This window comes from Ylistrum balloti, unplaced genomic scaffold (genome assembly GCF_031769215.1).
Source record: "Ylistrum balloti isolate Yb309-2 unplaced genomic scaffold, AGI_CSIRO_Ybal_v1 Utg371200, whole genome shotgun sequence".
Classification (NCBI taxonomy): domain Eukaryota; kingdom Metazoa; phylum Mollusca; class Bivalvia; order Pectinida; family Pectinidae; genus Ylistrum; species Ylistrum balloti.
The window spans coordinates 117805-189893 of NW_026782653.1; the positions used below are offsets into that span (position 1 = coordinate 117805).

Below are 72089 nucleotides of genomic sequence, written 5' to 3' on the forward strand. Positions count from 1 at the left end.
AATTATTGTATTTCATTCCCAGTTAAAAGTAGAATATTTATCATTCTTCACAAACTTGTTAACACAAACTTTTCACCACTTCGTCTTCATACTCGTGTGTGCAGTAATGGTCTTTCTAGTTTATTGATAATACATTGAATAAAAATATATCAACTCTGGAATTATGAGTTCAATACCATTGTAACTTAAACCTCATGGGGCACAGTGAACAGCATTTATAGAATTTGGTTTGTGTTAATAACACATCATTCAGCCATTAATTTTTACAGAAAAAAAATTGCAAAAAAGTTACACCCCCAAAAGTAAATTTTTGTGCTCTCAATGTAAAGTCAGGTAGACAAGTTCATTAGTTACATGGAGGACCAATCAGATTACTTTCTCATTTCTAATGATGAAGCAGATTTCAGAATATTTATCTTTAAAGAACGATCATCAGCAGGCAAATATCTTTATAAAATATAGCTAAAGAGTTAATATCTAACATCTTGACTCATGAAATCCTTTGTCACCAAAACTTACGTGTTAAGTCAAGCACTAATTACAGATCTCTTGATACTAATCAAACAAGTGGACCCTTATACCACGTAACACTCTTTAAATAAGTAAATGCTCATAGGTATTGTGAGTAGAAACATCATGGCAACCATAAATCAAAATAAAATCCCTATTAATGGGAGAATCCATGTTTCAATATAAAATATCTTATTGATCATTATGGCTACTCCCCAATCATTGTCGAGTCTATTCTACACAATGGGGGTGAAAAGTCTTAAAGTGAATCACAGTCTACAGCTAGGAGGAAGATGAAGACCTCAGTTTCTATATGGTGAACCACAATGATTTCATTTTTTTGTTGCCATGGTTACAAAATTGCCACACATGTTGGTTATTGTTGGTTACATCATGGTTTGTTCCAGGCCAATCTCACCTGGTATCACCATCTGGCTATGTCACACAATTCATACACAATAAACAACAAGTGTCAGTGGTTAGCAATGGTAGATTTTTACCATAGTTACAGATCACACAGGAAGCGTTACCGTTGTTGCTACTGTTACCATGGTTACAAATTTCACAGGAAATGTAATGTTGTCAGTATTGTTGCCATAGTTATAGATCTCACAGGAAACATCACTATTGTAAACATGATAACAGATCACCCAGGGAACGTAATTGTTGTCTATATCGTTACCACGGTTACAGGTCACCAAGGGAAAATAACTGTTGTTTGTATGGTCTGTTACAGGTGTGTCTGAAAATTGAAAAGGAAAATAAATAATAAAAATGGTTTTACTTGATTTCTGATATAAGAAATGTAATTTGATGCAATATTCAAAACAAAAATGTTGATTTTATTATAAAACATTATAAATTTTCATTCAAAAAGTTTGAAATATTGAAACATTTCCAAATAATTATACCTAACATGCAAAACAGTTACTAACCTACTGTATATCATGTACGAGTCTACAGATCTCATTTTAACTCAAAAACATTACCAGAATTAGTTAACAGGCAAATAGCACAAACTAAACTTAAATATATCATGCAAAATTTTGATAAAGCTGTGGAATGAGCAATAACATATAGGAATGTGTGCTGGATAAACAATGTTAGGTAGCAAATGTCTACAACAATATTTCAACACATCAACAGTAGAATAACATGCCAACTGAAAATCATGTGTCAATTAACCCTAGTACAAACTGTATGTTGTCTTATCAGAATGACTCGTCAGCTTTGTTTGTTTAGTTATCATATTTTTTCATATAATGGCCACAGGTTAACAACTTAAGGAATGTGATTATCAAGTTTTTGGACCAAAACAAATAACAATGAGACATGTTTTGGATAAATGAAATTGTATAACTAGAATATTCCAGAATTTCAACATGACAATTCAATCTGATTTGAAAATACAATGGTGACAATTCAAGTGGGACTGTTGTCCCTACTTCTAATCACTGAAAAGAACCAATTATTCTAAACTTGGTCATCAAACATTTTGTGGAATACTGCTCGTTTTTTATGCGAATGTGAATTACATCTTCAAATGTCATAGAAAAACTGATATGCTTGTATGACTAATGTAAAACAAGTATATTTAAAATTACATAATACACAGATATACCACACAATAAGTTATAACACATATTTGTATTGTTGCTTAAAGAAATTCAGCTGTTGTACTTAAATAAATTTGACTTTCTTTTAAGTATTCAACAAACATTTCACGGTCAGTTTGTTCAAGAGAAGTTTCCTGCAATAATATCAGTTAACATTGAACATTTGTGCAAGGAGTGTATCATTATATACACTGTGCAAGGAGTGTATCATTATATACACTGTGCAAGGAGTGTATCATTATATACACTGTGCAAGGAGTGTATCATTATATACACTGTGCAAGGAGTGTATCATTATATACACTGTGCAAGGAGTGTATCATTATATACACTGTGCAAGGAGTGTATCATTATATACACTGTGCAAGGAGTGTATCATTATATACACTGTGCAAGGGTGTATCATTATATACACTGTGCAAGGAGTGTATATATATATACACTGTGCAAGGAGTGTATCATATATATACACTGTGCAAGGAGTGTATATTATATACACTGTGCAAGGAGTGTATCATTATATACACTGTGCAAGGAGTGTATCATTATATACACTGTGCAAGGGTGTATCATTATATACACTGTGCAAGGAGTGTATCATTATATACACTGTGCAAGGAGTGTATCATTATATACACTGTGCAAGGAGTGTATCATTATATACACTGTGCAAATGGAGTGCAATTTTTGCATATTAAGGCTGCTTACCCTATCTGTGGAGGGTTTGGGTATATTACACTGTCTGTGTAGGGTTTGGGTATATATAACACTGTCTGTGGAGGGTTTGGGTATATTACACTGTCTGTGTAGGGTTTCGGGGTATATAACACTGTCTGTTAGGGTTTGGGGGTATATAACACTGTCTGTAGAGGGTTTGGGGTATATAACACTGTCTGTAGAGGGTTTGGTTATATATAACACTGTCTGTGGAGGGTTTGGTTATATATAACACTGTCTGTGGAGGGTTTGGGGGTATATAACACTGTCTGTAGAGGGTTTGGGGGTATATAACACTGTATGTAGAGGGTTTGGGGTATATAACACTGTCTGTAGAGGGTTTGGGTATATATTACACTGTCTGTAGAGGGTTTGGGGGTATATAACACTGTCTGTAGAGGGTTTGGGTATATATAACACTGTCTGTAGAGGGTTTGGGGTATATAACACTGTCTGTAGAGGGTTTGGGGGTATATAACACTGTCTGTAGAGGGTTTGGGGGTATATAACACTGTCTGTAGAGGGTTTGGGGTATATAACACTGTCTGTAGAGGGTTTGGGTATATTACACTGTCTGTAGAGGGTTTGGGGTATATATAACACTGTCTGTAGAGGGTTTAGGTATATATTACACTGTCTGTGTAGGGTTTGGGGATATATAACACTGTCTGTAGAGGGTTTGGGGGTATATTACACTGTCTGTAGAGGGTTTGGGGTATATAACACTGTCTGTAGAGGGTTTGGGGTATATATAACACTGTCTGTAGAGGGTTTGGGGTATATATAACATTGTCTGTAGAGGGTTTGGGGTATATAACATTGTCTGTAGAGGGTTTGGGGTATATATAACACTGTTTGTAGAGGGTTTGGGTATATATAACACTGTCTGTAGAGGGTTTGGGGTATATATAACACTGTCTGTAGAGGGTTTGGGGTATATAACATTGTCTGTAGAGGGTTTGGGGTATATATAACACTGTTTGTAGAGGGTTTGGGTATATATAACACTGTCTGTAGAGGGTTTGGGGTATATATAACACTGTCTGTAGAGGGTTTGGGGTATATAACATGGTCTGGAGAGGGTTTGGGGTATATATAACACTGTTTGTAGAGGGTTTGGGTATATATAACACTGTCTGTAGAGGGTTTGGGTATATATTACACTGTCTGTGAGGGTTTAGGGGGGGTATATAACACTGTATATAACACTGTCTGTAGAGGGTTTGGGTATATATAACACTGTCTGTAGAGGGTTTGGGGATATATAACACTGTCTGTAGAGGTATATATAACACTGTCTGTAGAGGGTTTGGGGATATATAACACTGTCTGTAGAGGGTTTGGGTATATATAACACTGTCTGTAGAGGGTTTGGGTATATTACACTGTCTGTAGAGGGTTTGGTCATATATAACACTGTCTGTAGAGGGTTTGGTCATATATAATACTGTCTGTAGAGGGTTTGGGGTATATATAAATACTATCTTACAGGGTTTTGACCACAATTTTTCATTACACAATATTTTAGTCTAAAATGGTGGAAGAATGTGTGTAGTCAGTGATATATCCCATGAACCCTATACCTATAAATGTGAAACAAGGTCACATGACGTGTGACATCAAAGTGATACTTTGGCAATGTTACACTCTATCTATGCTATAAATACTGTTACAGTGAAGCTTTGTGTATATAGTGTTTTAAGATGTGTGACAGCAAGAAATAAAGTGGGTTATTTATTTCATTTTTTTTTTACATGATCTATTTTTAAAGGGATGCAACAACTGGACATAATCCTTATGATGTAATAGAATTTAATGAAAACAGAAATCATGGTCAAAACCCTCTAACATGATGCATTTGTTTCTGTAACCTGAAAGATCTGTATTGTGCCTGACAATTAAAACCTTTTTAACATCAATCTATATCTGGCATTTTGTTGCTTCAGAAATTGTTGTGGAATGTTGATTGAAATACTTAATATCGTAAGATTATTCAGAATAAAAATGTTAAGATGAAATAGTACAAATCCTTTTGAGACAATTGTACGTTCAAAGTAATCCTGTGTATATATAGATATATCATAATGATAACAAAATAGTGAGGAATTTCCAAAGTTAAAATAAAAAATAATTAAAAAAGCAAGAAAAAAGGAAAATATTAAAAATTTGTAAACAGGTAAAATACTGCCTTTACAAAATCTCATTATTTACAGTGTTAGACTAATATGGAGTCATAACATAATATAAAGGTTCTTTTCAAATTTGAAATAAATTTTATAATTTTTTTTTTCATTTCGGAATATCTCACTCTTTGTGAACATTCAATATCTATAGGAAGAGCTTGATATTAACTTCTTCATCTAATTTTTAAGAAAAATGTCCTGAATTCTATTTCCACACTCATTAAGTTTCATTGTTAAGAGCAAATCTGTAACCAGGCTAATTTGATTATGTAGCTTCGCCTCTACTCTGCTATTTAGCACCTGTTTTCTCCCTTTCAGAACATCAGGAACATTAATCTCTTCTGATCTAGCAATGCTAACTATAAATATATGTGTTTTAAGTTTTGAAAAAAAAAAGTGATATCGGTCTCATTTTCATTTATATTTTTACTTTCATAGTGGACCTTTCTTTCTTATCAACACAATATTATATCTAGCCCTACCCTTATACTGTAAAAATAATCATATATATTCCAAAATTTCTACGTTAATTTGTAACGTCAGTTAATATAAGAAAACTTTGTCACCTAAAATTTTAAAATCACTTCAAGTTAAATATCTAAAATTACCTTAGAAGTAACTTTATTTTATATTGACCTTATATCCCCAACTGAAGTGACTGTATTTGGTATAACCTAACACCCCTCAGAATAACCTATATTTGGTATAATCCTTTGTTGCAATAGAAAAGACTGTATACCTCTACAGAAATGACTAAATTTGGAATAATCCAACACCTTTGTAGAACTAATACGGATAACCTGCTACCCCTTTCTAAACAAATTATATCTTAATGACATTTACAACATTTATTGGGTTATATATAGAAATTACCAAAGTGAAGATACATATTGGAGGTGACAGAAGGGAGATAACTCTATCATGTATTTTCCAAAACATATGCACAATGGAAACTTGTAAAATATATTATTTCCAGTTATCCAATATCTGCCTGTTGATAGTTTACCTCCCAATATGTTTTTTTTTATGGACCTTTGTTTTTTCTTTAAATCTTTTCTCCCATGTTTATGATTATAAATGAAAGCATGTAGTTTACTAGCTGCGTTAAGACATACAAGGTTCCAATGTACAAACAGTGGAATCCCATTGTGATATACAGATTCTGAAAATATTTGATAATCCAAAACCAAAAATTTGAAATAGATTTTCATAAGCAATTGCTTGCTTCATGATTTAGAAAAATCTTTTTCTTTAATTTCAGAACCCCAAATTGCGACTCCACTGTAGTTTTCCAGCTCTTCACCCTTACCATCTAGCATCAATACAAACACATGGGGAAACATGTCCTTATAGATGCCAGTAGCTTTCCACATTATCAAATCTTGTGACTTTTTTCCAACACTTATCACAACATTTCATTGTGAATTTTTGTCACATCAAAATATTAAGAATATTTCATGTAATTAAAATCTACAATTTATTGTAAAAAATGAATATATCTATATTACAAAATCAATATAGAGATATATATACAATTTCTGGAGTGAGAAAATCTTTGTAACTTATATACATGTTATTCTTACTTACAGAATGGCAATTATCCTGCTCTATTGAAGCAAAATTTTCTATATAGCCTAAAGCTGCTTCTACAGTTAAAGCATGTGCTATCGTGTGTGAAGTGCTGAAAGATTTTAATGTAAACAGCATATATTGCATTCCTTCTTTTGTTTTTATGAATGAAATGGACCCTTTAAAAAACTACATTTTAACATGCTAGAATATATGCACAAATATAGAGTAAATTTTTTTGATGATTGAAATGATATTTTATACCATATTAAACTGTTCAATAATAAGATAGACAATTCTGAACTTTTAGTGATAAACAGTAAATTCTTATTTTTTTTTTTTTTTTTGAAAATAATGCATTTATTTATCTTAATTACTACTCTTTTTTAAACTGTATTTGTTTCCATGGTGATGGGATTAGCCACAGAAACAAATGAAAAATTAACCCCTGTTAACAAATCAGATATCTTCAGTTTTCAATTTAGTCTCCTGAAACTGCATTAATCAGCTCATTAGACAACGGATGTACATAATACAAATACAGATACTGTTCTAAAGAACCCTTTTCTTCAACCCCTAATACCTCCCCTGCCATTTTAAGTTATTGGATAATAATTAAGTCAGCTGACATAAATAAAAAAAAAAAAAAATAACAAACAAACAAATGTGAAGTAGTAAACAAGAGATCCCAGAGGGATCTTGATGCCTACCATTGTTTGATCTTTCTATGCTCTTTGATCTATTGCCTTCTTTTTTCTTTGTTTTTGCTCTTAATGATAAAACATTTGAACATTCCTTTGCAGAAAGTGCAATGATAATCTTTATTTTTGATTTTGTTTTTCTGATCAGACCCGAAATCGAATGGGCACAGCTAGGTACAAATTGGAACGTACATATGATATTTAAGAAAGATCCATGCAGCAAGAAATAGCGATAACAAACTTTCAAAGTCAAAATCCAAGATGGCCAACTTTTGGCCATTTTGTATTTCTGATCAGTCCCAAAATTACGTGGGCACAACTAGAGACCAAGGGGCACCTACATATGAGATTTGAGAGAGATCCATCTCTTACTTTTCAAGAAATAAATAACAATAACAAAGTAAATTAAAAAAACCAAAGATGGCTGCCTGTCGTCCATTAAGTCTTCTGATCAGCCCCCTCTTCACAAAACGGCACAACTAGGGACCAAGGGGAACCTATATCTGCAATTTTAAAAAGGTCCATCCAGTACTTCTCAAGAAATACCGATAACAAAAATTGTTTACGGACGGACAAAGGACCAAGGAAGCAAAACATTTTGAATAGTTCACCATTTGATGATGATGGGCTAATAAAGAAATGGAAGATAAAAGCTGACTTTAGATTAATCACTCTACACTTGGCTGGCTATGATAAATATATATGTAGCATTTCAAAGCTGTTAGATAAAAAGTCTTATGAAGAAACCTTAACTGTGTTATCAATGATTCCAGGCATCACATTAGATCATGTTTCCCCATAATTTACAATAAATAAAAACTATTTATAAATTGAAACCAATACCGGAACAGCAAGATCTTTGGAAGTAAAAACTTCTTCTAGGACTGAAAACAAATAATTAAAAATAAACACTACTAAATAGATACTGACAAGTCTATTTCATGTCACACTTTAATTCTGAAACCTGTTGAGAATATAATTATTTTTCTAACAATGGTTATGGAAATTACAAAGAACAGTATTTCATTTAAGTTTGTTAATATCTTGACCCATCAACAGCCAGTTTCATTTTGAGATGGATCTCCTAATTGTAGCTTGTGGATACCTCACCGAAATACATGCTACCACAAGAATATAGGATATCTGATTTCAGCTTCCTGAAGAATACAAAACTGTCCTGTGTAGGGACTGAAGCACACATTGGAAACACACACACTGTCCTGGGTAGGGACTGAACCACACATTGGAAACACACAAACTGTCCTGGGTAGGGACTGAACCACACACTGGAAACACACAAACTGTCCTGGGTAGGGACTGAACCACACACTGGAAACACACAAACTGAAACTGGAAACACACACTGTGGAAACACACTGTCCTGGGTAGGGACTGAACCACACACTGGAAACACACAAACTGTCCTGGGTAGGGACTGAACCACACACTGGAAACACACAAACTGTCCTGGGTAGGGACTGAACCACACACTGGAAACACAAACTGTCCTGTGTAGGGACTGAACCACACACTGGAAACACAAACTGTCATGGTTAGGGACTGAACCACACACTGGAAACACAAAAACTGTCATGGTTAGGGACTGAACCACACACTGGAAACACACAAACTGTCCTGGGTAGGGACTGAACCACACACTGGAAACACACAAACTGTCCTGTGTAGGGACTGAACCACACACTGGAAACACACAAACTGTCCTGGGTAGGGACTGAACCACACACTGGAAACACACACACTGTCCTGGGTAGGGACTGAACCACACATTTCAGATTTTCACCTGAGGCACACAAAGTCTCTAGGCAGGGACTGAACCACACAGCTCAGTTCTCCACCTGAGGTTGAAATGGCTGACTGAGCTATTATGGCACCCTGGATTTCATGAAATAGGATACTATTGTAATGATCTAATAGTCACAAAGCCCAAATGATTCAAGTCTAAATAATTGGAATAATGAGAATAAAATTTCAGGTTTATTTTCAATTATAAGATTGTATAATGTTTTCTGGCTGGTTTTGTTTTAAGGATTATTTCACCCTTTAAAACAACCCAATATACTCCATCATGGTGAATGTAACTGAACAGATATAAAATGGTCAAGTCAAATCATTTTCCGACACACCCTCATTTCACTCTGGTTGGTATCCACGTATGGGGCATATGGAACCAAAAAAACCTTCATTAAAGTAACGACATTGGGTTCACCCCTGTATCATTAAATATCATATTTTTGAGTTTCTGTGTTTTAAACTTTCTTCCTTATTCAATATCTTTCATACATATACAACAAAACCTCACATACGCTCAGTCCTTAAAATAAACTTTTAAAAACTAATCTGAAATAAAAAATAAATCTGTATAAACTTCTCAAATTTATTTTAAATTTGTTGACAAGATTTCACTTAAATATGACACTGATTTCAAAATCAATTCTACTCAATAAGATATTAAAGTTACACTACAAATATTGTACAAAAGATACGCAATGACCTTCATGAACAGCACCTTTTAATACAAATTTAGAGTTAGATGCAGTAGAGCCGAACAATGAATTGAACTGTACCATACAGCTGTTTCCTCCTTCTAGGACTCGTCAGTGATGCTAAAGGCCTGAATATGAAGCCTTTGAGGTAAATCCAAAGTGATTGAAAAAAAATTGGAATTTGAACAGCAAGGTGCACTACCAATGATTCAATAAATTTAATAATTTTCATTTATCTGGTAAATTACGAACGATGTGAAGCACATGTGTATAGTCTTAATTATGCCAATATTGAAATGAATTAAAACTACTTTTCAATACGCCAGCTGAGACTTGCTGAATTACAAAGTGTTCATTATATACTCTATAAACCTTGTATGATATATATATACAATTTATACCGGGACAGAAATATAATTAAGTAATTTAACAAGGTGATTTAAACCTACAGGATGATATACCCTGATATTCAATGAAACAATGTGTTTCTATTTTCCTTAGAATTTATCTCCGTTCAAAGACACTGATGTTTTGTCACTGAAATCTCACACCTCAAATCTATTAGTACCTTTTCCTGAACATGCTGACAAATCAATGATTGATTTTTGTCTCGCTTTTTATCTTATTCATAAAACTGGGGATCAACATCATTGGTAAAAGGCGGAAATTCAGAAACAAAAGGAGACAAAACTACAGAAATGTTGAACACTGACGACCGGTTTCTTGTGCACTGCTGACTTAAAACTAGTAAACTATAATTATAGTCTGCCATGTTTTGTATAAATGATTGATATGATTCTTAATTATTCAGAATTTGCATGGCTGCCTGAAATTCTAAAAATCTATGATTTTTGCTCATTAACATGCTTGATTGATTTAGTAAACAATATATTTCCTATAAACATGCATGATTGATTAAGTAGACAATTTATCAATGATTTCTTATAAACATGCATGGCCCATTTAGTAGACAATATATCTATGATTTCTTATAAACATGCTTGGTTGATTTAGTAGACAATATATCTATGATTTCTTATGAACATGCATGGTCGATTTCGTAAACAAAGAAACAATATTACAATTAATCTAGGTTACAACAACTTCATCAATATGAGAAGCTTGAGGAAAACATACCTCACATTAAATATCTAGATACAGGGAAATATGTCACAAAAAAATCAGTAACTGAAACAAGGTTTTAATGTCAATACAGGGAATCTTATATGGTAGGAAAAGAGGTCTATGTGTTTAAATGCTACAACCACCATCAACTGCTAAATATAGTGATGGGAATCAGTCACACTTTTATAATCGATGAACGAAAACAAAAAATGAATTATCAAGTTATAATGTTATCTAAAATAAGTACAAAATTTCAGTTTAGTAGAAATAAATGATATGGAGAGAAGGATTGTCAGCTACACCTTCTGCCATTTTGAGTTATCTGTATTTCAGCAACCATATTTCTGTCAGTTTTAATACTGAATGAAGCAACTATTTAACTGTTGTTAAAAACATTTCATCTCCTAAGTCAACTGTAAACTATCAATGAATATATAAGTGAATTAAAGAAACAATGAGACTACTTTTGGTTAAATTACGAAATATGAAAATTTAACAGCCCCAACCCACTCCAAAGCCGAAAACTTATCTTTGGACATTTCCAATTTATTATCAAATTCATCATCATTGATAAGTTTTTAATCTTATTCTAATAATTTTCCAATATTTTTTATCATTAATAAAACCATAAATTAAATAAAATTACAAAAATATAAAAATACCAGTTTGACTTGCATTTTCCGTCACTTAGTAACTGAAACTAACATCAATACAATGACATTGGTTTATAGAAAAGATTTCAGCAATGACAATGAACACCTGAAAATAGAGACTTTGGGTTATGAAGAATCCCAGGCAACATGGCTATATTAATTAAAGTGATTCAAAGCAAAACGGTTGGTGACTTAAACAGTTAGGTAAATTCTACAGCTGTTGAGATCCACTCTCTCAAAATATTAAGCTTTTCAGTATTCTTAACCTTTGTTGTTAGAAACAGTTTGATCCATACCTCAAGTAAAAATTCTATGCTGTCCAAGAACTGGAACTTTGTCATAAAGGGACAGAAAGGATAAGTGTTTATATGTTTTGAGGAGGATCACAGATTTAGATTAACTTCCTGACTACAGAATGTGCACTACTACTGTTACAGTTCTAATTTACAAATATTACTTATATATTTCAGAATATAGACCACAAAGACTGCACATTAAAAACAATATAATTCAAGTGAAACATAGAAGATGTAATATTAGTCTGTACACCATCACCACTACGGAAGTGCTCCTATGCTTGGCTAAAAGTTAGAGATGAGTTGACTCCCTGTTTTGATCCTCAACAGGTTTTCTGGACATTGACAGCGGTGAAGTGGACACAGTCTGTTGCCTTCTAGACTGTTCTTCCGACACTGGTGAATTGGACAATGTCCTAAAATCCTTTAGGCTAACAGGTCTATGTAAAGATGTCTCGTGTTGAATGGGTTTAAAAGTCCCCACACTCATACCTCTATCTGACCTGCCTCTTTTGGGAGTTTCAGATAGCCCAAGCTTACCATCGCTGTTGGTCTTTCTAAATCGAGAAAAAGCTGAGGCTTTATGTCCTGTTGGCTTCTGTGGGTACAAATGACTCTTGTCAGGAATAATACTTTTCCTTTGTGGCGGGCTCCCAACAGCGTAATTTTCAACTTTGAAACTGACACCTTTGCTTTGCTGGCTGTCTGTTGACAGCTTTGAAGGGGAATTCCCTGAACTGAGGAAGTTTATCAGACCTCCGGGCTTAGAAGGAACAGCCACAGGGGCAGTGTTAGTGGTTGGAACTGGTCTACGATACTTAGAATTAGTAGAGGTCACATCCGGAGGGATGCTTTTTACACCATCATCATGGAAACCAGAAGAAGAGGGATCTTCATGCATAGAAAAGGTGGAGGAGATCTCGCTGTTTGTGAGAAATGACGAGTCATCCGAGTCATAGGTCAAGGAGTGGTCAAGATCATTAAGATGCTGATAAGTAAAATAGAAAACAGCAAGAATGTTAGTACTAGACATTACAACCATTTCAATGTTGATAGGCACTACAATCTAATACCGTCATGGATTCTGGAAATTTGAGAATGGCTGATTTTTAAAATTTTTTTTTAGATTTGAATTTACAAAAGTTCTAAATGAAAAGTTCTGCTTTACGAACATTTTATTTTGAAGCATTAAGACAGAAACTTGTTGTTGTTGCTTTGTGTTACAATGATGACAATTATATGACTTTAACCATATCACACATCTTAATATGGTTAATACTACCTGTATACAAAGAGCTTTTTCCACCTTATAGGTAACATAATGTAATATTTTGAAACAATCATAAGACCATTAAGAATATATAGGCAACAACCATGCTAAAATAAGAATCCAATCAACATTAAGGTGCAATTTAAAGTCACAAGAGTGCCATGAAGGAAGCTAAATCAAAGATGATAGTTGTTACAAGATATGCATTATAGGTGGAAATCAGAGGACACTTTTTATCAAAACATATCTTCTGGATACAAAGGTCATAAATGTAGGTTTGGTAATATCAGCGATGGTAGCAGCAAAGGTCATACTGAGGTCAACATGTGAGAGTCTCAGGGAGTTAGAAACTCAAACAGGAAAGTGGACTTTTAGCAAGAAAATTGTTGGTGTTTCTAGTAAAATTGCACGAGGTGAAGGTAAGCTCATTACGAGGCACTTGGAAATCATTGGATACAACGAGGTTAAGTTATCATGTAGACAGAGGTGACAGAATAGTGTGATGACAACAGATCACATTCCATGGTGAAAGTTTTATCACTTTAAAGGGACACCTAGACCTAAAAGTAGAGAGATGTATTAGATAAACACCAAGTAAGTCTGCCTCAAGGAAGATAGCAGTAAAGTGAGCAGGTGAAGGTAATTGTGCAGCATACAGGTGAAGGTCAGATTGTAGCATATAGGTGACGGTCACTGTTCAGCCAACAGGTGAAGGTCAATTTGTAGCCAACATACCAAGGTAAAATTCAGCAGCCAGGTGGTGAAGGTCATTGTGCCACCAACAGGTGAAGGTCATTGTGCCGCAAACAGGTAATTATCATAGTATAGGCAACAGGTGAAGGTCAATGGTATGGAGGTCACTGTGAAGCCAGCAAAGGTAAAAACAGGTAAAGGTCAGCCAATAGGTGAAGGCCTGCATTGTTCAGCCAATAGGTGAAGGCCTGCATTGTTCAACCAATAGGCAAAGGCCTGCATTGTTCAGCCAATAGTGAAGGCCTGCATTGTTTAGCCAATAGGCAAAGACCTGCACTGTTCAGCCAATAGGTGAACGCCTGCATTGTTCAGTAAACAGGTGAAGGTCATTGTTCAGCCAGCAGAGGAGTGTCATTCACTGTAGAGTGAAACTAAATGAAGGACAATATGTAGTCATAACATAGGTTGTCATTCTTCCTTGTCCATCACAGCTTTTACCTTTTCATTTTTCTTAACAATAACAACCTAACAATTTGGATTCCGAATCTATCTTGGTCTTATTGATTACTAAATGTTGAAATTGCGAAAGAATACAAAAGAATTGCTACCTGATATCTGAACCCTAATTTACCATTTAAGCCCTGCCTATAGATCCTCATCTGTCACCAAATAGAAGATAAAAGCTACTTAAGAAATTAGTGACTACTTCATCATCATGATTAAGAGGAAGATTCAGTGTAATTAAAATCTGTAAAATTGATGGAAGCAAGTAAACTACCTTGATGGGGAAAATCATGAGCCTAAAACGTTAAGGGAAATAGATACACAGTGTAACTAAAGTATAGCACACTGATGAGGGACTTCTAATGGATATCTCCTGTTAATTTAAGACAACATAAATCCAGGGTAAACCTGGACTCAGAATCTTTCTATCACTTCAACCTGTTCTATATCACAGCAAATAATTACCTGTAAAAACAAATTGTTCAACTTTATAAATAAGTGATAACCTTGACAACGAGACATGCCATGACCATAATTAGGCCACAATGACTTAAGTATCCATAAAAACAACATGCCCAGACCAAAACTAGGTCACCATGTAGAGTATCCATGACAACAAGACCGATAGTAGGTTACAATAAAGATTATAACAAGACATGCCCAGACTGAAAATAGGTCACCATGATGATCATCCATGACAAGATATGCCTGGACAGAAAGGAGGTCACACTATGACAAGACATACTCGGACCAAATATAGGTTGCTATGAAGTCTATCCATGGCCACACAACATGACCAATGGAAAATCGAATTAAAGCCTTAATAATGAGCTGATATAAGAAATATCATAATCAATTGTATATCAAGCAATGAAGTTATCAGGAGCCATGATACAGCAGGTGAGATGAATATTTCAAGATTACATACAAAGATAGATTTTCTTCATAAAATCGGTGTTGTATTTACTAACTCATATGTATGATGAGATATATCACATATAGTTACACACGTATCCATGACAACATACAATGCACAGCACCACTGTAGGACAACAAACAACCATATGTTGATTGTTTACAATCCAAATATAGATGTACACAACAATACCACATTCCACACACAGGATGTATATATAACATCTTGTACACATTACCTAGTATCCATGACAACAGAACAGACATGCGCGAAAGTCAGGCCTTAAGAGAGGCTTCAAATTTGATAGAAAGAGATCCACACTCGAGTCAAAGAGTGGGAATTACAAAGTATCCAAAACATCTGATGCAGAGCATAAAACAACATCATGTGGGAAGACGAGTTAGTCACATGATTTTTGAAGCCATGGTAACCACTCTGTCTCCACAGTAACATAGCTTGGGCATGCTCAGTAGGATGTGTACGCACCTCTTGCCAACCAGGAGCCTCTGGTTCAGAGACTATATCATCTGATGCTTCAATGGCCTCAGACTGAAAGTGAACTCTTCTTTGTTTGGGGCTCACAGGTGTAACTGTTTTCTGTTGGGCAAGTTGATGGTACAGTTCAGACATAGGAAGCAGATGATATCAACTTATTCTGGTTACTTATCATACATCTGTGTTAAAACATTTTTATTTCTGAAGAAAGAAAATCCATGCAATACTGGCAGCTAGTATTTGATATCCTTCAAACATCTGATAGCTTCTATTAGCTCCCAAGTTCCTCAGATGAAAACTATTTCCCTATTGTTTCAGCTGACGATACTAGCAACCTTATTCCAGCAATACTGACAAAAGAGAAAAGCCACCTCATCCCTGCGATGTCTGACTATAACATTTACAAGAACAGTTTGCAGTTGTAATTGCCGTGTGGAATTGACACAAGTGCAGGTCGTGTTTGTGAGGTGCATACTACATATCAGTCTCTTGAATCAATCTTCGCACAGAATATAACAAAAATTTTCCGAGAAAAAGAAATTAAAAATTATAATATATCATAATATAAAATCTAAATCAATGCATGAATACTATTTTAATGAAAAAAAAAAAAAAAAAAAGTCCAAGATCTTTTTCTAAAACACTTGTTGAAAATGTTTTTCCAATATACTGATTTTTCCTGGTAAAGTTAGCAGTTGTGATGGTTTCTCCGATCTACAAAGTCTGTGTTTCATTTTTCTAGTCTGATTTGACGGTCTGTTGTTCTACGACATATTCTTTATTTTGTTTCAATGATAATATTGAACAATTCAATGGATTAGTTTGTAAGGCAGTTGTATACAGATTATAATTTTTTAAATCTCTAAACTTTCACCGTAAGCTGATCTTTTCATGCCATATACAAACACATAAACTCATATCGAATGGGAACCAAAATGCTCCTAAAATCAAACTACATGCCAAGTAAAATCTAAACAAAATCTGTTGTTTTAGTCACAAAACAATTTGATAAATTTTCAGCTCCAATTAAATCCAGCTGTTAAATAGCCCACCATCTGACTAATGAAAAGCCACACATCTCAAAGTTTCACATGCAGTCTAAAAACAAGTGAAGAAACAATCAAATTTAAAAAATACAAAGATTTTCTGCATTTTTTAAAACTATGATATTCATCTTGGCTTGGAATTACTTAAAGTAATTCAAAACAAACCAGGAATTTTATTCAGAAATGATAAGATAGTTGCTGCTTGTTTGATTGTTAAAATCTGACTTCAGTCACCATTCAAGTTGAGATAAAATGATACAGTGATGAAATAAATAACTTGAAAGATCATTTTAAGAAAGACTAAAAATGTAAATCCCAAAAAGTCACAATTAAAACCAATCAATCTCCAAATGAAAGAAAACAAGGCGGCGACTATATGCAGTTTTGGGGAGCATAAGAAAACCACTCAAATTAATAAAACACATGAATTTTTGAAAAAAATCAAATATACATACCGTCTCGGATTCCTTGACCTCCAAATCCTCTGATCTCGGTGACCCTTGACCTTTAGCCTTTGACTTTTCTCCTTCCTCACTATTCCATGTGGAATTGCTTTGAATATCATTATAATTAGACACTGCTGTTGTTGATATGTGACCTTGTTGTGGTTTACTGTAACGACCTGCCTTGTCAGGTGAAACTCTCGCACTATCAACATAGTTACTGTCCGAGTTTGTTGGTCCCCGTTCACTGTCGCTACTGTATGGGTTTTCGAGTGCACTTGTATAAGACGTCTCTGTACTGCTGGTTGTGATCACAGTGACCTTTGACCTTGCTGGAGACAGAGACGCAGGTGACGCCTGTACATCTTTGTCTAGTTCTGCCTGGAAAGCTTGATCTGTGACAAAAGTACGATTTAGATGTCTTTTTTACAGCTATTTGAAGTATGAGGCAACGATGAACAATACAAGGTAAATAAACAACATACAGTACATTAACTAAATGTATCCGAGAAACACAAATGTCCCCACCAAGAACTATGGACACTTTTACGTCTGTTGATTGACCATGACAACCAATCAGAACCTTCATACTGATATAACACATCTGCACACCAAATCACACTTCTATATTTGTATCCACTAAAGAGTAAATGAACAGAAATGTTACATGATGGAACCACGACCAAGGGTAATACTATATGCCCAAAATCCTAATATGGCAGGAACATAAAAAGGATATATCAACTTATCATTCTGTCACTAATATGGCCTGTCACATGTTAATAATGTAAATAAATGATTGTATCGGTCATAAAATATATGTCTCAAGACTGAAAATTTCATTGTCCCTGTCTCTATGTGTATCTCTTGCTCTCATTTTCTCAATCCCTGCTCTCTCATTAATTCTTTTGATCCCTTTCTCTCTCCTCATTCTCTCCTCGTTCTCTCCATCTCTCTTTCTCTTTGTCCTCTCTCTGTATCATGAAACAAAGCTCTTACCTATGTCACTATAACAGCTTGGACTAGATGGCGTGTAGCTTGGTGTTCCCTCTGTGTAATCTGTATGTGTGGGCGTCGACTCTGAGATACTGAGGGGTGGGGATGTCCGCATCACGGGGGAGGTGTGAGATAATGAAGTGCTAGACTCCTGGTAGGTCACTTGGAATGTTCCACTCACCTGGACTTCAGGTCTGTAATTACATATAGAGGACCACCACTAATATACTGACCACTAAAACACTGACCACTAATATACTGACCACCACTAATATACTGACCACTAATATACTGACCACCACTAATATACTGACCACTAATATACTGACCACCACTAATATACTGACCACCACTAATATACTGACCACTAATATACTGACCACTAATATAGTGACCACTAATATACTGACCACCACTAATATACTGACCACCACTAATATACTGACCACTAATATACTGACCACCACTAATATACTGACCACCACTAATATACTGACCACTAATATACTGACCACCACTAATATACTGACCACCACTAATATACTGACCACCACTAATATACTGACCACTAATATACTGACCACCACTAATATACTGACCACTAATATACTGACCACCACTAATATACTGACCACTAATATACTGACCACCACTAATATACTGACCACTAATATACTGACCACCACTAATATACTGACCACTAAAACACTGACCACTTCACAATTTCCGGCATCTTTATTTTTGCTCTGTATTTGTTTTTGTCACGTCAATAATTGAACAAATGACAGTCCTTACAACATTTATTTAACAGTATCTGACCACAACATTATGTTATGTCATATATTTCTACCATAATGAAAAACCAGAGTCAAGCATGTGATATGTAACAAGGAAACTGTTGGTACAGTGTTTACGTATCCCTAACTTCTAATGGCTAATTCATAAGACAGTTAAAATCTGGCTACATGATGGTAAAATGGATCTATAATTTACTGAAGAACCTAATTAATGAAGATTATATACAATGAATCATTAATGTCAATTAACGAAGCTGAAGATAACAAGATAGGAAACTAAGTTTGACTGAAATCCATTCATGCTTAGCAAAGTTGTCACATAGCAACCAACTAGCCAATCAAAAATGAAGTAACACCATTGAAAAGTGAGGAATGATAGTGAAAGGCACACAGGACGGGTCATTTTGATTGGACTTAACAGATACGACACCAATTATGACATAATTCAGTTTCTCGATCGTCTACCAGTTCCATTGACCAGTATACTGCTATGATTACCTACCTCCTACCCTCGCTAATACTCTCCCCTGAGGGAGATACAGATTTAGGAGAATGCGATATGTCTGTTCCACTGCGGCCTCTTTTTGGTGTCAGAGAACCCACCGCCTCGTCAAATGTTGGAGGTGGTGTGGAATTCTCTGGCAGCAGATCTGGTCGGCCCCCAGTTGTGCCTGAAATGAAAGAACATTTTTTTGTTTGGAGAAAATGAAGTGAAGCCAAATTTACTGAAACAACTTTTATGTTGAAACACAATCTAGTGTCATTAAAATCCATTTGTTGGAGTGTATGAAAGATGAGGAAACCCACATGGTCCTGAAGATGACTCCATACCATTTCATCTCTGATTGGGGAAGAGAACCCAGATCACCAAGGTGAAACGTAAATATGTTAACATACCAACAACGTCTATCAATAAAATGGATTGCTATAACTCATCAAATTGTTTTCACTTTAAATCAAATTCTTGGAAATGCTAGAATATAGATTAAAAAAAAGCTGACTTTGCACTTTGGCTCAGATACATTTTAGTTCAGAACAAACCTGGAATGGGTGTTTTGTCCTCTGTAAAACTAATAGTCCTATGGGACCGTTCTGTCGTTCCAGTTCTCCTTGGAACTTCTGTAACCCCCTCTGACTCGGAGTGACCAGATGACTTTTTAGGCCCTCCTGGTTTTCTTTTTGATGGAGAATGTTTCAAGGCTGTGGAAATAAAACAAGACAATTAAATGGAATTTCAACTCTTTATATTCGTTAGCAATAATCAAACTTACTTATATATCGTTGCATGGGTTTTATGTTCATATACAGTATGATCATTTCAACCTGACAAAGCAGTAAAATCCCATCAAGAAGGAAAAGCATATCCACGGAAACGTCTGCATTTCGGGAAGGGATATTCAGATGAAGGGAAAACAGACTTTGGGCTTTGTGATCTATTAAGAGTTACTTCCCTTGATTCACTGTAGTAATAAGCTAGACAGCCCAGCTCAAGAATGAGTTTGATATGAGGAAGTCAGTGTAGTGATAAGCTGGTCATCCACACAGCAGAGTAAGGTCCTGGAGGACTTTGACATGATTATGGGATGATTTTAGGGGAGGAAAAATTCACTGTGTCAGTGTAGTGATAAGCTGGACAGCTGAGCACCAAGAGTCAAGACTGAGTTTCATATGAAAAAGGGGATGACTTTAGGGTAGAGAAAAATCAACCTATTTTAAAAAAAAAATGGGGTTTGGGGAAGTAGTTGGAGGGGAAGGGGCAGGGGGAAATGGGTGACATTTCCACAGGAAAGAAGATTTTAGAATGTCAGTAAAAAACCTTGAAAAAAAGCTAAGGGAAAATGATTTTATGAATAAAAATCAGAAATGAATAAAAAACCAGTTCAGCACACAAAAAACCCTAAGTTTGATATAATAATCCAATAATCCAGATAGACTTTCATTTACTTCCTGTCTAGATTTCTACACTAGTATCCATGTTGTAAGATCCTGGCTCATTAAGTATAATCTCTGTCTCCTCACTAAAACGAGATTTAATATATAATATCACATTATCTTTTCTGCAAACTTTGGATAATTTGTGAAAAAAATGTTTTGATGATAAAGTTCTATTAAAAAGAATTAGTCCTTGATCAGCCAAAGGCAACATTACTATGTAATCAGAAAGACCAAACTACAAAAGATGTCAGCTAAACGACTGTGAATCAAACACATCAATGATTATATTTGTAACTATATATAAAAACACAGTAACATTGATAAAGAGAATCTAGTGTACAACAGAAATAACATCCATGGTAGATCAAATGTAGAACATCATGTTGACTAGTATGTCTCCATTAAACAAGGATGTCACATTTAATTAGTTTCCCACTACATTAAACTAGGACGTCATATTTAACTAGTCTGGCTCTCTGTTAAAACAGGATGTCATATTTAACTAGTCTGGCTTTCCATTAAACTAGGATGTCATATTTAACTAGCCTGGCTCTCCATTAAACTAGGACGTCATATTAAACTAGTCTGGCTCTCCATTAAACTAGGATGTCATATTTAACTAGTCTGATTCTCCATTAAACTAGGATGTCATATTTAACTAGTCTGGCTCTCTCCATTAAACTAAACAAGGATGTCATATTTAACTAGTCTGGCTCTCCATTAAACAAGGATGTCATATTTAACTAGTCTGGCTCTCCATTAAACAAGGATGTCATATTTAAATAGTCTGACTCTGTGCTAACCAGGATGTCATATTTAACTAGTCTGGCTCTCCATTAAACTAGGATGTCATATTTAACTAGTCTGACTCTCCATTAAACAAGGATGTCATATTTAACTAGTCTGGCTCTCCATTAAACAAGGATGTCATATTTAACTAGTCTGACTCTCCATTAAACAAGGATGTCATATTTAACTAGTCTGACTCTCCATTAAACTAGGATGTCATATTTAACTAGTCTGACTCTCCATTAAACAAGGATGTCATATTTAACTAGTCTGGCTCTCCATTAAACTAGGATGTCATATTTAACTAGTCTGGCTCTCCGTTAAACAAGGATGTCATATCTAACAAGTCTGACTCTGTGTCTAACCAGGATGTCATGTTTACTAGCCTGGCTCTCCATTAAACAAGGATGTCATATTTAACTAGTCTGGCTCTCCATTAAACAAGGATGTCATATTTAACTAGTCTGACTCTCCATTAAACTAGGATGTCATATTAAACTAATCTGACTCTCCATTAAACTAGGATGTCATATTTAACTAGTCTGACTCTCCATTAAACTAGGATGTCATATTTAACTAGTCTGACTCTCCATTAAACTAGGATGTCATATTTAACTAGTCTGGCTCTCCATTAAACAAGGATGTCATATTTAACTAGTCTGACTCTCCATTAAACTAGGATGTCATATTTAACTAGTCTGGCTCTCCATTAAACTAGGATGTCATATTTAACTAGTCTGGCTCTCCATTAAACAAGGATGTCATATTTAACTAGTCTGACTCTCCATTATACTAGGATGTCATATTTAAATAGTCTGGCTCTCCATTAAACAAGGATGTCATATTTAACTAGTCTGACTAGCCTGGCTCTCCATTAAACAAGGATGTCATATTTAACTAGTCTGGCTCTCCATTAAACTAGGATGTCATATTTAACTAGTCTGGCTCTCCATTAAACAAGGATGTCATATTTAACTAGTCTGGCTCTCCATTAAACAAGGATGTCATATTTAAATAGTCTGACTCTGTGCTAACAAGGATGTCATATTTAACTAGTCTGTCTCTCTATTCACCTATCATTTACAGTTCCTGGGTCTTTTAAATCACTAGGTCTATCTTTGTTTTAATAACACTTCCAAGCTAATTTGCCTTATAAACTTAAGTGACATTTTTTTTTATATCAGAAGGACAAAGATATAATTTGGTAATACTGAACAAATCAAAACCTATGAAAAACCATGACTCAATACTGGGGATGTCAGTGGACAGATAATAACCTTACCAATACTATATCGGTATATTTTCAAGTTGTATTTAGATAGGATCTGTATAAAAACTGACACTTATTCCAATGTAATAATATCAGCACTTTTTATTTAAACTTTCTGTAAATTTTTCAGATGAAGTGTTTAGAAGGGAGACAACTTGTACAAATATACAGAAGTTAGCCAACATAACATATATCAGCATTTACACCACTCAGAACTACATAGCAACATAGTAAAAGCACAACACATATAGCTTTAGCAGTGCAGCCAGTGACATATACCCCATCCCTAATTCTGACCAGAATATTAACTTGTCATATCAAAACATGAGAAAAGGAAAAATATTCAACAAACTAGTAGTAATGATCTCAAGATGTTGAAATTTACTTTCAACCTGACAGAAAAAAAGTGTTTATTGATAGAGACAAAATTAGAAAAACTTCACAAGATCAGTTTCCTGTGAAGCTAAATTGAATATGGTGTTTGTGAATTAAATAGGTCATTGATTTAAGGTTTCTTTTTTTTTTTTGACCATTTGACCCTTGTGTCATCAAAAAGGGGTCCAGGGGTGTGATTTTTAGTTTCAATCCATTAACCAAGCCTAAAAGACTGCTAAAATCCACTAGCCTAAAGCACTATTCTCTTAGCCCTAGATATTTTTGCGACAACTGGGTATGTAAAAATATAAAATAAGTAAAAATTAATTTGAAAACCTCATAAGAAAACAACACTTAAATGTATCCATATGATTAACAAGAGATCCCAGAGGGATCTTGATGCCTACCATTGTTTGAGCTTTATATGTTCTTTGAAATATCTGTTTCCTTCTTTTCTCTTCACTGTTTTTGTTTTTAATGATATGACATTTGAACATTCCTTTGCAGAAATAGCGATGAGAATCTTTACCTGCCAAATCCAAAATGGCCACCTGGAAGCCATTTGGTTTCTTCTCATCAGTCCCAAAATCAAACAAGCACAAGGGGAGACCAAAGGTAACATACATATGAAATTTGAGACATTCATTCAGTGGTCCTTCAGAAATAGCAATAACAACTTTTACTAGGCAAAATCCAAGATGGTTTCCTGTCGGCCGATTTGTTTTCTGGTCAGTCCCAAACTCAAACAAGCACAAGGAGAGACCAAAGGTAACATACATATTAAATTTCAGACATTCATTCAGTGCTTCTTCAGAAATAGCAATAACAACTTTTACTAGGCAAAATCCAAGATGGCTTCCTGTCGGCCGATTTGTTTTCTGGTCAGTTCCAAACTCAAACAGGCACAGCTAGGAATCAAGGAAAGCATACACATGAAATTTGTGATAGATCTATGTTGTAGTTCACAAGAAAAAGCTATAACAAACTTTCAAAGTCAAAATCCAAGATGGCCATCTGTCAGCCATTTTGTATATCTGATCAGTCCCAAAATTAGATGGGCACAACTAGGGAACAAAAGGAACTTATATGTGAAATTAGAGAAAGATTTATACAGTAGTTCTCAAGAAAAAGCAATAACTTGCAGAGTTGAAATCCATGATATCCATCTGTCAGCCATTATATTTTTCTGATCAGTTCCAAAATGAAATGGGCACAACTAGGGACTGAAGGGAACCTACATATGAAATTTGAGAAAGATCTATCCAGTACTTCTCAAGAAATTGTTTATGGACAGACAAATGGATGGACAGATGGATGGATGTAGGGCGATATGAATAGCCAACCATCTGATGATGGTGGGCTAACAAACATGGCGGTCTCTGCTAATTTCTTACCTACTTTTGATTGATGACCTTTAGCTCAAATTTATTTTATCAAATAAAGAGTATCAATTTGATAACTAATGATGACTGTATGATGAAAAGTATAACATTCTGAATGGTTTTTGTTTTGAACATAGAAAACTTTTACCAAGCAGGGAAGATATTGCTAGTCAGAGTATCCAAAACAAAATATCTGATAACATTGTTTTAGATAATGAAAAAAGAGAATAAAGCTAGAAAATCTATGTTATAGCCTTTGGATGTTATCATTGGAACCTATTATAAATTCTTAAGCGTAAGCTGAGAAAAATAGTCTACAGAAAGCCTAAGGCTAGTGGACCTGTAATTTCCACTAGCCCAAACTGATAACTCGGGAGTCAGGCTAGTGGATTTTTACACCTCTGAAGTCATTGATGTAAACTTGATAGCCCCTTATCAAGGACTCTTGATTATTCAGAAGTTGTTTACTTGTTTATTTTTACACCTACAGGATGACATACCTTGTATTTTGTAACTTTTTAAAACAGATTTTCATTTGAAGAAGAAAAAATGATCCACAAACATGTACAACAATATTAATCTGCACTTGATCAGTGTAACTCTAACATCTAGGGGCACATCACTCTTATGTTCTCACACATCTAAGATCTAACTACGGGTGCATAATTAAGACTATCTACATTATAAGTGCATAGCTCTGTACTAAATCAGGGTAGGTAACTATGCTGGACTAATGGTATGAAGCATCTATCTAACCCTGTCATTACTAATAGTACTACCAGTTCATAAGTCTGTCCAAATTAACAGTACTAATGATTCATTCCTCTGACCTCACTCAGGATACTAAGGTTAATTTACCATTTCTTGACATATCATACAAGGGTACATAACTCTCTCCAAACTAATTACACTAAGGGTACATAACTCTCTTTGGAAAAATGGTAATTAGGGAAAATAAATCTACATCAGATAAGAGTTCATACATTCTTCAGTACTAATCATGGCTGGGTGATTTTATGATAAAATTTCACTTATAAGTATGACAATTTTACCAGATAAAACTACACAGCTTTGTTATATCTATTTTCTTTATTTCAATTTCAATCCTATAATTTGAAACAATTTCCAAAATATGTCAAATCTTTATGAAACTTTATTCTTCAGCTCATATCATGTTCATACAGACTAAAATAAGACAGAAATACACATCACTGAAAAGCCAGGTGTGATTGTGGTGCCAGACTTTGTATAAAACTTAGGACTGCAGCAATAGCAAACTGAAAAACAATAGCAAAAAAATTCCAAACAAACCCAGAGCAAATAAAAGGAAACAGTAGCTAGTAACAAACTGATTACTATGATGACAAAAGCGTTACCAAAGTTACCTAGTTTGACAATTTTGCGGAATCGCTGTGTGCCTCTTGGCGGATCCACTGATATTAGCAAAGCACAAAATAGAAAGAACAACAAATAAGAAGAAACTTAACCTTCTCTCCCCTATAAACACAACTTGAAATCTCCCTTTTTAAAAAGTTCGTCCAAGCTATTATTACGTATAGGTAGTTTGACAATTGTTGATATTCATTTCAAATTGAATTAAATTTTTTTTTTTTAAATCCTGATATTAAATCGATTTTCTTACAATTAATAAGATGATTTCTATATAATCATGTAGTTAATAACCTTGGTGTGTGATATTACAAATACACATAGGTAATCTAAACAAAGGCGATTTAGCTTATGATTCTGTGAAAGAAAGATCCCCCTTCCCCTCCCTAAAGAAAAAAAAAAGAAAGAAAAATAGAAATTCAAATGCATAATACTTCTAAAAAGTTTCACAGGATAAAGATAACATAGGTACTTTGATCAGACCAGATCAGAAGGGAGATAACTCCCACAAGAAAACTGCCATATGATGCAATTTATTTCTGGGAAGTTTAATTTGTTATTATTCGGCTCTTCTGTTGTTATTTTGTTGTTCTTTTGAACAAAATCCAAAAATAAAGTGCAGGTGCAGTATGTGATGAAGATAGCTGTAGAAACTCCAGCCATTATACTTTTGTTTAGTTCTAATTTTTGAAACATTTTTATATTTGAAATATTTACAAGTATCAAAAAATTCTTGTGTTAATATTGTTTCAGTTGTGCTATGATGGGAGGCCATGTTCCAGCATCTTTAAATAGAGTTCTAACTAAATGTGTCTTTTTCTTTTACCACAAAGTTATAAATTTTATAATCCTCATTTTTTTACAAGGCCCATATGTTAAATACTGGCATTGGAAGGTATGTACAGACTGCTTTAAAAGAGACCACTGAATTTTAAATTATCTTTACCCGAAAACATACAAAAGTCCATGGATTAAGTATCAGATCTTACCAACAACATCAACAAAGTATCAGACAGTGGTATATGTGAATGTTAATAATCGGTAAAGAACAATAAAATACTGTAATACTTTGAACTTTACTAATGACTAACATGAAAGGATGTAGAAAATGTTGTTTCTGACAACAGCCTAAGACAACAAAGTTACCGAGAAAAAGTTGAAAGAAGATTTCTGCACAAGGGAAACAACTCTCAATTAGAAAACACAAGATAACTTGTGCAACAGGCAAGAGGCAAAAATAGAGATATCCATTATCTAAAGCTAGAATAAATAAACAGTTGTGTACATAAACAAATAAACAAGAAGTATGTTTAAATCAGCATCACTACAAATCATTCAAAAACTCATTCTTCAAACATAATATGAAAGTAAAGAAATGCTTTATCAGAATATTTAAAACGTAAAAAATAATTCAAAAGCTTGTCAATCTAAAGCCAATCAAAGAAATCAGTTAAAAACTAAACTCAACAGATATAATATGACAATGGAGAAGTCACCACTGTTAACAACATCTAAAACAACTACAAACTTTGTGAACAAGAAAAGCTATAACTACAATGGTCAGCAAGTTTACACGAAAAGCATGTATGGTTAATTGAACTCTAACTGACATTCGGACATATTAATTCTGAAAATGACATAACCAAAAACACATAACCTATCACACACATGGTATATAAAATTTAAAATGAAAAACTTACGTGTCTGTAGTTTTCTAAATACACGTTTTTCAAAAAAGCTCTGGAATCTTTGGGAATAGTAGCTAGGGCGATGTACTGATATTGTGTCCTGTAAAAAACAAATTCATCATTATCATTTCACAGCAACCTCATCATTAGTAATCACCAATAGTTAAGAGTATTATGCATTCCTATCATCATTTCATTGGAATACCTATCCTGTCGGTAACTACAGATTTCATATTGTGCTCAAACCTCTTCAAATAATATGAATCATTGATTTACTTGCTATAACCTCACCCTGTCTATGACAATTGATTTTCAGCGTGTCAATACTTCTTTAAATCTTTTTATTCGCTTAATTCTTTGTTGAAATACTCACCCCATCTATAACTATGGATTTCATAGTATGTTCGAACTTCTTTTTAAATCTATAACTCTGTAAAACATCTATAACACCCATGTACATCAAGAGTCGCTCCCCTTTGGCATTTTTAGCTGGTATACCACCAGGCCTGAAAAAGAAAATAGCTATAAATAGACAACCATAAAATTTTCTACATCAATAAATTACTTAAAAGATGGAGTGTGCAGAAACTTGTTACATGCAGATTTTGTTGAATTTCAACATATTAAATTTATCTTCCAAATATCTTTTTGTACAAAGTTTACATACAGTCAAATTTCTATGGATCAAACTTCCATGATTAAAAGAATTAAACTTGACAATGGGATTATGACAGCGCGCAGTTATTGGTTCTGTGTTCCGAGGTTAATTAATAACTGGACACCGATTAAAGTTTAATTGCTTACTTACAAGCCATTATATTTAATCAAACATAATCAGACATCATGTGATTTTTACCACTGCCATTATGGTAATGGCATTTAATTGGGTCTAATTTAAAGAATTTTGAAAACAACTGGAGGAAATCCTATTAATTTGTACGATGATTTCACTCATTTCCAAAGCATCATTTTTCAGTTTTAAGCATAAAGTATGAGAAACACTGTGATTTATCTGTCAATCATGGATTCACATATTATTAATTTAGACAAATCCTTGTTGAAACATAGGCAAACACAATTGTAATTTTTATTACCTAAGATGTGTAATGTTAGTGCTGTTGTTTCTGGACAGAAAACATTACAATATTAAGGTGCTTTCTTTTAAATTCATTAGTGTCTGTAATGTTTATGTCTCGGTCTTAAAACAAATACTATAACACATGAAGGCCACTTTAATGCTGAGTGTCCTTTCAATTGAAATTGATCCATAAAATACATATACAGTGCAACATGAAGACACAAATGTAAACGTAATCAAGCATTGCTGATTTCTCGTTGATTTCTATCTAAAGTTTAGTTATTTTCATAAATGAAAATAAAAATGATTAAAAATGCATCTTTTCATTAAAACTTGTGTTTAAGTATTTATTGGGATCGTTCAGAGGGAAATACTGTCATCAACTATAGTTATGAATATAGAAATAAACCAAGAATGATATGAAGTCTTGATGTATCAAATATTTTTGCTAGTCCCTTTAACTTCCAAACATCAAAGTTTGACTGTATCAGTATTTCAAAATGGCTTAAACAATTTTTAAAAATTTCCCCCTTGTAAATTTGGTATAATTTCCTGACAAAAACAACATCAATTTAATATGGAAGAACCAACATAACCTTACACTTTCATTGAAGAACATGTTTTGATTCATAATTGTCATAAAATACATAATCCTTAAACTCAAGCACAGTATATGGAAAGGGCTTGTAACATTTCTTTCTATCAATTTGGCAGGCAAGAGAATTTGCATTGTTACTAACGGAGTGTCTTCATCCTCGTCTTCGTCATCCTCATACCCTCGTGAAGCCTGGATGGCTTCAATGGCTGTAGAATAATTGGCTAATCGGGTTTTCATAGATTTAGTCCTCGCCAGCGAAGAACCTGTCGTAACGGGAAAAAAAAGTTTAATTTCTAAGTCATTTAGAGATAACTGAAGAAGACATAATGAAAATAAAATGTTTTTATTTTTTAAATTACATAAAGAAAAAAAAATTCTTCAATGGAAAATGCAATACTTTAAAAAACTATAATTTTTTCTTTATTTTCCTTAAACATGTACATTAGACATCTAGTTTCAATGAAGAAAAAAATATTCAAGTAATGTGAATTTCATGAATTGTTAAGAAGTAGTGGTCTGACAATAGTTTACATACATACTAGTCATTGTAGGTACTTTACAGAGAACTCTGATTGAAATATATCACACATGAAATATATCTGATACTTAATATTAAACACTGCATTTTTAGAAACTGGAGCCAGTTTGAAGAAGCTTACAAAGAAGCAAAGCAAATAGACACCAATCAACCATCCCCATTCTAGCTAAGCTTGATAAAGATATATATATTTCTATATGCATAATATTGTATAGCTTCTAAATGTGATACAGAAAATGTAAGTATAAAGGATATATAGAGTGACCTGTGTCTATAAGGTGACTTACAAATTGCTGATAAAATTAGTGATATAATGACTATAATGATATGTGTAGGATTTACCAACAAGGTCTACCAAAAATTACAAAATTGAAATTATAACCCGATAAGTTCCAACATTCCAGATAAAAATGAAAATAAAAAAAAAATATAAAAAGGAAATTTAACTTAATAACACCTGAAAATCTCACTTATGATAAGTCATGACAAAGCAGTCACTTGTATATATCAGTCTAATATTTAGTCCTCTCAACAGGCGTGTTAAACAACAACAGTGACTCACAAACAGTTTCCAGAATTACTATACTGTTACACAGAAAAAACAACCAAGGTTTGTCTGATCTGTGGTGTTACACAGAGAAAACAACCAAGGTTTGTCTGATCTGTGGTGTTAAACAGTGAAAACAACCAAGGTTTGTCTGATCTGTGGTGTTAAACAGTGAACACAACCAAGGTTTGTCAGATTTGTGGTGTTAAACAGTGAACACAACCAAGGTTTGTCAGATTTGTGGTGTTAAACAGTGGAAACAACCAAGGTTTGTCTGATCTGAAGTGTTAAACAGTGAACACAACCAAGGTTTGACTGATCTGTAGTGTTAAACCATGAACACAACCAAGGTTTGTCAGATTTGTGGTGTTAAACAGTGAACACAACCAAGGTTTGTCAGATTTGTGGTGTTAAACAGTGAACACAACCAAGGTTTGTCTGATCTGTGGTATTAAACAGTGAACACAACCAAGGTTTGTCAGATTTGTGGTATTAAACAGTGAACACAACCAAGGTTTGTCAGATTTGTGGTGTTAAACAGTGAACACAACCAAGGTTTGTCTGATCTGAAGTGTTAAACAGTGAACACAACCAAGGTTTGTCTGATCTGAAATGTTAAACAGTGAACACAACCAAGGTTTGTCTGATCTGTGGTGTTAAACAGTGAACACAACCAAGGTTTGTCTGATCTGAAGTGTTAAACAGTGAACACAACCAAGGTTTGTCTGATCTGTGGTACAAGGTATACTACACTTTTGAAAAAATGGACTCTTATACAGAGAGTAAAGAAAGGCATAGCTAGTAATAAAATGACAAATACAAGAGTTCCTCAAAACTGTATGTGTCGCCTGCATAATGTGTCACGGTCACCCAGAAATCAAACTGTATGTGCAACATTCAACCATAAAGTTGTAATACCAAATTTCGTTTCTATAACTCGAAGCATAAAGGGAAAACTGCGCAAAGCAATATTCATGAGAAATTTTCCAAGTTCAAAGGGACATATCACTGCCAAGAAGGGTTACAGACTGCCAAGAAACGAACTCAGTGCGTAACTTTGACCACGAACTCATATACAAAATTGCATTTTGATAACTCGAAGCATAACCAAGAAAATTTTCCAAGTTCAATGGGGCATAACTCTGCCAAGAAAGCCGTGAATCAAACCTTATCTGTAATGTTCGACCATAAATCCATTTCTCATATTTCATTTCAAAAACTCTAAGCATAATCAAGAAAAGTACAAAAAAACATATTCTCAAAGAATTTTCGAAGAGGCGTAACTCTGCAAAGAAGGGTCACACACAGACAAGAATCAAAACTAATCTGTACCTTTCCAACAAGAAGCTGTATACCAAATTTCATTTCTATAACTCAATGCATAACCAAAGAAAGTCCAGAAAACAATATTCCCAGAGAATTTTTCTGAGTTCAAAGGGGCATAACTCTGCCAAGAAGGGTTACAGACAGCCAGGAATCGAACTAAATCTGTACCCTTCAAAAACAAGCCTTACACCAAATTTGATTTCAATAACTCAAAGCATAACTGAAAAAAGTCTGGAAAACATTCATACGGACGCTGCCGACAAAGTAATCCCTAAGTGTTCGTCAGCTCTGCAGGAGACACAAACTATATATTACAGAACATGATCGTTTTAGTTTCCAGCACCAAAATATCATATTTATAATCAACCTGATGGTTGTTATAAACAAAATATCATGATATTTAGTAATATCAGATAATCTGATGACTGTACACATACAACAGTCCTAATGTAGTAACACTGTAAGATATCACAGAATGAGAAGGTCAGGTGGTGCACTGATAATGCTCCTGTCTTTCACCAAGGTACCTGGGGTTCATTTGCCAGAACAGATGTGAAAGGTATAAGGTTACCTGCCAAATCACATGAATTTTCCCTAGATACTTCGGTTTTCCTCTCGTAGTAAGACCCATCACACACTTCTCTCAATGACAAGGAGAGATTAATGTTAAATATTGTGTAATATTTAGTTCTCTTATGAACACCATACTGTTTCAATTATTATGGACCTGATCATATAAACTCATCATTTGTTATATAAACACTGTAAATCTGATATAGACCAAGATTACTACTATTACTATCACAAACCAACACCTTTATATAATTTGATATAAACCCTCATTACTAGGATTAGTTTCACAAACCAACACCCTTATATAATTTGATATAAACCCTCATTACTAGGATTAGTTTCACAAACCAACACCTTTATATAATTTGAAATAAACCCTCATTACTAGGATTAGTTTCACAAACCAACACCTTTATATAATTGGATATAAAACCTAATTATTAGGAACAGTTTCACAAACCAACACCCTTATATAATTTGATATAAACCCTCATTACTAGGATTAGTTTCATATACCAACAACATAAATATATTCATAAGTTGGATAAGAAATCTACCTAGCAATAGAAACTTATCATACTTATAACTTACACTGTAATATCTCAGTATCGATAACTACAGAAAGCAAAATAATATTTAATCAGTTAAAATCCAATTATATCTGTACCAATGATTTCATATTATCAGGCAACAATGGTTTTTAGTAAGTAACAAGAGTACTTTCAGGACAGGTCCATTTACAATAGCACCAACTTCTCCAAATTAACTGTGTATCAATGATATTTTGTGAAACAGGTCTACTGTTACTGGAATGTTAACTATTTGGAAACAATTACTTTTCTGAATGATAAAAGCACCTGCTTAATCTTTATGAAGAAATACCAGTAACTCACCTATCTGGACTCAAGTCTCTACTGCATAATATATAGTATTACCTGATTCTCAAGTACAACAATTATGTACAAAGTGTTAAATATAATATTGATTTTTTTTTCTGATGTCTTCCCCCTATTATACAAGAAATCATTTCAAATTTTTGTTTTGGAAATATTTTCAATCACATAATGTTACTTTTAAATTTTTCTTTACAACTTTGTCAAGTTACAGAGAAAGAAACTAAATGAGAAATGTTCAGAAAATTTGAAAGTCATGTTTTCCAAAATTGTGTAATATACCAAACACAAATTTTGATTTAGTAGGAGATCAAAACAATTTTAAATCCACAAAAATGCATATGAACTTTCTAGTAATCCTTTCTGTCTTCCAAAAAACAAAGGACTGGTCAGAAGAGGTTGATTAACAAGTTTTAAATTTGTGTTTAATAGAAATCTTTGATCCCAAATTGTTTTTGATCTCCTTGTGAAATGTGAAAATTTGTTAAAGATAATTAACATTGTAAAGTGTGGTTCCATATTCATCATAAAAATGAGCAGTAAAAAAAATTAAGATCAATATTTATTTATTTGATTTATTTACTAGAAGATATACTTGTTTCATTTTAAGCTTTACATTTTTATGAAGTTCTGTTTTATTGATTTGCTACAACAGATCTTCTGATTTGAACACATTGAAGAATACTGTTATAATATCAGAAACATTTGTTTAATGTCACTTCACAGATGAAAAAAAAACAAAAAAAAAGGGGAAAGAAATTTTGATATAAAACATTAAACTTTAAACTACTGAAAAAGTATCAACAATAAGGATGTGTATGAAACCACACAAGCATCTAATTGTTAGTAGCCTCACACCTGTTTTAGGGGGAGAAGTAGTGGCACCTGGGTAAGAGTCTGCCAGGGAATCTGGAGGTAGAGAAGACGCCCCACCCTGGGACGTCCCTGCACTCGAGTTTGTGGTCGTCTCTTGATTTACTGTCTCAGATTCTTTAGCCTGAAAGACATAAAATAGTTACCTCTGCTCAAACAAGTGAATGTAAAACAAAATCTCTGCATGTTGTACCAGCTTAAACAGCAGAGGTTATAATACAGCACCCTAACGGACATTTACAAGGAAACAACCTGATTGGTCCAATTGTTACGATGTTTTTAGGTCACCTGTGATATTGTAGACAACATCCAGACACAAGCTATGGTCACTGCTTTTTACTGGCATTTTTTAATTACTCACACTTGAGAGATTTATTTAGGGTTTTAACTGATATATTCCAAAACTGATTCTGATATATTTTGTACTTTCTAAGTGAATTCTTTCTTTTTGTAATGCAGAGCTATTCCTCCTACTGTAATGTTGTATTTCATTTTTTCCACTATTGTTAAAAGCTGTAAAATATCTGTTTGAAATTTCAGACAAAATTACTTGTTTTTTTTTCAAGACATCACCACATGATGTAACTGAGAGGTCCAAGACCCTTCCATCAAAAGCTTACCTTTATTTGTGCTGCCTGATCTAACCAAAGGGTCTAGAACCACTCAATTAAAAGCTTACCTTTTCCCGTGCTGCCTGGTCTAAGTTATATATCCCTAGTAGTAAACTGTAATCCATGATCTTAAAACTCTCTAGCACCTGGAAACAAAATATACCAGAATAAAACAGCTACTGTAAACATATATAGTGGTAATCACCATTCAATGCTTTTCACACTGGGATGTATTGTGCTGTGACATCATAGCTATATATGTCGTGTATATATATATAGTAAGTCTAATGGATTTGCTAATTCATCAAATTATTTGCAAACAAGTAAAAATGTGCTAAAATTATATTACACAAAATTTAATATGTTTATAGTATTTTATTTTTTGAAAATGGGTTGTTTTTTCTTCACAATTTTTTTTTTTTTGCAAAATGTTTCAAAATAGAAAATGTATATAAAAAGTAACATCTTAAACAGACATACTGGCAGACTGTGTTAGGTATTAAAAATTTCAATTAAATGTCACTTAGTATTCTTAATGTAACATTCACGAAAAAATCAACAAATCATCTTAAATTTGATTCCTTTTCAGCTTTCAAATCTGATACATTTTCCATTTCAGGGACATCAATATTTATATCATCATCACATTACATTGTAACAACAGTTAGACATTAATTTTACAACGAGCACCTGTGTAAGGGGACACAACTCTATACCATACCCGGCAGTCTCTCTGTATAGTTTTCACCAGTGCATCATGTTTGTCTTTTTCGAGAAGAATTCCCTCAGGATGAATGTCTATGAAGTCTAAATCCTTCAGTGTGGGACTACTCTTGCCTCGTTCATGTTTTGATGCCTTACGTTTGTATGTGCTTCCCTTAAGATCATATTTTTCATGGAGTTTCACAGATGAAGGTAGTAAATTGTTCATAACCACAAAACGGATATTTTTTCCACCACACTGAAAATAAAATTTAACACATAAACTTCTTTATAAAACTCTAACAAGTAAATTTTAAAGTAAACAAAATATTAGAAAGAATGTTATTCTTAAAAAGAAATATGTACGCCAAATAAACCAATGAGATGGAGAAATGATCAAGATCAGAATACAGGTTTATCACAGTACACATGTATCTATCTGTTAAGCAATTTGTCCCTGCACATACTTTTTTTCATATGTTTAAATATATCTAAAATAAAAAAACATGTGGATGGAAAAATTAACTGCCACATTTAAAAACAGATTTATTATTTTTTATTTTTTTACCCCAATTGCAACACATGATTATTTCCAAATATCAGTCAAAAGATGATTTAACAAAATAGCCAGGAAAATCAAGTCTTTGGTTCCTTCACAGACTTATATAACCATTAACACTATTAGGATCTACTCTCTGTATCTGAAGCATTAAGTCAAAATTCCTGAACAATACTTTGATTATTAACATCAGAATTTAAATTGTCTTACCTGGTAGCAATATAAGCCGTAAAACTTTGGCAACAGAGTTCTGGGGTTCTGGTTTAAATTCTGAAAATGACAAATAAAACATGTTTTTACTTCAGTATAAATAGACAATTGTTGATTAGTTCTGATGAGTATGCTTTTACAGGAAGGGGAGACAACTTGTACAAATTTTTGATAAAACACCTCAGGTACATTGTTACAAGTGAAAAGTGAGAATACCCTCGCCTGTATGATGATATTTGCTGTGACACAACTTTGATGCTTTGGTTTAAATCTGATACATTTTTACATTAGGTGATGATTATACGGACTTCACTATCAACGACTTATAAAGTGAAACATTTATAACAAGATACTCCTACATATGGTAACAATAAACTCTTAACTCAAGCTTCAGTTGTAGTTAACAGTGAGGGTGTGTATACTGATATAGACATCTGTCCTGTTTCCCTTACAAAACCTCACTAATTTAGTCCTTTTATTATATTATTAGTCACTCTATAGCCGTTTCATATACCTCTTCACTATATGCCTTTATCATTACGTTTGTTGTATTGATGTACATCTTAGTCCTTCATGATTATGCTAGTTTACTGTGATATTTGTGACTTTTATATCATATGTGATGCTGTAATCTTAATGTTGTATATATTGTACATTTTACTGTCAACCACTTGTTAGAAGAGTCTTGTACTCAAAGTGTTATCGACTCTTAAATAAAGTCATTTATCATTATTATTATTATTATTATTATTATTATCGTCTTGTTTTAATGGTTTAAATTCACATGGTTTTACTGAAACTTTGAAGTAAAAATAAAATGTCTCATTATCAAACAAACATCAATCCTGTAGAGTTCTAATGTTCATGGTTTACATTCTTGTATGTGATGTCATTATCTCCTTGAAAATACCAAAAAAATAAATAGGATATTTTACAATATTAAATAAAGGTAGAATTATTTCCAAAGGGAGATAATCTGCTGTATGATATTACCATGTAGTAGCCTGGTAGCAGTTTCTGTAAGAAATCGGCCTCTTTGTGTTGTACTGTTTTAATGATAAACTCGTCGTCTGATGTCAGGTAAAATATACTGCCACTAGCACCAGGGTTAGACAGTTCTTTTAATGGCTCGTCACAAAGTGACAGCTGTAAAAAATGAAGTTAATTATTGTAAAATAAAGACAGAAGCGGGACAAAATGTTGCTGTCACGACGACGACGACGACGACGACGACGACAACAACAACAACAACAACAATGGTGAAACTTGTTATATAAACATTATTTACATCGTCTTGGTTTATCCTATGGTTACATCACAAGTTGTAAAACTTTCGGAATTGTACTGATACTTCAAAATAATTGAAATGTTAAAAACGTATTTCCATCATATTTTTTATCACGAGTTGTAAAACTTTCAGAATATATTAAGTGAATCAAACTGACAGTCTAGAATAACCAAAACTTCAAAACACAATTCCAAAGACAAGAAATTACTTTGAGACCTTGTCAAAGGTCAAGTAAGTAGAATCCTTAAATGTGATAGAGATCAGATATAAATCTTTATATTGTTGATATGCTCACTGAATTTTAAGTTTGTTTTCGTGTAAAATCCTTTATTTTCATTGGTTGTTTTATTTTCATTGATACATTGGGCACTCTCACAAATCAAATGTCCACGTAATTGCTTTACTATTTCCAACCTGACGTAAGATATTGATATCAGTAGCCTTCTCGATCACTAAATTATCAAAGTGTCCACAGAATAATATCTGGAGAAACCACAACATTTGAAACTAATAAAAGGTATAAGATTTTACAGTGAATTGTCAGAACATCTACTATCTTAGAAATCGGTATAAAGAAAAACAAAGAAAAACAAAGAAAAAATGACAATTCTACATTCTACCAGAAATATACTTGCTTCAAAAGAACACTTTGAAGTACAAATTACTATATTTTTTTTATTATAAGAACTTTTGATGGATCAAAAATCAATAAGATGTTCATGATATCTGTTATATATACAAAAAGTTGTGGTTCAGATCATGACAAGATTTTAGATGGCACAGATTTCTTTTTCTCACACGGACACTAGGAATCTACACCTACCAGGAAATCATCTGGCTGGATACCAAACAATTCTCGAAAATATCGGAACGCAATCGGAGCGTAGGTTTTAAACCTGAAATCACTGTAGTGATGAGCAGGTGTGAGGTTGCTGCCTTCCCTATAAACATAAAAAAATACAATGTAACACAACAGTGATGACATCTGCAATACAACATAGGATATATTATGTAAGCATGTCCCCTGAGGGGAATATATTTCATTTTAATATCATTACATTTTAATACTCTTCTATATATATTTTATTTAAATTATGTATCTGGAGATAAAGCCAACGTCGTCGTTGATGTATAAGAAAATGGGTCCTTTGCCATTGACCAGGATACCTGAAGGTATGCAGGGGATTGCTGAATAAGGCTGGGCTTTAATCAGGAGTATCAAGCATAACACTGTGAAGGTGGGTTCTTGAAATCTACGGTATAAGGTAATATGTCTATTGGTTTTACCCTATTAGTCAGCTTTCATCAGCACATTCATGGTCCTACTGATGAAGCCTGACTAACAGGGCAAAACTTGAAGATGTAATACCTAATGTAGTAAATTTCCCTCCAGCCTGTTGAGACTGGTTCCTCTTGATTGAAGCTAATTTTCAATATGTTACTTTTTAATGTTTTTCTGCAAATCTTTTCCATCTTTCTTTTGGAAGGTTGTATGCGATTCCAATCTTTCACATGCTATAACAGCAGCAATACCAATAACACTAAGGACAGCTGATCAATTTAAAATAAAAAAATCACCTGATATTCAAAATGTACATTTTTAAGGGAGCCATTTTTGTAGTCACTATGCTGGTAAACATAACAATATTTTACATACGCAGGGAAGAAAACACTGTCGACAACTTGGAAATCCTGCATCAGAACGTCACGTTCAGGTTTTGATGATAGACCTCCCACACTTGCTCCTATCCCTAGTTGTATGGCAGCCATCAACTCCGAAGTTGGTTTCTGAAATCAAATTTATGTGAAAGAGGGTAAAACAGGCTCCTTAAGGTTGAGAATTATTAAAAATAATAATTACATATAAATTTTTTTCAACAACTTGAGTAGTAGATAAGACTTGATTTAAAGGTTGTACCTTTTTGTATGTGACAATACCGGTCTCGTCTACACGTCTGTGCCCAATTTTTTTCTCCTTCTCCTTCGACCCCCCTGGGGTCCGTGGGCCATGGCCCATCACATTGGCAGGTGTCTGGAAAATAGATATGAAATAATTGATTTTTTTTTACTATTTGTTCATCTTTGTTTAGAGGAGTTTAATGTCCTTACAAATACCAAGGTTATATGATTGCAGGAAAGCTGTCAGGAGGAACACAATAAGTGGCATGTTATGTACAGAAGATAGGTTAAGACAGGAAAGAAAGAAAAATATTCAGATTCTAAATACGAAGAGCAGGTCTTCCGAAAATCTTCAATTCTACAGAGAGTGGAGGGAGACCTTTTAATTACCTCCTTTTTTTAATCATGCAGTGAAATACAAATGACTCTAACCCAGAATCTTTCTAATATCCCCCAAAACAGATACCTCAGAGAAACCATCCTCAACACAAGTCCCTACTCTTAATGTGTTCAATTAATCTCTTTTAGGACATGAGTTATATTAACACTGTCTTTACTTGCTTTGTACTTTTACAGTAAATATGTGTACATCATTGACAAGCCCATTACTATTCACAAAAATAAATACATGACACGTCAAACTCAAAGAGAAAACTTGAAAGGAAACTTCATATATATATATATATAGAAAGATAACTCCAAATAGATTCAATTGTTTTACATTTTAACATGATCCAAACTAACAAGCATTGTAAACAGAAGGAAAGAGTAAGCGTCCAATTAATCATATCTAGCTTGTGTCTGATTCAATATCTTCTGCAAACACATTCAATCTGAATGCTTTGGTGTGTACAAAAATTCCCAAGCACTTGGAAAATACACTTGCCCAAGAAACATGAATTTCTTTTTTTAAGAGTAAAATATAGGCAATTAAGCCCATTTCCCTTTAATTTGAACTAAAATATATTGACATACCACTGAATTTCAAATATAACAAAATCTCTGTCCAATAAGTCTTTATTGTATTTATATAACATAAATATATATCACTATATTTGAAATTGGGTGATTTTAGTTCCAACCTCAATTGATATGGAAATGATCATGAAGGCTCACTGCAATATAAAACCATGTTTTCATGTTGTATAACTTGAAGATCACTATGTATACAACTAGAATTTGAAGGTGCCATCAAGTTCACAGTTCAATGCATCCAACATTTCTTCACATCAATAACCAGGTAAAATTTTGATATTGACAGAATTACATTGTGAATTTTAATAAAAAAAATTGATATTTATAGAATTACATTGCAAATACTAATACAAATTTATGATATTTATAGAATTACATTGTGAATATTAATAAAAAAATTTGATATTTATAGAAATACATTGTGAATATTAATACAATTTTTTTTGATATTTAGAGAATTACATTGTGAATATTAACATATAATTTTGATATATATATAATTTCATTGTAAATATTAATCAGTCTGGTGCTTTGTGAATATTAATCAGTCTGGTGCTTGTTATCTGAACATTGGTCTATGCCTGAAACAAATTACAGACTATTCGAAGATACACATCCAATGTTCCTAATAAACAAACCACATCAAGACCTTATATGGACCCTTATAAGTTCTGTTCTAGCCCTTACCTCTATGGGAGGGGGTCGTAGTTTCTGTTTCCCGTCATCATCACACTCTGCAATAGACAAATAATGTTACATTTTTAGCAAATTAATACTAAAAATAGTACACAATTAATTATCTTTAATCAATTTTTTTTACTGCAATATTATACATAATCTCAAATGATGTGATGGAATATAGTACTTATGTGAACAATGAACTAGATTGCCACTAATTTTTCTATTTGACATCTGAATAAAGAGACATTCAATTTGCAATCATCACAGGGGTCAAATACATCAACTATGGTTCAATTTGAGGAAGTGGGCAAAGATAAATATCAACGGAAAATGACACTGTTGACATTTTTATCCTATTAAGATATGGATATGGCAGATTGAGAGAGTAAATCATATGGCTTGTTGTTGCTTTACATCCCATTTATAGCCAGAGTTATTCTAAAATGTGCCAAGTTTGGGTGGTGGAGGAGCCAGAGTTCCCAGAGGAAAACCACTGGCCTGTAACTAGTACCTGGCAACTGACCCAAGTAGGTCTCACACCAGCAAACCAGAGGTGGAGAGCTTGTGATAAAGATACCTTACCCACGGCTGCCCTGATGTAGGCATATGGAATAAAAAGAATCTATTACTGGTATGTGTTGGGAGATTTATCTCAGCCAAAAGCTGACAATCTGTAACAAAATCTAACTTGAGCTGAGAATAAGACATCACAAAATGTCAGACTGAGTTGGAGGATAAACCCATGTTAAATATGACGAGGATAAGATTCCTTTCTCACAACTTACTGTGTCCAAACAGATTAAAAACTTGATTACTTACCCCCACACCCACTTCCCCTGTGTTTTTGAATTACCCCTCTAGCTGTGCGTTTATGAATAATGTCATTTTGAGATGTGTAAATTGTGATGTTTGAGCCAAATGATATGTGAAGGTATCAGACAGACAAGACAGAGCGTCTCACATCAGACAGAGCATAATATTTTGCTGTATTATGTATATTCTGGGCTGTAAACTGCACCCGAGTGTAAGTCTCAGGACAGGTTTTTAGTGTTTTTTTTTTATTTTATCCACATATAAGACACAACGGGATATAAGCTGCATACTTTCTTTCAGTGTGACAACCGTTATGTTGACCAAAATATGTTGATATAAGAGACAACGGAAGGCACTTTGTTAAGATCGTCAGTGATACAATTAACATCAGTGACAAATGAATCATACACAGATAATCCTTTATTTGACCGACATGTTTCAAAAACATAAATAGCAATTACCAAACCTGTTTGGCTTGGGAAACATCAAAGATTTTCTACCCATAGATACTGTACTGTTCAATATTAAGCAAGGCCCTCGCATGCGGACAAAATTCTTATAGTCCCATATTATTTCTTTTAAGTTACACAAAGCCACTCCTATCATAAATAAGCATGGCGGTCGTTTTAGAATTTGACCCGATGACCTATTGATCTGAGGATGCAACAGGCTAATGTAAACTTCTGTTATGGCTTCCGAAGCAAACACAGAATTCAGAAAATATCCTTGTGATTCTTATTAAAGTGTATGATTAATTAAATCCACACGAATGCTATTTCTATTTCAATCATAAAATCATCAAATATATGATTGCCAATGATGGTTCTAGACGATCTGTTTCAGTCGCAGACATGTGATGGACAGAGGTACTCACAAACTTGTTACCGACGTTTCATACTGGTGTACTGGTATCCTTGGTTTAAATCATTATTTTTTTCATTCTTTCTGGAAGCGTGACATGTTGCATCAACCAAAATTATCAGGGTGCGAGGACACAGATCAATAGTGCATGTGATACGCTTCAACAAAATGGCCGTTCCAAAATACTTAATTGTCCGGAACAGATATCCTGACGATAGTCTTCATTTTTTTCACACCCTACCAATTTTTGTTTGTCCACATATTAGCCGCATCTGTACATAAGATGCACGCCAAGGAACAAAGCTGCAGCTTATAACCCAGAAATATGGTCTCTTCCTCCAACCTCTCACACGAGAATTTTCTTACATAAAAATCTGGTAAACAATATGTTGGTAAAAAATCTACAATTCAGCAAAACATCTAGGTCACCTAAACACTGACAAATTTTTGGAGAGATCAGAAAAAAATGTTATAATTACCGTAATTTGAATACCTCTAATTCAAACAACAAAAGAAATTTCTTCATAACAAACATGCGATATGTTTTGAAGGGCGTTTTATTGTTATGACATAATCTAATGACAAATGAAATTGTACACCCCAAGGCTTATGACTAATAATAATGATTGTAATGATGATCCAACATGTACTAAGTATCTGTACACTACAAGTGCCTGATCTCATCTACAAACTGTGTATAGTATGAACTGCTACATATTGTAAAAATCGTTTATTTCATGGAAGAAATTTTCTGTGATTTTGTGAGACCTCTCAATTCAGGAATTCATAAAATTAGTACAAGCAAATTTATCAGGCTATATTCATCCACCAAGTCAAGAGTCTACTGAACAGTGATTTAAAACAATGTGAAAATTGATACCCAGAAAAATAAAAGAGTTCTCAGAACACTGATCAATATTGCATCAAACATTAATGACCATGTGATTGATAAACGTTTTTGAAACCTAGAATATAATATTTTACTGATTTCTTCAGTTTTTGTCTCCTACAATAGTAACACTATACAACTCCACTATTTCAGTCTTAGTCTTGTGCTCTTCTTAGGAGACTAGACCAATTTTCGGAAATTCACTTTATTTCTCATTAATGGGACTCATCAAAACACTGGACATTGTGTTCTAGACTTAACAATTCCAAAATTTTTATGAGTTCCAATACTAACAGATATAGAAGATCTTAAAATCTGAGAGAGTTCAACAGGAAAATCATCCTTGTCCTAAACTCAAAATTCATAGTCTCAAATATCACTGTTTGAACTGGTAAACATCTGAAAAAATCCTACTAAACTTAGTGACAATATATTTATGTGCTACAGAGCCTTCTGGATTTCAATCCAATCTCAAAATCAAAGAAACAAAGGCAAGGCAAACAGTGACCAGAGGAATAATTTAAACAGAAGGCCATAAAAAGTGTCTAAAACCCACATCCTTTACTTCATTCAAGACACCCTACATTCAATATCTACATTCAATATTAGAAACATTGAAATAAAAACAATTTCATAAACAATTCTAGTGCCTATCAAACATAGCTTGAGAATATGAACTACATATATGGCACAAGGATCTAGAATACTCTCAATGTGATCATCGTCTATATATGGTGACCACGATACCTTGCCATTGTACTGGTCAAGACCAAGTATACAAATCCATGAATAAGTGTCAACATATTTCATCATGGCGAAAGACAAACAATTATAAACAATATTTTTTTTTACATTAAATGACCATGAAAACAAATTAAGAAAACACCAACATGTCAACACTGGAAATTCAGAATGGCAAACATTGGCAATTATATTAATAGTGTTTTTCATAATTCAATATGAACCGGTGCTACAGCCTGTGATCTAACATTATTTATTAAACATGATATAGACACAGGAAACTATGTTATGGTTGGGGCCATTCTTCATATTACAGATTACACTCCATCATCAGCATGAAGCAAATGGATTTTTTTTCCATGTTTTTTTTTCTGTGTAATTTGAAAATAATTTTTGTCAAGGCATTTACAGTGAAAATAATAATTTCTTTATCCTGCAGCAATCACATTGGGCCAAGACAGTATCAGTAAAGAGATCAGGGCTCTCGATCTGCCAGATTTTCCCAATCCAAAATAGTATCTTTTTTCCCCAATTTAGACCTCAAGTTTTCCCAATTCTAAGGAAAACACAGCTATTTTTCCCAATTCTAAGGGCCCCGGGCCCCAGTCCCAAAATGGGGTGTGAAAGCCCTGGAGATATAGGGACTAACATTACAATGAAATAACTCAGGTTTATGATTCTATCAAACCATAAACTATATTTATAAATGGTTTATTACCTAGTAAGTATAGATAGACCTACTGGTATAAAACCTTTCCCATAGTTTTACGCATAATTGTTTTTTATTCCTGTCTAATAAGGTCTAGACAGGGTTCAGTTTATAGATTATACAGTCACAACATAAATTTGCACTAATGGACATCAATCTATATCAAAATATTTTTCATGGTTGATATATTGTTACACAACTTTCTAACAAAATCAATTACACAGCTATATATTTCTCACTGACTAAACAGATAAAAAAAATCAATTTACGGTTTATAAACCTACAGAGTTAATGTATTTGGGACAGAATCAGTAAGAATCCTATTCCAAAAAGGACTTTCAAAATATAGGTCATGATTGTTCACTGGACCGTATGTGTTAACTAAGAAAAAAGATATACAAGAACTGAACTCAAACAAACACCGATCAGTAATATAAAAGAACATACTTGAAACATTTATTCAGAGAAGCTGAAATATTTATCGACATTCTTTTATACGCAGACATATGTTGGGGCCGAATGTCAAGGGATTTACAATTTTACATAGCTGATATCCGAGACGTGAGATTTGCTTACACAGAAACCTATGCAGCCAATATAACATATAGATGTAAAGCTAAACTTTAGGTATCATTGCCTTTTGTGAAACATGAATACTAACCAGACACAGTGACTTTTCCAGAATTTTTCATGCCAATCTAGAACACAATTTTCATAATTTTGGTGAGTCCCTTTACTATGAGACAGTGTGTTAATTCTCACAATTTGAGCGAGTCCCTTTACTATGAGACAGTGTGTTAATTCTCACAATTTGGGTGAATCCCTTTACTATGAGACAGTGTGTTAATTCTCACAATTAAGGTGAATCCCTTTACTATGAGACAGTGTGTTAATTCTCATAATTTGGGCGAGTCCCTTTACTATGAGACAGTGTGTTAATTCTCATAATTTGGGCGAGTCCCTTTACTATGAGACTGTGTTATTTCTCATAATTTTGGCGAGTCCCTTTACTATGAGACTGTGTTATTTCTCATAATTTGGGCGAGTCCCTTTACTATGAGACTGTGTTAATTCTCATAATTTGGGCGAGTCCCTTTACTATGAGACAGTGTGTTAATTCTCACAATTTGGGAAAGCCCTTTACTATGAGACTGTGTTAATTCTCACAATTTGGGCGAGTCCCTTTACTATGAGATAGTGAGTTAATTCTCACAATTTGGGCGAGTCCCTTTACTATGAGACAGTGAGTTAATACTCACAAATTGGGTGAGTCCCTTTACCACGAGACTGTGTTAATTCTCACAATTTGAGTCCATCGGGTAAAACATCACACAAGTCCTGAAAATCACAGAGAGATTACTTTTGAAATTATTGTTGATGTGAATTGAAGTTTGATAATTCTATTTTAGAGATGTTAAAATGTTTCCAAATTTTCATTTCTTATACTCAATATGACAACAAATGCTTGTTTTAGTTCATTATGTAGTGATATAAATTACACTGCCAAAGAAAATTTGAGATGAAAATATGGAAGGTTTACCGTCAGGCTACTGGGAGATATGCCCTGTATAAATATATTATATGCACGTTTACACATCTATGCAAATTTAGTTTCACTTTCCTGTTAACTAATTATAAAGTCAAGCAATGTGTAATGTCTGCATTTTCTGTCACCTTAGGCTAGGAAGTATGTCATTAGTCTCCATAAATCCTGTGTGGTGGTGACCATATGATCTCATCATGATCAATTTTACTTTGTTAATTAAAAAACACTACAATATTTCAGTATTGATGTGAAAATGACTTGACATTTGATAGCAATTGCCATCTTTTCTTTAATTTGTCCCATTTTATCAACAATGAACTCTATCTATAAAGGTCGCTACATATCATATTCAGACTTTTAAATTAACACTCATGTGATGATGGAACTGCAATATGAATTTTATTTGTTTACAGTTAAAATCAGAATTTCTTTGGAAATTAGATGCATTTCACAAAGACAGGCTGTATTCCATTGTTATTTAATGGGCTGTGTTATTCAATCTTATTATCAACAAGATCATCACTTAATTCTAAATAACATTAGTCTTACTTAAATTGTTTGTTGACAAAATAACAATTTATGAAATTTATATGTTCACTTGATTCTAGAGTGATACACACTTATGGCATGTTATGGACCACTTCCAACACACTCTAATAAATCTTTGGTTAAGAATCAATATGTATATTACACATCACACATACGCCATGATCTAAATTATCAAATATCTATGCCGCATATCTTCCATGTAAACAAAGTTCTGGAAAATTTCATTTACACACACATATATCATATTCTGAGTCAAATTAAACACTCCCTACCTAGTTTGTACTTTTATAAATATATATCTATAAATAGTTGACCTGTTTCAATAACAAAACCGACTGGGATTAAAGCCCATGACTCCAGAGTTGTGTATACATACAGAAACACTGAAGCATTCAATTTCAGGAATTTCACAATCACTGACATGTGATAGCTGAAGTTTCTCGCACAATAAGATTAACATACACAAGTCCATTACATAGGTTTTCATACTTTATACCATATCATATATGTTCTGTTGTTATACTGACACATTACACCAAATGATAACAGATGTATGCACTATAGTTAGTTACCCTACAACAAGAATCACATTTGAAAACCTTTAATGCAACTATTGTAACATTTCCAAATATTGACAATAAAATAGTCACGCCTTTAAGATTCTTCAGGGGACTGGGCACAGTTTATGGGCACTGCAAGTAACTGAGGTAATTTTTCAATGCTTCTGCTAGGGATGAAACCTGTGTTACTAGGATCTCCAGCTTACTAGACTATCGGTAATTTTTTTAACATCATACAGACATAGCTCAATATACAGCATGGAATACATAGACAACTATACTGGTCACCATTGCTTTCAAAATTTTAATTCACCAATTTTCCATGAAATTTTCTCAATATTTTTTTTTTGTTTTAAGACATTATTGTGCAGAATTATTGTTAACTCAATTTAACAAAATGTGTGTATTAGTGACCCTTGACATGGCACTTGACAAAAGCAGGTTGGCAACCAGTATTGAATGCCTGGACCAGAGAAAAAAGGAACCTATGATTGATTTCATATTATTAATATAATATGTAGCACATTTCTATTCATAACATTAAATGCTTTTGTTTCCTAGTTTATTCATATTTATCAAATAGCCAGAGAGAAAATCGAACTGACAATAATCATGTGACAACTTTATCATTTTCAACAGAATTTTGAACATTGATTTTTCTTTATTGCAAAATCATGATTCATCATCACTATATATATAAGATTCCATAACATGGAAAGTATCAGCTCATGTAGCCAGAGTGTTGATATAAATAAATAAACATCCCCTATGAATAACCACATGCTGGTTTCATCTTTAATATATAAACTCCACTAAATCACTGTGGTCCACATTGATTTTTTACCACAGGCAAAAATTATCATCATCTGTCCTGATCGCCATCCCCCACATTCAGATAGCAAAGGGATTCTGGAAATAAATAACATTTAATACTGCAGTGTATGTGTAATTCTATAGCTTAAAGATTTTTTAACATCAGGTTATATATCTTACCGTCTTCCGATCCTTCTTTTACACTGTTCACGTCATTTTCTCGTTCACGAATTTCACTTGTTTGCAGAAGGTTGGTCGCCATTTTGCCTATTTTTAGCACACTGTATTACAATTTCTGGCCGTTTCCCACGTATTGTGAGTTCATTTCTCATCTCAGTGTTACCTTGTGTCTTACGTCAACCCATTCGGTTGCTTGAAATGGAAAAATACAGTCAGATTTTTAGTCTTCGTTGATATTTCGTCGGACCGGGAGGCTGTCTGACAGCCTAGACGGAACAGGGATACTACGCATGCGCGTTAAATTAGTTCCGTAAACAGGCGACACCTGAGATCGAAATTGACACGCTGTTCTCGCGACGGCAAAAACAAAATTACTGAAAATATTTCAATTATGTGCTGTTGTTATTTTTAAAATAAGTACACCAGATAGTAAACACAATTCACATTTCTGAAAATTATACAAGACGGAGAAACAACACCTCTAATTCATATTTACAATCGATTGACCCCTCCCCCTTTCGAATGATCTGGATTATAGCAGGACTTTTGTACTATTAACCTATATGAGGTTATTCAAGTATGTGTGTTTTGCAAATTTTCGTGATTAACGTGCATTTATTTACCGAACGAGCCTCTGATGGATTTTCTCAAATTTTAACAAAGGTATGATATTAAAAGGTGTATTTTATATCACCAACAGCGTTTGTAAAGTCACAGCGAAATAATTAGAATTAACCATACTTATTTAGCAAGGATATTCTCGCCGAAAATACATGACTGATGTTACAAAATAAACATTAATAGAAAACTTTCAAATCGCATTATGTGACAGATGAATTCTTTTGATTTTTGATATTTATGAAAAACAAAAAGAAACAAAAGCATGTTTCAACTGAAACACCATCCTATATTCAGGGACGTATAATACATAGGTGTTAGAATCTGGGCCCAGTGGTGACTTCTCTGGCGTTAGATTTGGGTTTGTTCTCTGAACCGTGAAACTGTTACCTAATCGTCTCTACCTGTGTCGCTAGGACGTAGTTAGTGCGGACTTGGCAATCAATGGCAAGAACAATTGTTTTATTCTCATAAACATTAAGGTGTACAGAATACATATAAACAATACCACATGGATAGACAGGATATATATCAGCATTGTGAATTAATTATCTCATTGATGTCCATAATGAATGTATCTAATGATACCATCTCACGTTGTTACATAATTGAATAAAGTATAAACTTTAAATCCATTTGGCCTTTTATTATACTACATGGACATGTTTTTTCCCGCTAATACATATTGACGGTTGATTGCAATTAAGCAAATAATTTAAATCGTCGCCAATTACACGCAATACATAATCGATTTTCTCGTGGTATAAATTGGCCCAACAACCACATTAAATTATTTACTTGGTATTGCACGTCCTAAATTTACAATACGAGTTGGCAATGTTTTGGATTCTGAGAAATTAGAGAAAGCACAAAGAGAAGCGGCTCGAGTTATAACAGGTTTACCTTTGTATGCTAGTAATGAATCACTGTATTTTGAAGCGGGATTGGAAACATTATCAGAGAGAAGGAAACCACGTAAGTTAAATGTATTATACAAAATGATGAATAATTTTACCCCTTTTTATTTATCGGCCCTTTTGCCAAACACAGTGGGTTACAACAATCAGTAGAATTTACGGAACCAACATGATTATATCATTCCTTCTTTCAGACTCTCCCTAAGTAACTCTTCTTTTCTGCCATCAAGTTTACGTCTGTGGAATTCGCTAGACAGTTCAATAAGAACATTACCATCTTTGAATGCTTTTAAATCTTATTTATCTAATGACGCTAATTCTTGTCCTCCATCTTATTATAATTTTGGCGAACGTAATCTAAATTTATTACATACGAGACTCAGACATCAGTGCAGCTCTTTGAAGAGTGATTTGTTCCGTGTTAAGATTGTTGATAACCCATCGTTTGCTTGTGGACATTACTGTGAGGATGTTGGTCATTTTTTCCTAGAATGTAAGCTTTCTGATAGGGTAAGAATAACGCTTTTTCAAAGTATAAACATGTTGAATATAGATCAAGTGAATTTACATCTACTTTTATTTGGAAATGAAAATCTGTCCCTAACTACCAATACAGAAGTATTCAGACACGTGCAATTTTTTTTTATCAAATCCAGCAACAGATTTTAAGTAAAATGTACTAACTGTTAAATATATTATGTATGCCTTGTTAATGTTATCATGTATAGTATTAGAGGAAAAGGCGGTCATAAGTTGAAATAACTTGTGCCTAATCCTCTGCTCAATTTTGGGGGAATAAATATGTTTAAATCTAAAAAAAAAATAATGTTGCAGGGAGATTAAATTAGTATCTAAATTTCTTTTTCAGTTTATAAAATATGGAACTCTGTGGGCAATGTTTACTTAAATAAACACGTGACTGTTTAACATGTGCATTCATCAAATATACATTTACATGAAAGTTCATGAGATAAAATTGATAACAGGTTGTTACTTCATTCTGGCTATTTCTTGCCATACTAGCACATGGATATCTATATAATAAAATTCGGAGTATGTGTTTGCAAAATTTTGCAAGATATGTTTTTAGGGCCTCAATGCCAGTTTTAAAGAAGTCATTTTCTAGGCAGTTCAGAGAGTCCTCTACTCGTGTGTGACGTCATCATCTGACCGAAAGTGGGTACCGGAAATGGACTCTTTCAATTTTGGAAATAGATGAAAGTCTGATGGAGCGAGATCAGGCAAATAAGGCGGATGCTTGATCAATTCTGAAATCCGAGGCTATAACCTTCGCAGCTGATGAAACAGTCTTTGTTTTATTGGGTGGAGTGAACCGGAGTGCTTCCATTGTTGTTTTCCCTCTGGGGTGAAATGATGGACCTACGTTTCACCCATATTCACAAACCTCTGCAGAGAACCTGCTCCTAAAAGGTTAAGATAAGCACACGACAGAATCCGCCTGGTATGCTTCTGATCAACTGTCAGAAATTTTGATACCCAACGGGTTGAGAGCTACCTTCCGTAAGAATGGAATGTATTCTTTCCTTTGAAATCTCAAATGCACTGGCTATATATCTCTCTCTAACTCGTGTGTCAGCCATAACAGTATCATATACTGTATTGTCCTTGGGTTGCAACAGTGACAGGCCTTCCATGGCGGGCGTCATCCCCAAGGCTCTGCTTGCCATACTTAAATTCCGCCACCCACCTTTTCACTGTAGCATATAAACGGGCGCCATTCCCTATTGTTGTTACCATATCAGTATGAATACCAATAGGTGCTAGACATTTCTTCTGCAAATATTGAATCATTGCTTTTCAACTATTTTAACCATTTTGAAAAAGTAATTTACCTTTTTATATTTTAGGATGCTACCTCTTCGACATAAACATACCAAATGCACTAGTTTTCGGGTACGAAGCCTAAAATAGCCAGTGAAAAGTAGAGCTGAGAAAATACACCCCTGCTTAACTTCTACAATACAGAACTCACAGTTTATCAATCAGTCCTCGTACACGGGAATGCATTCGAGAATACCTCACCTTTCCCCACTCAAGCCTTCATGCTATTATTCATATTTTTTATAACCCGAAAACATTTTCCATCTATATCACTAATCAAGCGTATATCCCACAGACATACCATCCAAACACTAACACAGGCCTTCGCAAAGTCTATAAAGCCACAGCGTAATCGTTTTTAAAGTGTTTAGCGAATTCATTTAATGCACAAGTGAAAATAAATGGTAAATGGTTGATTAATTAATTACAAATGAAAATTTGGAAAGCTAACCAAAGTGACACAAGCTAATATCATTCTTGAAAACTGTGATATTTCCATGGAGCCAAAACTCAGACACGTGACAAGTATAAACAAGAGAACCTACAAGTAAAATTTGAGAAAGATCCATCCAGTACTTCTCAAGAGATAGCGATAACAAAAAATGTTCACGGACGGACGGACCACGGACAAAGGACCACGGACAACAGACCACAGAAGATGATGATGGTGGGCCAAGATATAACTGAATACTTCAACATATAATGACAACATTACATCAATACTTGACATAATATAGTCGTTACATAGCATGTCGTAATAAACCGCATTATCATTTTAATTATACTGGCACATTTCCCTATCTCAGTAGGTAGTATTGGCTCATTTATAGAAATATTAACTTCAAGTTCAGTAAGCTCATTAATAGGTAACACGTGGTTATCTTCTCCTTCAAATGTTTTGGTAAAAAGTTGAAAATGTCTTCAATACCAACCTTACATTCTTCTACTACTTATATTGATATTTTTCTTCTAATCTTCAGGATTTCTTGACCTTAACGATGCTTTTGTTTGTACATTTTTTCATGGTGGTAAGCATGATAAAACTTTTTGTACAACCGTTTGGCTTTGCTAACATTTTGGCGAGCACACTTTCAAATTTGATACCATGATTATTTACAGAGTATGGCCTAGTGTGATTAGTTTGAGAAGCATGTTTGGTTCCATTCATAAGAAGTTCCCATCTATCATTAACGTAGAGTTGATAAAATCATTATCATCATCATAATTAGAACTATGTATTATTTCTGTAAGATTACTGATAGAATGGCGTTGCTTCGTTATGCAATCTTAAAAACTCCTTTGAGGTGATCATCCGCCATTCTATGTTTACACACGTGTTATCACCCCACCCTCTAGGTTTACACACGTGTTATCATCCCACCTTCTAGGTTTACACACGTGTTATCACCCATTAACTTCTAGGTTTACACGTGTGATCATCCCACCTATATTAACACGTGTTATCCCACCTTCTATGTTTACACACGTGTTATCATCTCACCTTCTTTGTTAACATGTGTAATCACTTCACCTTCTGTATTTACACACGTGTTATTATCCTATATTCTATGCTTACACACGTGTTATCACTTCACCTTCTGTGTTGACACACATGTTCATCATCCCACATTCTATGTTTACACTCGTGTTATCATTCCACCTTCTAGGTTTACACGTGCTATCATCTCACCTTCTATGTTTACACTTGTGTTATCATTCCACCTTCTAGGTTTACACGTGCTATCATCCCACCTTCTATGTTTACACTCGTGTTATCATTACACCTTCTAGGTTTAAAGGTGCTATCATCACACCTTCTAGGTTTACACACGATGAATTCGACTTCCGGTGTCAATGGATTTTAATGGAACTAGTTACGTAACCTGTACAGAAGCGTGCAGATACTCTACCTTTACAAACAAGTAGCAAAGCAACAATAATGAAGAGGAACAGATTTTTTGTGGAAAGAAAGGTATCTGCCGATCGGGCAGATCTGCAGCATGCCTAGTAACGATTAGGGAAGAGCCGCTTCGGTGTCTAAAAGTAAAACCAGCGATGGTCTAAGATCCGATTCTATGTCTAGGTCTTCCGAAAATATTTTTGTAACTCCGTGGAATGCGGAAATAGGGATCTGCAAGATGTGCATGAAGACTTCGGATGTTTCAAACCATAAGATGCGTGAATGTCAACGATATAAGGGAATTTTTGCATTAATTGTCTCGGCAAAAGTAAGATGGACTATGAGATGTTGTCAGAGTCGGACTCGTTATGGTTTTGTGCTCCGTGTCGCGAAATAGTGCTGAAAAATATCATACCGAAATCAAAATAGAAGAAAAATGCAAGGAAATACTTAAGGAGTATGAAGATTGAACAGGCTCTTAAAATGAAATGTGGAGAGGACCAGGTCAAAAAGATCGTGAAAGATGCGCTTTCCTCCGCGGCCGGGAAAAGAGAAAACCAGATAAAGGAATCGAATACACAAAAGGCTGGCACTAATGCACAGACAGTGATAAGTGAACGAAATGAAAGGAAAATGAGAGAAAACAGTATTATTGTGTATGGACTAAAGGAACAAGTTATTGAGGATAGCCAGGCTAGAAATATGGCAGATTTACAAGATTGAAGGTTTGCTGAACGCTTGTAGAGTTGAAACAAGTGAAGAAGAAATCAAGAAAGTTTTAAGGTTAGGAAAATTTGACAAAAAGAAAGGCGAAAGTGCGAAATCTGGGCGGCCTGTTCTGGTATTATCCAGTTCAGCAGATACAAAACAGCGCCTTTTCAAAAACACAAAGGCACTTCAAAATGATGAGGAATGTAAAGGCATCAGAATCACTAATGATTTGACAAGAGATGAAAGAGAAAATGAGAGGCGTTTGAGGGAAGAAGCAAAAGAGAAAACAAGCAATAGTTCGGGGGAATTCGCCTACAGAGTTCGGTCCCCCCAAGGGACTAAAACAAAACTGTTTGAAAGCCGAGATCAAAAGCAATTTATCAAGTTTTTATATAAATGCCAATAGCTTACTTAACAATTATTATTATTACATTCTTAACGATCCGTCAACGCATAAAAGGTCATTATGGCCATTAAACGGTAAAACACACAACGATCCAAAAGGAAATTACATTAAACAAACCAAAAGGTAAAAGACAAACGTTAAAAATCTTAAATGGGTATGTTAACACGATAGATTAAAATGCTACATCATAGTCTATTATATAGACCAACATCTTTCAGGTAACGTAGAATTAAAAAAAAAATCTCAACAGTTTCAAAAAGGGATTTTAGACATGTAATGTTACGATAAAAACATTCTCGAGTAGACAGAAGGTCAATGCAGTCCAATAAAAATGTTTAACGGTGAATGGCTCATCACATCCTATGCACAAGGGATTATTTTCGCCTTTCAACATATATGAATGTGTAAGGTAACTATGACCAAGCCGAAGACGGGCAAGGACAACTTCGTCTCTATAGCCTGGAGACCATTCACCGATAACAGGTTTAACGGAGTGCAATTTGTTTTTGGTTCATATATTCTATTCCTCCTGCCACTGAGCTTTAAAAATTTGTTTAATAAATTGTTTAAAATCGGTAAAATGAAGTTTAAAAAACAACTGGTGGTAGCGATAAAGCTTCCTTTGCGGCACGATCTGCTTTTTCATTGCCTGGTATTCCCATGTGCCCAGGAACCCAGCAAAAAGCAATACGAAAGTTAAAGGCAAGTTCATGATATAGAATTAATGTATTACGTATGAAAAAAATTCCGATATTTCTATTGCTATGGAGCTTTTTGAACAGAAAGAGAGTCTAAATGGATAACAACTCTCATTACTTTGTTTCTTTGAATATATTCAAGGGCGAGGTAGATAGCTCGCGCTTCCGCCGAGAATATGGAGGCGTTGTTCGGTAGCCAGCACCCATAGGTTTCATCTTCTGTAACCATGGCTGCAACAACCATATCATTATCTATGAACCATCAGTATATGAATGTAGAAATGTTTCATATTTTAACTGCAATTTCGAGAAGGATGAACAAAAGGTGTAACTGTCTGTGTCTGATTTAACCATTTCATGAAGTGAAACGTCAACTTCAGGTGAATTCATGAGCAAGGGTGGAATTTTTTATCGTTCCAAATGACTGAATTTGGTTTACATCAATATTTGTGTTTTGTAAAAGAGCGGATATTCGAATACCAAATGAAGGAATGGTTTTTGGTTTGTTTTGAAACAAGGTAAACCTAACAAACTGGCTGAACTAAAATTTAGGGTTATAAACAGCGATAGAAATATATATATTATAGGAGTAACAGAAGTTTATCCGAAAAGCTGTAGGTACTTACCTACAAAAGGGGATTAATGATAGAAGGTTATAATTTATTTTTATGTGATAGCACAGGTACGAAAAATAGAGGGATTGCTATTTATGTTAGGGAGGATCTAAAAGCTATAGAGGTTAATATGGGTACAATTTTAAGGAAAGCGTACGGGTCAAAATCAAGTTAAACAGAAATGATAAACTTTTGTTAGATTGTATATATAAAAGCCCCAGTACCGATGATACGAATGTAAAGGAGTTATATCACCTTATTAACTCCGTAGGCAAAGGAATCAAAACGTTTTCGCATATTCTAATGATGGGATGACCTCCCAAAAATGAATAGGGAAATGTTAACAGCCAAAAATGATACAGGGAGTGAACAGTTTATAGAATGTATTAGGGACAAGTATCTAATACAACATGTTAAATGCCATACAAGAATGAGGGTAGGTAGTGAGCCAAGTACATTGGACCATATTTTAACTAATGAAGAGGAGATGATAAAAGATATATTTTCTGACAGTCCATTAGGTAACAGTGACCATTTCGTCATTGAGTTTCAATTTATTTGCGATAATACCTGCCCCCCTATGTAAATAACCGCGGAAATTATAACAGAGAGAAATACGCAAAAATGAGTGATGAACTAATGAAAGTAGATTGGCAAAAAATAATGACTGGTGATGAAGATTCTAAGTGCAACCGATTTACTGAAACATTTCATTCAAATATTGAAAAATTCATTCCAAAAATGAAGCCAAACAAATGGCTGCTATTTGCAAAAATGCCGCAGAAGAACCAGTTATTAAGCAATAGGTATCCTCCCTCCAAATACAGAAAATCTTTTAACTGTTACAAGTGAAAACCACTAGAAAAGCACACAAAGAAACAACGTCTTATTGCTAGTAATGCAAAATCAAATCCAAAACAATTTTGGAAGTCCATCAATCCAGAAAGGAAAGTACGAACCGGAATCTCAGATTTAAAAGGTATAGATGGAGATCCTTCAAAATTAATTACCAATGACAAACAAAGCAGTATACAATTTTTTTCTTGACTGACTCTTCACCAATAAACAGAAACTCCTATTGAACAACAAACTAAAATACTACAATGTACAGAAGAAGTAGTTACAACGCTTCTATCTAAATTAGGTGGAAATAAGTCCCAAGGTCCTGATTCTATGCACCCAAAATCTGTAAAGAAATTATATGAGGCGATATGTAAACCACTAAATATTATATTTGATAAGTCTTTAAACATGCCGTTCCTTCGTGGAAACAAACCTCCACATTTTTAGGTCCTGTAACCATCTTGGAAATAATACCCAATGCTCGAGCACCTGCCTGAAAAGACAAAACTTGCAAATCTGCACTAATAGCGGCAAAAAGCTTATTATCTGCTCTATGTTCTTCAGTAATTGTAAGAAGATCATCAAGCAGACAATAAAATCCAGCTGAATTATGAAATAAAATATTGAACCTATTACCTTTAAAGGAAGCCAGAGGTACCTCTTTTACCTGTCCTCGAGTCTGTAAAAAGTCTCTAAATTCAACTGGCTTCCCGGACTTTTCACAACCACGGTCCTGTACTGCCTTGCAAACAGTCCTCACCATTCGGGTTATCCCAGCCTCTCCAGACTTACTGTATCCTCCTGGAAGTGTAAGGGCACCAACCTTCTCACCAGAATGAACAAGACCCTCCCATAAAGAAAGAGACTTGTTTGCCTGCTCTGAGAGACCTACAAGAAAGTGTAAACCACAAAAGAAATAATTAATTGCACTATACCTTTCCTTCTGATCGTCAGATAAGGTTTCCCAGTTACCAACCACATGCGGCAAAGCCTTCTCTCTCCATTCTGACAAAAGGGTTACAAACTTCTTATTCACACTCGCCTGGTCACTCACCGTATTCTTTATCTTTGCCGCAATACTCCTCATCTGCTCACTATCGTCTCCTGTCATCTCAGACACAATACTCTCAAGCAGCTTCTGGTAGGCCTCAGCATCACACGCCATGTCTCGCATACCCATACACATAGACTTACCTGATAAAGAAACAGAAATGGCCCCATAATGGTGCCCAAACTTAGTTGTCCCATCAGGACCTATTGTTAAATTACCTTCTGCAGAATGTAACTCTTCCTTCAAGTGAGAAAGAGCCACACTCCGTGCCTCCAAAAGCATGTACTTGGCGAAGGTCTGGCCAGGCAACCGTTGTGGGGAAACTCTGGTCATCTTCTCCATCACTGTCCTGATGATCTTCTGCACATTCCTTGCTCCAACTCTCATACACATCAGTTCCATATATACTTCCCTAACTGTGTCAGTATATGTCACAACATCCTGCCGAGTAAGAAAAGACTCCATCTGCTCCTTACAATCTAAATACTGCCCCTGCCAGAATTCCACCTGCTGCTGGAGCTCATGTATTTTCCTAGAAGAAAGATCAGAGGAGTCATTTATAGTCCCCACCCCCTTATAGTACCTTACCTGCTCTTTCAAATTTCTTTTCTCACGGTCAAGTTCCTGGACTTTAACACTCAGCTCTTGGATCGTTTTCTAGTTTTCCTCCTGTTGCCTCAGCAGATCCCTTCTGTCCTTTCTTACCGTAGCTACCTCACTTTTGTAGTGCTCCTTCAGGCGCCTTACTGACTTCAGTGTCCCAGCCTTTGCAGCAAGTCTGCAGGGTCACCAAATCATCACGATGCTGTCGTACCAACTCAGCTCTCTCGTGACTCTTCTGCTCTATCTCACTCTCCAGGGCCATCTTACCATCTGTTAATTCTTTCACCTCAGTCTGTAATAGGCTTAAAGAATTTGTTAGGGATTCAACCACCCCCTTTAATTCTACAGGGATACTTACATTACTTACCCTTATATCAAGGTCCTTTAACTTACTCAACAAGGGGTCAATCTCTTGAGCACCGCTACTCTCAGCTTGACCAGCGACGACAAACATCTCTGCCCTAAAAGTAATATAGTCTACCATTTTCTTGTTCTTTTTCAACTTCTCTGCATCCCTTTTTACCTTCTGAAATAGAACATGCTGTTCTGTGTCTGTCATCTTGTTAACCTGAAAAAGAGCCTTAACCACTTCATAAAACTTACCCTTCCAATTACCTGTAAAATACTTACCCAGGTACTGCTGTATTTCAACTAGCAGTCCCTTGGTCGTCAGGCTGCCTGGTATACCCCTCACAGCTCTCGTAGGGATGAGATCAACCTCGGTCAACCCTGCTGCCTTACATTCTGGTAAATACTCTAACTCCTCAATGGTCTTGGTGTCCGGATACAACAAAGAACAATCCTGAAAAAGAAGAGAAGAATCTACCTTTTGGAGGTAGTCATTAAGGTATTGGTAGACAGGAATGGTGGCTTCACTGTCTACCATACTTACCAACTGGTGAAGGTCTGGCAGACACATCATACGACACTTTCCTCTGGACATAGTCCAATATACTCTTCATTCCACCTGTAAAATGAATTAAAATGTCAAAAAAGTATTCTGGAAAAGCTTATTTTGTAAACATTTAATACTAATTAATAACATGATTCAAGTTCTACATGTATTCTTTTAACAACTTTGGTTTGAGAGACTTATATAAACTTAACATCTAAATTTGCACCTAAAACACTTATCTTAAAAGTTGACAAGACTAATAAAGATTAAATTCTGTCCACTCAGGAATAAAGTTTCTTTCTTATAGGGTCTCTGTCACTTTTCTTTCATTGAAATAAACATCAAAGTTAAGATTTAACAGTAATAAATATTGTTATCTAATTAATTCAGTGACAGTATTGAAAAAAGGTAAAAACAATCTATCACATACTTACCAAACTGCAAATAAAAAAAGTATTGGAATGTAAATAAAACTTATCATACTTACCAAAAATAAAATGAAAATCAGTGTATCAGAGTCTGTAAACAAACTAAAAAGAAAATAAATCAAAATAAGAATAAGGATATTTTTTCAAAGAAAAAGATTATTTTAAACTAAAAATGGAATGAAATAAGTCACAATTATTCTTCTTCCACTGAAAAATATGACAAATTAAAAAGAAACCAAAATAAGGTAAAATAAACTTAAATTAATAAAAGAGATTTTAAAAAGTGTCATAAATTAGCAAAACAATTAAAAACAAAGAATTTCAACAAAATAAATAAAACAACTTTCTGTCACTTCAACAATACCCCCATGCATTGATAAAGAAGGGCATTTCCTACATTCAGAAGGAATTTAACAACAAAGATATAGACCAAAATCAACTTTCTGAGTTAAGAAGAACAGGCTAGTTAGGAGAGAGTATAATCATGATATTTTACAGAGAAAATTGTTTTCTCATCAAATTTTCATCCATTTATTTCAAGGAAAATAATTTGTATATATGTCTTAACAAGACTCAAGACATAAAACATGGTTCTGTGTTCAGAAAATGTTTTCTATGCCATCAAACATATTTTTCTTAACCACAGCAACTATTCCCACCTTTTTTTCCTTTTGAAATTTTGTTCTAGAACATACTTTTATATAAATCCTAAAGAAAATCGAATGTTATCTTTGATATTTAATATATAAATCCCAAGATGTTCCGAATGGATATACTGACTTCATGAACGTGCCCCATTGGTCAATCTTCTTTGTTGGGAGAATTTATTTCATTAATATGCATACTCTTTTTTTGTGGGTTTATGAGCACCCGAGAGAAAATTGCCGATTTAAAGTTTAGTTATTTTTACAATTGAAGTGTTAGAAACACATTAAACATAAAGAAGGGATTATAAAACAAATTTTTACGGCCTGTTTTAAATTGACCGTGAATTTACAGAAGGAATTCAGCTAAGTTGAAGAAGTTATTTCATCACTTACCATTCGTGATTGGCCTCCGTAGCCTAGGTCCATCGTTGTTATTCGGTGTGTCCGTCAAACTAAGCAAGAATGCGTCAGATGATTCCATTTTTGATGTAGAGTCGTTAGCAACGTCTAATCAATATGGCGGAGGATTTGCACCCGGCCTGCAGCAGCAGCAGCAAAGTTCGATAACTCATACGAACAAAAAATTGTGACAAAGTCACTCAAATATCCAATGATTTCCGCTGGCTGCTCTTGTTTTTTTGTGGAAACCTTGGTTACCAATCGCTAGATGAAGGTCCAGGCTACAAAAATCCGACTGATCCCTGTTCGCGGCGAAGTGATATCACGGTAGAAAAACACTGTTTTGCAAATTTAGATTTTTTACAGTGCGATCCCCATAATTTTTCAAAAGGGATCACCCAGTTTCAAAAACTACATTATTTTTCCTAAATTTTAAGACATCAATGGTAAAAATCGGTCCAGTAATAGCCAGCGGATTTAATTCTGAACTTGGCAAACTTGTTGACACATAAATCAAAATGGCGGCCGAATTTTGGGAAACGACTTCACTTCGGACGCCATGCAATGGTAGGAATTTATATTTTATTACAAAATAATTACCAAAATAAGAAAATGTAAGTCTTGAACTTTAATTTCATATATTTTTATCCCCCAAATACGCTTATTTGGTATTTTAATTTTAGTTTGAAAAACCCGAAAAAAATGGGTTTTTTTTTTGCTTCAACAGAACGTAATAAGCCTGTAAATGACTGTCTCCGACCTCCCTAACACAGGCAAAAAAGACAACGCATATACACACAATCAATACCACATTCATCCAGTCCACAAAAATTGCAGAGGGAACAAAAATTGGGCTCTACACACTGCAGTTCCTCAGATGTCAACTCTCTACTTCTCTCATCGACATCTTTCATATTTGGGGGAAGGCATGGTGTTTCTGGTCCGGGATATATGAACCCAAGGTATAGAAAGAAAGAGGACATACACACATCAAAACGCACTCATTCGTCCACGCCAGTCATGAGTAATAACCAGTTGTCACAGAGGTGTGCAACTGCTCCCACCATCCAAGTTCTGTAGATGTGGTCTGATGCACTTGGAGCACATTGGATACAACTGCCGTCTTCTTTGGGAAAATGAGTTCCTGTTTGATTCCGATTGATTTATGAATTCAGTTTTGATTGGGACTCGAGCTTATCACAGAATTAGATTAATTGTTGTCTAAGTCTGTGATCTTATTCAGGAAAAAAAGTTATGTGCTTCAGATGTTGATGTGGAAAATGTATGTCAGTATTAAAGTGTAGGACAAAGACATTGAATGATGTTTGTATGAATTTGAGATATCCTGCCTGCAGACTGCCATAGCATTTCTCTGGGTTTATTTTTTAATTCATGATGAAATGCAGATTTAGAGTAAAAGTACATTATAGGGAAAATAGTTGAAGAAATGGATGCATTTAAATTCAAATCATTTTAAATGAGTGACTTATTTTTTTGGATTATATTGAATTGAGTAGTGGCCCACCAATTCAGCATTCTCAAACCATCAGCCATTCACAAAGAAGGTAAAGAAGGAAAAAATCAGTCTTTCATAATATTTGTAATAAAGATAATTTGATGGTGGACAGTTGTACATATGCATGCATACAAATTCACAATAAAAGACAAACAGCTAAATCATAATTCATATTTATGGCAAAATAAATAAATATTTAATTGCCAAAATGCTCGCCTAAACTACATGCACATAAAGGGCAATACACAAACATCAACATTTTAAACAAAACCTACATTTTTTAGAGAATTTGTTAACACTCGATCCGCTTGACCATCATAAAATAAATACTCTACATTATGAAATATAACCTGGAATAATACTGCAAACTCAGAAAACTATTCTACGTCTCAATTGATCAGTTTGACAATGGAAATAATTTCTGATGAATTGTTGGCTTTCTTCGCTTTGCAGTGCTTGAAATAGTTTAGTATCTTCAGAAAAAAAATCGCCTCGCTCCGCTCTGCGGGGAAATTATAATTGTCACAATCTCAGAAATAATGAAGTTCTATATATTTTTTGGTGCTAGAAAGTAGTATACATGTACAATCGAGATGACAGTTTTAATTTATTAGTTCTAGATAAGTGCAAAACTTTTCTGTTTTTATAATTATGCGCAACACCCAAAATTAATTAATATATCCCCCCTGCTCTCTAACTGAAGCAGAGAACTAGACTCTTCTATTATAGGTCTATGACGGGGTGATTTTTATCGTACGCACCGGTTGATTTTCTTTTTCAATAAAGCAAGAAATGACGACTTTTTTTTTCATTGGGCGTTGAACACGAGGCTTTCTATATATAGTTGTATATCACATGGAACAATCCCCAAGTGTTCAATTTGATTGGCTAATGCTCGATATATTTATATTGGGCATGATGGCGGAGGATGTCCCAACTTTCGCTCTCATCGTAGTTGTTAGTGTTGTCACTTCGAATTGAAAATTCAATTTTGACGCAATTTTTATATAGACTTTATCGCAAGTAAGGAAACCAATTAACTCGGAAATTTTCAAATTATCTATAAATGAGGGTTCAATTCGAAATATAACGTATAAACTAAACGCGAAGCAGTTTAATGAAAACAATCTTGTGTTTTTTGTGCATCATGCCATGGGACCAGAGTGGACAAGGGCGATAACTCAATTGTACAAAAAAATCGCTAATATTTCGCCATATGTAATGCTGATGGAATAGTGGGCAAAAATACTAGATAACGGCAGAGAAATAGATGTCATCTATATGGACTTTATGAAGACCTTTGATAAGGTGCCCCATCGCAGGCTTGTTGGTAAACTAACACTTTATGGTTAAAATAACCAGATTGTTAACTGTATAAAAAAATTTTTGAATGACCGAAAGCAAACGGTAATAATCAATGACCAAACATCAGAAAATTATCCGGTTTTAAGTGGAATCCCTAAAGGAAGTGTCCTTGGGCCAGTATTATTTGTAATATACATAAATAACCTTCCGGAACAAACTGCTTTTTGCAGACGATACGAAAATTTTCAGACAGATTAAAAACGATGATGATATAGAAGTAGTCCAAAATGATCTTTTATCTACCTCGATGTGTTTTTCCCAACAACTATTCATAGCGTTAGTCCGCTCACATTTAGAATATGCTTTAAGTGTGTGGAGTCGTATAAAATGAAAGATATCTAATCAATCGAAAGGGTCCAGAGACGAGCCACTGAACTGGTCCCAAGCCTAAAGGATTTACCTTATTGTGTCAGACTTAAAAAACTAGGGCTTCAAACGTTAATTTATCAAACTTTAAGAGGAGACTAATTAATGTCTTTAAAATAATCAACAGCTTCTACGATGAAGAAATTACAGAGGAATTGCTTCAAATTGACACCTCCTCCAAAACAAGAGGCAACTAAACAAAAGTTAGAAAACAACGTTGCAAGATGGATGTTCGGAAATACTCCTTTACAGTTAGAATCGTCGATATTTAGAATGACCTGCCCGAGTCGGTTATTAAATCCAAAACAGTAGGTGAGTTTGAAATTAATTATCTATTATTAGAAAAAAGCGGGAGATAAAATTTAATTACTTAGCCAGTTATAAATCAGTCACCGGAGGTATAAACTAATATACTATCTATTTTATACTGTATACCAGTAATGATATGGGTATAAAGGCAATTTAATGCCTGCGTCCATAAAATATCCTATTGTATTATCGCACCTTCTATGTTTACACACTTGTTATCACCCCATCTTGTAGGTTTACACACGTGTTATCCCACCTTCTAAGGTTTACACGGGCTATCATTCCACTTATGTTTACACGTGTTATCCCACCTATATTAACATGTGTTATCACCCAACCTTCTATGTTCACACGAGTTATCATCCCATCTTCTATATTAACACACGTGCTATCATCCCACCTTCTATGTTTACACACGCTATCATCCCACCTTCTAGGTTTACACTCTTGTTATCATCCCACCTATGTTTACACGCCGTTAACAATGATATGATAATTACACGTGTTATCATTCCACCTATGTTAACATGTGTTATCATCCCACCTTCTAGGGCTACGCTGTTATAATTGACCTCAGTATGATGACTTTAATACAAAAATGTAAAGATATATAGCGGGGAATGTATATTAGATAACAAGGGTGAGAATTCATTAATAGAAAATTCATCGACAATACTAAGTGTATCAATGTTACATACACAGTAATCTTCTAGACTTGTATAATTATGTGTAGGATTACCGATATCATTATCATCAACAATAATATAATACAATGCTTACACAATTATTATTATTATTACATTTTTAACGGCCCGTAAACACGTAAAGGGTCATTTGGGCCATCAACCGGTGAAACACAGCGATCCAAAAAGGAAATAACATCAAACAAACTAAAAGGTAAAAGACAAATGGTTATCTTATCACAAAGGAATACAATAGTAAATCATAGTCTATAACACAGACCAACATCTTTAAGAAAACCTACAATTTTATTGATCTCAATAGTTTCAAAAAGGGTCTTCAGACTTGTCTTGTTACGATAAAAAAATTCTCGAGTAGACAGAAGGTCCATGCAGTTCTTTAGAAAAATGTTTAACGATGAATGGCTCATCACATCCTCTGCACCGAGGGTTATCTTCGCCTTTCAACATATATGAATGGGTAACCTATGTATGACCTTTAAGGTGTTGACAGGCCGTTAAGATTGTAATAATTATTATAATAAAATAGAGAACTAGACTACCAGTGGACAAAACATTTTCTTTGTTTACAGATTGACTTATAACCTTCGATAGTTTCAGCATATTAAATAACGTCATACTGAAATTAAGACTGGCACTGACCGGCTTGATCAGAGCGATTTTGACGGCATTGAGAAGTGAAGCTCATTTTCGTAACAATAACAAGAGACCCATAGGGTTTGTATCGCTCACCCTAATTAGTTTGACGAGATTGATTTATTATAACCAAGGGAAAAGTATTTCATCACATCTAAAGAATTTGCTCGGTGTCCATTATTATAACTCGGCCCTCTGGTCCCAATGGGCCGAAACCAATGCCAAATTGGGAGTGAATCCAGGCATTCCTACATAACAAGATCGACTTTTACGAAATTAAGAGATTTTACTTATTGGGCCTTGTCCATTTGGCCCCAGGGTGCCGAGGCAAACTGATTTTCCTTCTCCTAAGAATGCTTCAGACCAAATTTGAACAATATCTTGCAATCCCTAAAGAACAAGATATATCTTAAAGAATTTGATAGATTTTCCCTATTGAGCCTTTGAGGCCAGGGGGCCGAGGCCGACCGTTTATACAAAACTGATGTTCTTCATCCAAGGATATTTCAGACCAAATTTTATTAAAATCTGCTCAGTTGGTCATGCATAGTTGCATTATATGAAAAACGTTGTCAGACGACGGACGCCGTGTTATCCCTTTACTTCACTTGGGCCTTCGGGAGTAAAAATCTACCAGCAGAAATGTCTCTTTTCACCACTAGTACGTTAAACAAAACATTTCATCGTCCAAATCGAGGGAATAATGCATTTCAAATTGACCGCAAGTAAGTATCAACTTTACATGTAAGGGTCACTTTTCTTAGTGCAAGTCCCGAAATGATACATCCATGCAGCCACATCCAAAACTTGACATATTTCCGATTTTGAAGGCGATGTTCTAATATCGGGATGAGTCCTACTCCAGAAATAGTATAAAATGTCAGAGATATACATTTCAGTGATGAATAGACACAAGTATGCGCTCATTTGATTAGAACAATTATATCAGTTTTTTAGGAATGATACTGTTTGATTTGAAATACAAGAAATTTATTTATTAAGATTACCGTCGTGTTTACATTATTATTATCATTACAATCTCAATGCCCCGTTTACACATAAAAGGTCATTAGGACTATCAACCGGAAACAAAAGAAAATAACATCAAACAAACTAAATAGTAAAAGACAATTGCTAAAAATCTTGAACGGTTACTTATCATAAAATTTTAAAATGAAGTATCATGCGGATTTGTGTTATGATGGCATTTATTGTATCCCGAAAACGTAAACAAAGGCTACAGCAGTATTTTGACAAATAAAGGTAGTCTAACAAAGGACTGGATGAAGTTACCAACTAGTTACTGTTTCATCAAATTCACTACAATTTGTTTGTAAGGAAAGTAAAACATAATTGAACCAGGAGTTTTCACGGAGTAGGTACTGCACATCTTACCACTCCCTGAAGTCCTCGCTTTATAATCCATGCTTCATCGTCGATATTTATTCAGATACCAACCGGGTCTCATTTTACTAGAGGTCTTGATTGATACTTAATCCATCTACAAATATAGCAGCACGTCAACGTATTCCTCATTTTTTCTTTACAAATTGCAAGTCGATACATACACGCTTTGGTTTGAAATTAAGAATGACTCATGTAGGTATCGTTATTTTTTTATTAACAGTTGTTTTGCTGTAGGGCGGACTCATAGATTTTTATTTGGATAAGTAAATGGGCTGGGGGCACGGACTGACAGCTTATATGTACAATTAATGCATTGTATGTACAATTAATGCATTGTATGTACAATTAATGCATTGTATGTGTATATACACATGTGTATTGGTATATAATGCGTACAATGCAAGCTAATCATCATGATTATTGGCTTATCTCAAGGAGTATACAGTATTAACCAAACTCCGCCATAAATGCAGCCCTTTAAATGAAGATCTCTTCAACATTAATCTAATCGACTCTCCTTGTGCATGTGGATATCCTTATGAAAATGCTCATCATTTCTTCTTTGCATGTGGTAGATATAATGACCAACGGTTGGCCATGTTCAGAAACCTTCATAAATATTTGCCGTTCAGTTTACACAAATTATTAATTGGCCATTAAGACTACTCAAGTGATGATAATAAAGATTTATTCATAATTTCGAACAGTAAATATTGAGTACTCGACGGTCTTAAGACAGGTAACGTTCAACATTCTCGTGTCTCTATGAAAACGCATAATTATTTCTTTCCAATTAGTTTAATTTTGTGTCCGAATCTTCATGGCTTGCGAGCTTGATTGCGTTGTGTGATAGCATTATTCGGTTGGTGCGGTTAAATGTATAATCAAATGTATTTATTTAGCCATGAAATTCGAGTAAATCTCTCTCTTAATTAAAAAAAACCTCGCGCTCTCTTAATTAAAATATGTATATAATTCTTTTCAGACATATTCAAATGTTTATATGCTATTATTCTAAAGAAAAGGGCTTTAATGTTATTGTAACTTGTGCCCAACCTTTTGCTTAACGGTAATAAAATAGGTATAAACTGAGTATACAAGTACATGCCTAAAAAACAATACCTTTCATGATTTTTTTTTTCAAAAGTATCTGCCTATTTCAGACAAGAGTCAGTCTTCTGCAGTGTCTAAATTTAACTTAGTTACAATAGAATAGAATTGTAGAAACAAAACTGTTTCAATATGGAATGCCAAGTTATAAATAAAACAATTCCATTTGGAGAAAGATATTTCCATGCAATGGATTTTTCTACTTTATTTCTTTAAAAATTAGTCAGCTAAATGTACTTGATATTATTTCATATTCATGAAATAACTATGAAATGGTCGGGGCTTCCCTTATTAAGAGGGAAACTTCCAAATTCCGTTATTTTCAACAAGTGAATTTTCTCAACTTTTCTTATATTCTAGGATATAACGATATTTCATTTAAATGAGCAACTCAAAGGTCCCATTAATGTTATATCCCATTTAGGATGGTATACGTTATGAACATATAATATTATAATTAAACTATATGGAAATATTCAAGACAACTTGTGCTCTATAAATTAAGATTATTATCATGACATTTTTAACGGCCCGTCAACACATCAAAGGACATCAGGGCCATCAACCGGTAAAGCATACAGTGATCTAAAAAGACAATAACATTAAAGAAACCAAAAGCTAAAAACAAATGTTAAAAATCTTAAATGGGTATATTAACGTAAATGATTAAAATGGTACGACATAGTCTATTATATAGACAAACATCTTTCAGATAACCTAGAATTTTATTAACCTCAAGTTTCAAAAAGGGTTTTTAGACATGTAATTTTAGGATAAAAACGTTCTCGAGTAGTTTAACGGTGAATGGCTCATCGCATCCTATGCAACGAGGATTATCTTCGCCTTTCAACATATATGAATGTGTAAGGTATGTATGACCCATTCGAAGACTGCAATGACAACTTCGTCTCATTAAAATTATGTGTCTAAATTAAATTCCAATACATCCACAAAAAAGGTATGGGATATGATTTAACGAATCAGCGGTAAAACATCATGCAAAACAATGGGACATCTGAAAACAAATGGAAAACCACATCGAAATTTGATGTTGCAAATGTTTTTTTCCCCTAAAATCCGTCTGCAAATAATCATTCCAAAACAATTCCAAAATTTTTGAAAAAATGAAAAAGCTCATTTTAAATTCTCTTCCGAAAACAATGAAACTTACAATCAGCCTTTCTCAATGATACAATTTGAAAAAAAAAAAATCATGAATGCAACAGGACCTGATTATATTCACTATCAGTTCCTAAAACATCTACATCTATCTTAATTATATTTTGAGATCGGGAAATGCCCTTAAGTCATGGAAAATGGCAACTGTGATTCCTATCCCCAAACAGGGTAAAGACACGACAGATCCCTCCATTTACCGCCTAATATCAGTGAGGAGTTTTGTTTGTAACACTCTACAGCGGATGATAAATTCAAGATTAATTTGGTAGCTGGAATCCATCACATAATATCGGAAGAAATGACATTAGACAAACTAGAAGGTAAAGTCTCAAATAGGTATATTAACACAAAAGATTAATATGGTGCGTCATAGTCTATTATATAGACCAACATCTCGCAGGTAATGTAGAATTTTATCAATCTCAGCAGTTTGAAAAAAGGTTTTTAAACATGTAATGTAACAAAATGGATAGTAAAAAAATACATTTTAGGACAGAAATTAAAGTACAAAAGGTATCTCAGGGAGCAATTAACAACAGGTGTCATTGGTCGGGCACTGGACCAGGCTTAACGACCTGTGAGTTACAGGTAGTGATGCACGCCTGATAACGGGAGGGGTGTGCACCTCAGTGTTGAAACACCGTGGCAGAATATCGCCGGTATGAGAGATCAGAACAGGTAGATGGTCTCTCCTGTCTGCCTCGCGTATTTGTAAGTAAACAAGATAAGAAACAATGTATATGGTCGATCAAGGATGGAAGTTGATAACGGGTACTCATAGTCGCACGTGCCTTCATGCGTAGATGCTCTGTGGGTTATTGTTGTCCAATAGGGACTGGACTGAAATTAAGTGTTTGTGTATTGTTTATACTAAGACAATAGCCAGCAGAAGTTAGTCTGGGATCGAGTAGCTAAGAGAGAGTCGGACGTGGAGACGGGCAGATTCCCGTATGGGACGTGCTCCGCGATGGAGCGGGTCCTGGCCAAGGTGGCCCAAGGTGGCCCAAGGACATTTGTATGGAACTCTTTGATATGGACGGGTAACCTATAGAACCTGAAGGAGCTTCTGTATGTTGATTATGAACTATCTTTGTAATTGATATTAACGCGAAGTTCTCACTAAGGAAAACCACTATAAACGTTTCGGCCAACCCAAGTAAACACTGCGTTTAGTCATTGTGTTGCAGTAATGTTACGATAAAAACATTCTCGAGTAGACAGAAGGTCACTGCAGTCCAATAAAAATGTTTAACGATGAATGGCTCATTACATCGTATGATTATCTTCACCTTTCATCACATATAAAAAGCTGAGGTCAAATCCTGCTTTTCCCCCTGTATTTGACCTAAAATTCAAAACCTTTTTTCAAGGCAAACCAAAAACCATGCCATCATTAGGTATTCAAATATCCGCTCTTTTTCAAAACACAAATATTGATGTTAACCAAATGCAGTCATTTGGAACAACAGAAATTCCGCCCTGGCTCTTGATTTCACCTGATGTTGAATTTTCTCTACATGAAATGGTTAAATCAGACACAGTTACACCTCTTGTTCATCCTTCTCGAAATTGCAGTTAAGATATAAAACATTTCGACATTTATATACTGATGGTTGCTGCGGCCATGGTTACACAAGATGAAACCTATAGATGCTGGCTACCGAACAAAGCCTCAATATTCTCGGCGGAAGCGCGAGCTATCTACCTCGCCATTGAATATATTCAAAGAAACAAAGTGATGAGAGCTGTTATCCATTCAGACTCTCTTTCTGACTTCTAAGTCTAAGCAATAGAGATATCGAAAACATTTTCATTCCTAATACCTTAATGTTATATCATGAACTTGCCTTTAACTTTCGTATTGCTTTTTGCTGGGTTCCTGGGTACATGGGAATACCAGGCAATGAAAAAGCAGATAGTGCTGCAAAGAAAGCTTTATCGCTAACATCTGTTGTTTTTAAACTTCATTTTACCGATTTTAAACCATTTGTTAAACACATTTTGACAGCTCAGTAGCAGGAGGAATGGAATACATATACCAATCATAAACTGCA

General features: G+C 34.3%; 1 protein-coding gene across 3 annotated transcripts; it reads right to left on the bottom strand.

The window, feature by feature from the left end:
- Nucleotides 1–363: 363 nt before the first annotated feature.
- LOC132561412 (phosphatidylinositol 4-phosphate 5-kinase type-1 alpha-like) lies at nucleotides 364–49122 on the bottom strand. 3 transcript variants are annotated; one of them, XM_060226140.1, is made up of 19 exons: nucleotides 48875–49122; nucleotides 41220–41266; nucleotides 39577–39690; nucleotides 39316–39446; nucleotides 38482–38599; nucleotides 37364–37516; nucleotides 36371–36430; nucleotides 35621–35860; nucleotides 34968–35045; nucleotides 34274–34412; nucleotides 29681–29801; nucleotides 28236–28368; nucleotides 27875–27962; nucleotides 20076–20234; nucleotides 19537–19705; nucleotides 18241–18431; nucleotides 17254–17636; nucleotides 9098–9189; nucleotides 364–1252 (listed from the first exon to the last, which is right to left on the bottom strand). In XM_060226140.1, the coding sequence occupies exons 1-19, from the start codon at nucleotides 48954–48956 to the stop codon at nucleotides 1198–1200; spliced, it is 2553 nt and encodes an 850-aa protein (XP_060082123.1). In that variant the 5' UTR covers nucleotides 48957–49122; the 3' UTR covers nucleotides 364–1197. The 3 variants fall into 3 exon arrangements, with proteins under 3 accessions (XP_060082123.1, XP_060082125.1, XP_060082122.1); XM_060226142.1 differs by lacking the exon at nucleotides 9098–9189; XM_060226139.1 differs by lacking the exons at nucleotides 364–1252; nucleotides 9098–9189 and adding an exon at nucleotides 9738–12862.
- Nucleotides 49123–72089: the final 22967 nt, after the last annotated feature.

What these genes read in the sequence shown, in the direction of transcription:
- LOC132561412 (XM_060226139.1), bottom strand. Translation starts at nt 48,956, where the DNA reads ATGGCGACCAACCTTCTGCAAACAAGTGAAATTCGTGAACGAGAAAAT. An exon ending in GTATTGTCACATACAAAAAG is followed by an intron (nt 39,447 to 39,576) that starts GTACAACCTTTA and finishes ATTTGATTTCAG; the next exon opens with AAACCAACTTCGGAGTTGAT. An exon ending in GGACAAAACACCCATTCCAG is followed by an intron (nt 19,706 to 20,075) that starts GTTTGTTCTGAA and finishes CTTTCATTTCAG; the next exon opens with GCACAACTGGGGGCCGACCA.